Here is a 72,089-nt window from a genome sequence, read left to right as displayed (position 1 = left end):
TCTATATACATGGATTGGGTTGTACGTTCCACAGTGCTAATGATATATATGTTCTTATGATGACAAAATGATGTAGTTATTACACAAGTGCGCGAACGGGCTGTATACAGTACGCGATGATAGCATGTATGCCTTTTTTTTTTATAAAATACAGGTATGGTAGATGGCTAAATGTTATACTTGCCCCCTGCACCCCTATTGCAATTATTATCTCAGTTATGATGTTTTATGCTTTATATACTCAGTATATATATAGTACTGACCCCCCTTTCCTCGGGGGGCTGCATTTCATACCTGCAGGTATAGATGTTCATTTTGGAGATCCGCCATCTTAGGGTTTCCACTCAGCGATGTTGGAAGTGCTCCACTGTTCCAGGGCCTAACCTTTGATACTAGTCATTTGATATATATATGTTTGTTTATTCAAGGGTATGGTGGGGGACCTGTCCCGCCATATGTTGCGGTTACTATTCTTAGAGGTCTGTAGTCACGTGTATGTGGGTTAAGTGTAAGTTGTCTCAATTATGCCTATACGACGTGTGGTAAATGTTTTTATGTTATGGCAGCCTTGTCGGCTCATATTTCCTTTCATGATATAGTACGAATGGAAGAGGCTATATATACAAAAAATATAGTTTTGACCCATTGGTTTTTTTGGGTGTAGTGTCACATTGCACATAGTTCAAGTTAGCTATATTTGATAGTTACGTATACGGGGGTCTAGGTCAGACCCCAGTCGCGGCCTATGGGGTTGGTTCGTGACATGTACAAAGATAGACTAGATTGTGTTTTGATACAGAATAGTAAACTTATTGACTATGCCTCTAAATAAGTTAAAATCCATGAGAGAAATTACCCGACTCATGATCTTGAGTTGGCGACAGTGGTATTTTATTTGAAGATGCGATGTCATTATCTATGGTGTGCATACGGATCTGTTCACTAACCATAAGAATCTTCAATATTTCTTCAGTTAGAAATAGCTAAACATGAGGAAAAGGAGATGGCTTGAGTTGCTCAAGGACTATGCTCTGAGAGTTCTCAACCACCCAGGTAAAGCTAATGTTGTTGCCAATTCTCTTAGCAAGTTATCCATCTTGAGTACTTCTTATTTTGAGGAAGGAAATAAGTAGTTGGGTAAGGAAGTGTATAGACGTACATATTTGGGAGTTCCCATTGTGGACTCAGATGAAGGAAGTGTTATTGTTTAGAATGTGGATGAATCATCACTAGTGTTAGAAGTGAAGCATAAAAAAGACCAATACTGCAAAGTACTCCAGTTAAATGAAGATGTTCATAAGTTGAAGGTGATGACTTTTTCATAAGAGGGAGATGGTGTGTTGACATATCAAATCAGATTTTGTGTACCGAATATTGATGCTCTTCAAGATAGGATCATGGTACAGACCCATAACTTTATATATTCTATTCATCTAGACTCTATCAAAATGTATCATGACCTGAGAAAAGTCTAGTCTGCAAGTAGAATGGTTTGAAGAGAGATATCGTAGACTTTGTTTTGGAGTACCTGAATTGTCAACCAGAAAAAGTAGAGCACCAAAGGCTATGTGGTGTGGCATAGAATATAGAGCTTCCAGAGTTGAAATGGGAGATGATCAATATTGATTTTATTACAAGCTTATTGTAGTCGCACTAACATCATGATTTGATTTGTGTGATTGTTGATCAGATTACTAACTCATCACACTTCTTATTAGTTAAGACTACAGTTCAGCATAGGACTACGACCAATTATAAATGTTTGAGATATTCAAACTTCATGGTTTCCAAATATCCATCATTTTAGACATGGGCCTTAGTTCACCACCTAGTTTCAAAAGTTCTTTCGAAAGATCTAGGTTCAAGGGTGAAACTTAGTACCGCATTCCATCATAGATAGAAGTCAGGTAGAGCATATGATTCACACTCTTAAGGACATATAAAGATCTTGTTTTATTTTCTTTCAACATATTTGGAATGACCACCTGCTTTTTAGAGAGTTTTTATTCAAAGGCATAACCAGATGGCTCCTTATAAGGCAATTTATGGGCCGAGATTTAGATCACCAATTAGATAGTTTGAAGTTGATGAATCAGAGTGATAGTGCCTTACTTTTTTCATCAATATATGGAGAAGGTGAATATCATCCAAGAGAGGTTGAAAACTGCATAAAGTCGTCAAAAGTTTTACATAGAGTTAGCCAAAGAGCTTTGTAGTTTGAGGTGAATGATTTAGTATATTTGAAAGTTTTGCCCATGAAGGGTGTTATAATATTTGGGAAGAAGGGGAAGATCAGTCCCCATTACATTGGTACCTAATAGATTACCAGGAGAGTTGGCAATGTAGCTTATGAATTAGAGCTACCATCAGAGTTAATAGTTGTCCATCCAATGTTTCACATTTCTATGCTTAAGAAGTGCTTAGAAGACTCTTCTCCTATTGTTCCTAAATGATGAATTGGTGTGAAAAATAACTTGTCTTATGAGTATATTCTGATTGAGATTGTTGATCATCAAGTTCGCAAGTTAAGAACCAAAGAGGTTATGTCAATCAAAGTTTGGTAGACAAATAAGTTTGTTGAAGAGGCTACTAGGGAGGCAGAAGAGGATATGAAATTTAGATACCATCATCTATTCGTTCCTCCTAGCTTTGATGTTAAAGGTAAGAATCGTTTCCCCATCTTAGATTTAGTTTCTTTTCAGTTCTTGAATCCTATTCATACCTTATCTTAATTCTTATCTTGTTCATCATTCGAGGATGAATAAACCTAAAGGGCATATATTTTAACACCCCAATATATTCTTACTTAGATCAGTCCAGAAGCCCCCAAAATAGACTTCAAATTTAGTTGAATCCTGACTTTCATAGATTCCATCTACATGTCCTACAAGGTTCCATGGTCCGTAGTTGGTCTAGTGGAGTAAGACATCAAAACCAATCCTTAGGGGATGAGATCTACGGATTGTATAAACTTCTCTAGGTTGTATACTTGAACAGTAGACCATGTTCAAAGACTTAGAAATTCTAAGTGTGTAGATAAGCACTTATACGATCCGTAGAGTCTATGGATGGTAGAAGGTCTCATGGACACAACTTCAGAGACCCTATCTCAGTTTATCTTCTATTCCCCCTTTATGACTCGTAAAAGGGTCTGCTGACTATAAAACTTTCCATAGACCCAACCTCAAAGGACTCTTTCAATGCATTTTTCACTAGTAGGGTTTATGACCAATAGAAGGGTCTACAGATAGTAGGAGGTCCTATAGAACCAAGCGCCAGAGGACAATTTTCTAGTAGGATTTCTATGGTTGAATTCTACAACATTAGAAGCTTCTACTGACTGTAGATGGTAGCCCATAAATGGCTCCTATAGAAGAAGTGTCTTCTTCGAGTTCTTCAAGTAACTAGTTCTTCCATGTATTTAATGCTAGTTAGAGTGTTGGACTAAGTTCTTCAACACGCCATTCATCTACATTAAATCTCAAAAATTTTATTTAGGGTTCTTACCCAAGTTTATTTAGATTCTTGAATTGAATTTGCATTTTTTCTATTGAATTTTTAGTACTATTAGTGAATATATATTTTTCCTATCTGAATTTTGATTTTCTTAATGTATAGTCATGATTATTCCTCCATCAACCCTACCTAGTTGATAAGTTAAAGTTATTGTATTGTTATGCATTATGCATAATTTTCAGAACATGATTAAGTAAACAATTGTAAAACCCTGAGATAATCTAATATAGATCAGTCCCAAAGAACACAAAGAAAAACTGAGTTTCTACATTAAAAAAGTCTTTAATGGTGCCAGCTATGGCTCATATGAAGCTCTATGGACCTTAAAAGGGACTGATAGAACACTCCCAACCTTAGTAAAATTTTAAAGGTACTAAAACACTTCTAAAATGGTATTTACGACCATTATAATTTTTTACGAACTATAAGAAGAGTCTGTACAAGTGACCATGGAGCCCAGTTGATAGACCCATTCCATGAGGTTTCCCACAATCTGTAGAAGATTTTACAACCTATAGATAGTACTTATTGACCCTACTTTGCAATTTCATTAGATATTGGAATATGCACCCATTTCTACAACAAGGGTATATGATTCATCTGAGGGTCTATGAGAAGGGTCAGTAGACACAAGAGTCAAGGAAACTCAGTGCTCTTCTATGAGCTATGCACAACCATAAGTGGATCTATGACCCATTAGAGGGACCTATAGACTAAAGCATACAAATTCTAATAGGTTTAATTTATGGCCCCTAGTCTCGACGAGGGGTCTTCTATGACTCGTAGGAGTTGACGACTCTAAGACAATTTTAATAAAGGGTAGTTTTATCTTTTCTCACTCTTTTAAAACAAAAATCCTGATGTTGTAGGAATAATCTTTGTCCTTTATCAGTAACCTACCTACCTTTTCTCTCACTAACACTTAGAAGTTTAAAGGTAGGATTAGGGAGGAGAAAATACTAGGGTTCAAGCATTTTAATCATGTTTTTCAATTTTCTTCAAGAACATCATTCTCCCAGGTATGTAAGTCTCATTGTAGCATTGGGATGAGTTCATCCTTGTTCCCTACATCCACATTCCATTGATATGAGTTCAAACTTGTGGTTTAGTCCCATTACATTTAGGTTTCGAGTTAGTTATGATGTCTTTCATTGAGCTCTCTGTATAAATTATTCTGTTGTTATTATTCCCATAAATTCAAAATCTTGAATTTTTTTTCCATGTTTATATTAACATAAATCCTAGTTAAGTATTTAATATTGCTTTTACTATGCATTTTTTTGAGTTTAAGAATGATATATTTTAATATCTTGATTGAAGAAAGAGGTTTGAGCACATTATATCCCTTGAGTTCTAATGCTTTAAATTACTGATTTTATGCATGGTTTCACTAAGTTTAAAGAGTTAAGGGTATTAATCATTACTATGAGAATGAGGTTTGAGATGACACGAGTAGTCCCAAGATGCATACTTATTTCAGAAAGAGTATTTAAAATGTTTTGAGAAATGTGTTTGAGCTTATCAAAGTAAAGTCCAATGAGACTAAGTGACAAATATTTTGAGTATTTTCACTTAGCAGACTATATGAGAGTTATTGCATAATTTTTTAGAGGTACTATTAAGTATCAATTTGATTAAGAGTTTAGATAACTCAAACACCATAAACTACGTAGCCAGAGTAGGATAGGATCGTGTCATTTGTTCAGGCGAATCTTTACTTTATTCCTTGATATAGACTTTAAATGGATCAATGAGTTGAGTTTATGTCCCTTATCCTAAAAAAATGTAATGGACGACTATGGTAATGTGAGCAGTATGTTGTATCATCAAAAGACTCATAGTGAATCTTTTCATTTAGAGAAACTCCACAAAAGAGAAAACATTACGTTTATATCAAGTTGCATATACTTACATATATTTCATAAAGGATTGACTTCTATTTTACACTTGCATGCTTTATTAGTGTTGAGTTACTTCACTATTTGTTTAGAAGTATTCCGTTCAGTAATTTCCATTTTAGCTAATTTACATATCATATATTTCATGTACTTACATCTTTTGATGCTATATCATTTTATGATTGGGATATAGGTCTTGAGATCCTCAAGAGGAACATTGTTGATGATCACATTCATCCAACTTTGATGAGACCTCCTTGCATTTAAAGGAACTATTTCAATTTTATTAATTAGTATTATAGTATTAGTTTTTTGAGGTAGCTATGGGACTTCTTGATACCCATCTACAATATCTAAAGGATTCGTGGACAGAATTTAAAGTCAGTCTAATAATTCATTTATGATGTTTTAAACATTGATTTTATTATATTCAGAGACTGATTTTCATATATGATAAGTTTAATTTTAATATACTTTTAATGATCACCCCTTTTTAGATAACCTTTCTATCGAATTTGAGACCCCCACTAAGTAGTTAGCCATGCCAATGGTTCACTTAATACCAACAACAGTTTTTGTTTCCCGGCTATGCCTAGGGTGTAGACTAAAAGTGTGACTCCCTTGGTATAAAAGCCTAGATTTCAAGAGTCTTAGGATGACTGCAAATCCGAGTATAGTAGAGTCCTCCTTATCTGTGTGAAGTACGCCACCTCTAAATATGGAGGCTACATGACATTAGGAATTGTGTCACTTTTTTTAGATTCCAAATTTGTGTGATATCATTTTAGTTTATAAAATTTTCGTCTAACTCATACATTTACACACTTTCAGAACATGCTTCCAAAACACACTATCAGTCAGAGTAGTATCACTGACACTGAGATCCTATCAACTACTATGCTTCCACTATTACGAATGTAGTAGGAATAGAGTAGGAGTAGATGAGTGAGAAAATGACAATGGAGCTCAAGAGGTTCTGAAGAGGTTAAGATATAAATAAGTTATGTACACTAAAGTATTATAGAGGAATCAACAACTAGAGAGTTCTATGTGGGAAGCGGAATCGGAAATGATAAAGCGTTATTTGTATCTCTTTCCTTCCACTCAAGCCTAAAGCTACTAAGTTATTAATGATTAAATTGATTAAAATCCTATGTTTGAATTCCATATGTCATTCATATGCATGAAACATTCATCAAAATGATTTTTCTCAAGGACTATGTCTTATGTTAAGTATGAAGTTTACATGTTCTATGCATTTTTGAAAGTATCCTCATGTCCATATTGGGTTTCTAAGTCCATTTTTATTTTATGTCCTTATTGTATTACGAGGATCGCATTCGAGGACCAATGTTATCAAAGGGGGAGGTATTGTGATAATCTTCAAAATGCTCACAAGTGCCTTAAGAGTGCCTTAGGAATAGGCCGCTAATTTAATGCATTATCCTTAACCCTTTTGGAAAAATCGACTTCAGAATATCGATCAGGGGTTGAAACATCTCAGTGGATTTTTAGGACTCGTATATAGAAGGATAGATTTTTTAAAGAAATTGTGCAAAAGAGTTAAGTGCGCAGCAAGTACGCATCGTGGACTTGCTTGACTCTGCATCACAGACCTGGCAATGCTTTTCTGGCCAAATTTAGTTTTTAGTAAGGAAACTTTAGAATTTTCCCTAATTTTTAGCTAATGAACCTAGATGTTTTTAGGACCTAACTCGACTCTATATATTAACCTTAACCTCTAATTCTATTCATTCTTCTACAATTCACCTACTCAAATATTTCTCTCTTTACAAAAGACTCTCAAGGACTTCATTGAAGACTTTAAATAAATTCACTCAAGCTCTCCATCAAAATTTTCAAGTTCTTCTTAATTACTTGGTTTCATTACTTAAGGTATGTGGGTATTGATTCATGGATTCTTTCAGCCATGAAGCCCAATCATTTTCTCAAAGTTTTTTATCAAATTAAAGTATGGTATTTTATGAGTTTTATGATATCTATTCCAATTGCATTGATTATGATTATGAATCTATTTTGATATAAGTTGATGGTTAGTGCTTTGAATTGAACAATTTTCCATGAAATCTCCCTATTTTGATCTCTAGTGTTCATGATAAAAAATATGAGTATTTTCAATTATACTTCAATGATTTTATCTTTATGAATTATGTATGGCGAAGCTATTGGATCCATATATTGAGTATGTATGACCCGCCTAGCGAGGTGAAGTCTACCTTGGCAAGTAGATTCCCCTTTTCTTCGTTGTATAGGGAGACAACGGGATTCCATGTTATAACTCGCATGGTCTTATTGTCGGTTATGGTTCCTATCCCATATATGTATGATCTATTAGAACATTCTTCCTCGAATGTTTAAACAAAACTTCCCTCAACACATACTTTCATCCAAGTACTTATTATACGAGTTTCAGGATTTGGGGTTACCTGTACACATCGGGAATAAGTATGAATAGTTGTTTTTCCTGCCCTCTTTAATCTCCCAGGTCATCCCTTTTCTAGTTTTTGTTTTGTCACAATACCTTGATGGAAATCATGTTCTAGTTTGCAACATTCTAATTTGTCGATCCAAGATGGCTATATGTTTTCCTCGCAGGATTCTATTTCCTGAACATCATCTATGGGACATACCTTGGATGGCTCACCAGTACCCTTGCGAAGCATCTCTATCTGATGGACTAGGCATATAGTTTCCCAATTAGGTGATAAGCTCAACTTACCAGCAACTTTGTACACCATACAAGCAACGTGATAAGGTATAATGTATTTTGGTCTAAGTTTCCTTTTTTTGGGTGAATCTGTTATGAACACCCAATCATTAATTTAAATTCTGAATGTCGATGTTGATTAACTGTATATTACTTCTGCCGACTCTAGGCTGCTGGTTAACAGCTTGCTCAATCATGTCGGGTCTTTTAGTCTTTGCCCGAATAAGGGGACTTACATACTCTACCATACAATATCTTATAGGGGGTCATCTAGATACTGGAATGGTAGCCATTCTTATAGGCAGACTCAAAAAGTGGTAGATTATCATCCTAGTTACTCTCGAAGCCAAACACATGGGCTCGCAATATATCTTCTAGCGTTTAAGTGGTACTCTTAGCCCATTTATCAGTTTTGAGGGTGAAGTGCGATACCAAAACCCGCCTGTGTTCCCACTCTCTTCTTAGACTGATATTCAAGCACTAGCCGTATTTAAGCCCCTCTACTCAAGACAATAGTTGTGGGGACCTCATGTATTACTCCTCAACTTCCGTAAATAACATTAACTGGTACCATGTTGAAGAACTGTGGCATTCAAGTGCGCCATCAGTTTGTAATTAGCTAATCCTGCTTTTTTTGCTTAAGTCTCCCTTTTTTTTTACAATTCCCTCAATGTAACTTATAGTACTTTAGGTACATAATCTCATATCGTTTCTCTACTACTAGTCAGATTCTTCAATCTCGTGCAATCATACTAGCACTAACGCACAAAATTCCATCTAATTTTCAAAGTTAAGCGTGCTTGGGCGAGAGTAACACTAGGATGGGTGACCTTCTTGGAAAGTCTTCATGTCGCGTTTCGTTGTAATCCTTGCAATAATGTGCGGGCCATTCAACTTAGCCCAAGTTTTACCTTAGCATCGTCTCGCTAGTCTTCATGTTTTTCGTTGCCCTTTCCTCCCTTATCCTATAATCGATATCTTGGTAGATCCTTGGTCCAACCATAGATATGTCTTAGTTTGCCCGTAGTGCTAATTCTGTCTTCATAGTTTGGCTTAACCTATCTTCATATTTCTCGGTATGATATTCAAAATATTATAACTCTATTGCCATTAGTATTTCTTTTATCATGTACTTACTCACTTAGCCTAATGCTTATATATATATATATATACCCATAGATCACACAACCATTCTAATGTAACTTATATGAGGTAGACGTAGTCTTTCCATCTCTTGGTTTATTCTACTGTACATATCTTACTCACAGTGGAACTCGCTGGTCCTATCTCGTTATACTTCTTTTCTTTCTCCTCATTCTCTTTTTTCTCTTCTCATCTTCTACCATAGAAAGTTGTCTATTCCTTTTTCTTGGTTATTTATCCATCGCAACACCACTTGCGACCAACTCTATAGCCAACCTTTTCGCTTTTGGTCTAACATAATGTTATTATCCTCCCTAGTGTCTCTTAAGTTATTTGATATCCTTTCATTTCTATACGCTTTTCTTTTTTATCTGCAACCACCTTCTAGCATCATGTCATTCAAGGTCTTGATAAAAACTTCTTGACACTACCTTACATAGCAGTCTGGCTTCCATCCAACTATTGATTATTTCCAGACCTTCCTAACTTGGTTCAGCAAGGGATCTTATTGAAGTTTAAGCTTCCATTTTAAATATGCTGTCACATCAATTGCTTTTACCTTACCTTTGTCATTCTCTTATTGGCTTTCCCCCTTTAGAGGGTACCTACACCTTTATCTGCTTATACCTTTCTCTATGTCTCTATGTCCAGCCTCAATTTCATCCAATCTCTTTCCCTAATCTACTTGATATCATATCCTATCTCCGTCTCTCTGCATATTTTATAACCTGACTATCCATGTACAGAAGCTTGGGTAACTCACGAAGCATCGAGAACCTTTTCATACATAGTGTGACACCTCGTTTATTAATATGTACTTGAGTAATGGGACCCATGGAGAAACTTGTCCAAGGCCACCTTCTACTTATCTTCATCCAAGAATTGATTAGCACATATAGTCTTTCCAGTTCCAATTAGGCAGTGTTAGTATTCCGATGATAAATGTTCAAGGTTTTCTTGAAGTCGTAGCTTTATCCCAACCTACATGCTTTTTTTCTTGGAGTGAATATAGGTTACACCAATTATTTCTTATGTTTGTCGTCTTCATCTCTTAAGGGTTACACTATTTTCGGGGCGACGTTCTGTACATGTGACATTCTTTTGTACCTTATGGCCCTTGACCTTACTGTGTGCCCAACATAGGCTTTTAACTTAGTCAACGTATACCAAGTATGCCTTACTAGAGGTCTTACATAGGTAAATCGAGTTATACGACTCATCTCTTGGCCTCCAATTCTTCTCGAATTCTCACGACTCTATTTCCAACCTTCCCTCTCACAGGGTGTCTCATTCTGCTTTTCTTAGGGTTTTTTGATGTGTATGGACAGTAGGGGTCTCATGGCCACTTTCAAGAAGACTAGGAACACGTTTCATGGTTCAGAGGTGCGAGGTGTAACATCCTTCTCCCTATTAGAACATTCTTCCTCGAATGTTTAAACAAAACTTCCCTCAAAACTTTATGCAAATTGTAGGGAGATTCTTTGTTATTACCATAACACATACTTTCATCCAAGTACTTATTATACGAGTTTCAGGATTTGGGGTTACCTATACACATTGGGAATAGGTACGAATAGTTGTGTTTCCTGCCCTCTTTAATCTCCCAGGTCATCCCTTTTCTGGTTTTTGTTTTGTCACAATACCTTGATGGAAATCATGTTCTAGTTTGCAACGTTCTAATTTGCCGATCCAAGACGGCTATAGGTTTTCTTCGCAGGATTCAATTTCCTGAACATCATCTATGGGACATACCCTGGATGGCTCACCAGTACCCTTGCGAAGCATCTCTAACTGATAGACTGGGTGTATAGTTTCCCAATTAGGTGATAAGCTCAACTTACCAGCCACTTTGTACACCATACGAGCCACTTGATAAGGTATACTGTATTTTTGTCTAAGTTTCCTTCTTTGGGTGACTTTGTTATAAACACCCAATAATTAATTTGAACTATGAATATCGATGTCGATTAACTGTATATTACTTCTGCCGACTCTAGGCTGCTAGTTAACAGCTTGCTCAATCATGTCGGGGCCTTTTAGTCTTTGCCCGAATAAGGGGACTTACACACTCTACCATACAACATCTTGTAGGGGGTCATCTGGATACTGGAATGGTAGCCATTCTTATAGGCAGACTCAAGAAGTGGTAGATGATCATCCCAGTTACTCTCGAAGCCAACCACATGGGCTCGCAATATATCTTCTAGCGTTTAAGTGGTACTCTTAGCCCATTTATCAGTTTTGAGGGTGAAGTGCGGTACCAAAACCCGCATGTGTTTCCATTTTTTTCTTAGACTGATATTCAAGCACTAGCGTATTTAAGCCCCTTTACTCAAGACAATAGCTGTGGGGACCTCATGTATTACTCCTCAACTTCCGTAAATAACATTAACTGGTACCATGTTGAAGAACTGTGGCATTCAAGTGCGCTATCAGTTAGTAATTAGCTAATCCTGCTTTTTTTACTTAAGTCTCCCTTTTTTTTTACAATTCCCTCAATGTAACTTATAGTACTTTAGGTACATAATCTCATATCGTTTCTCTACTGCTAGTCAGATTCTTCAATCTCGTACAATCATACTAGCACTAACGCACAAAATACCATCTAATTTTCAAAGTTAAGCATGCTTGGGCGAGAGTAACACTAGGATGGGTGACCTTCTTGGAAAGTCTTCATGTCGCATTTCGTTGTAATCCTTGCAATAATGTGCGGTCCATTCAACTTAGCCTAAGTTTTACCTTAGCATCGTCTCGCTAGTCTTCATGTTTTTCCTTGCCCTTTCCTCCCTTATCCTATAATCGATATCTTGGTAGATCCTTGGTCCAACCATAGATATGTCTTAGTTTGCCCGTAGTGCTAATTTTATCTTCATAGTTTGGCTTAACCTATCTTCATATTTCTCGGTAGGATATTCAAAATATTATAACTCTATTGCCATTAGTATTTCTTTTATCATGTACTTACTCACTTAGCCTAATGCTTATATATATATATATATATACCCATAGATCACACAACCATTCTAATGTAACTTATATGAGGTAGACATAGTCTTTCCATCTCTTGGTTTATTCTACTGTACATATCTCACTCACAGTGGAACTCGCTGGTCCTATCTCGTTATACTTCTTTTCTTTCCCCTCATTAACTTTTTTCTCTTCTCATCTTCTACCATAGGAAGTTGTCTATTCCTTTTTCTTGGTTATTTATCCATCGCAACACCACTTGCGACCAACTCTATAGCCAACCTTTTCGCTTTTGGTCTAACATAATGTCATTATCCTCCCTAGTGTCTCTTAAGTTATTTGATATCCTTTCATTTCTATACGCTTTTCTTTTTTATCTGCAACCACCTTCTAGCATCATGTCATTCAAGGTCTTGTTAAAAACTTCTTGACACTACCTTACATAGCAGTCTAGCTTCCATCCAACTATTGATGATTTCCAGACCTTCCTAACTTGGTTCAGCAAGGGATCTTATTGAAGTTTAAGCTTCCATTTTAAATATGCTATCACATCAATTGCTTTTACCTTACCTTTGTCATTTTCTTATTGGCTTTCCCCCTTTAGAGGGTACCTACACCCTGATCTGCTCATACCTTGCTCTATGTCTCTATGTCCAGGTTTAATTTCATCCAATCTCTTTCCCTAATCTACTTGATATCATATCCTATCTCCGTCTCTCTGCATATTTTATAACCTGACTATCCATGTACAGAACCTTGGGTAACTCACGAAGCATCAAGAACCTTTTCATACATAGTGTGACACCTCGTCTATTAGTCTGTACTTGAGTAATGGGACTCATGGAGAAACTTTTCCAAGGCCACCTTCTACTTGTGTTCATCCAAGAATTGATTAGCACATGTAGTCTTTCCAGTTCCAATTAGGCAGTGCTAGTATTCCGACGATAAATGTTCAAGGTTTTCTTGAAGTAGTATCTTTATCCCAACCTACATGCTTTCTTTCTTGGGGTGAATATAGGTTACACCAATTATTTCTTATGTTTGTCATCTTCATCTCTTAAGGGTTACACTATTTTCGAGGCGACGTTTTGTACATATGTCATTCTTTTGTACCTTATGTCCCTTGACCTTACTGTGTACCCAACATAGGCTTTTAACTTAGTCAACGTATACCAAGTATGCCTTACTAGAGGTTTTACGTAGGTAAATCGAGTCATACGACTCATCTCTTGGCCTCCAATTCTTCTCGAATTCTCACGACTCTATTTCCAACCTTCCCTCTCACAGGGTGTCTCATTCTGCTTTCCTTAGGGTTTTTTGATGTGTATGGACAGTAGGGGTCTCATGGCCACTTTTAAGAAGACTAGGAACACGTTTCATGGTTCAGAGGTGCGAGGTGTAACATCCTTCTCCCTATTAGAACATTCTTCCTCGAATGTTTAAACAAAACTTCCCTCAAAACTTTATACAAATTGTAGGGAGATTCTTTGTTATTACCATAACACATACTTTCATCCAAGTACTTATTATACGAGTTTCAGGATTTGGGGTTACCTATACACATTGGGAATAGGTACGAATAGTTGTGTTTCCTGCCCTCTTTAATCTCCCAGGTCATCCCTTTTCTGGTTTTTGTTTTGTCACAATACCTTAATGGAAATCATGTTCTAGTTCGCAACCTTCTAATTTGCCGATCCAAGACGGCTATAGGTTTACCTCGCAGGATTCTATTTCCTGAACATCATCTATGGGACATACCCTAGATAGCTCACAAGTACCCTTGCGAAGCATCTCTATATAAACTGGGCGTATAGTTTCCCAATTAGGTGATAAGCTCAACTTACCAGCAACTTTGTACACCATACGAGCAACTTGATAAGGTATAATGTATTTTTGTCTAAGTTTCCTTTTTTGGGTGACTCTGTTATGAACACCCAATCATCAATTTGAACTCTGAATGTCGATGTCGATCAACTGTATATTACTTTTGCCGACTCTAGGCTGCTAGTTAACAGCTTGCTCAATTATTTCGGGGCCTTTTAGTCTTTGCCCGAATAAGGGGACTTACACACTCTACCATACAACATCTTGTATAGGGTCATCTGGATACTGGAATGGTAGCCATTCTTATAGGCAAACTCAAAAAGTGGTAGATGATCATCCCAGTTACTCTCGAAGCCAATTACATGGGCTCGCAATATATCTTCTAGCATTTAAGTGGTACTTTTAGCCCATTTATTAGTTTTGAGGGTGAAGTGCGGTACCAAAACCCGCCTGTGTTCCCACTCTTTTCTTAGATTGATATTTAAGCACTAGCCGTATTTAAGCCCCTCGACTCAAGACAATAGCTGTGGGGACCTCATGTATTACTCCTCAACTTCCGTAAATGACATTAACTAGTACCATGTTGAACAACTGTGACATTCAAGTGCGCCATCAGTTTGTAATTAGCTAATCCTGATTGTTTTGCTTAAGTGTCCCTTTTTTTTACAATTCCCTCAACGTAACTTATAGTACTTTAGGTACATAATCTCATATCGTTTCTCTACTGCTAGTCAGATTCTTCAATCTCGTGCGATCATACTAGAACTAACGCACTAAATTCCATCCGATTTTCAAAGTTAAGCGTGCTTGGGCGAGAGTAACACTAGGATGGGTGACCTTCTTGGAAAGTCTTCATGTCGCGTGTCGTTGTAATCCTAGCAATAATGTGCGGGCCATTAAACTTAGCCCAAGTTTTACCTTAGCATCGTCTCGCTAGTGTTCATGTTTTGCCTTGCCCTTTCCTCCCTTATCCTATAATCGATATCGGGGTAGATCCTTGGTCCAACCATAGACATGTCTTAGTTTGCCCGTAGTGCTAATTCTGTCTTTATAGTTTGGCTTAACCAATCTTCGTATTTCTCAGTAGGGTATTCAAAATATTATAACTCTATTGCCATTACTATTTCTTTTATCATGTACTTACTCACTTAGCTTGATACTTATATATATATATACACCCATAGATCACACAACCATTCTAATGTATCTTATATGAGGTAGACGTAGTCTTTCAATCTCTTGGTTTATTCTACTTCACATATCTCACTCACAGTGGAACTCGCTGGTCCGATCTCCTTATAATTCTTTTCTTTCCCCTCATTCACTTTTTTCTCTTCTCATCTCCTACCCTAGGAGGTTGTCTATTCCTTTTTCTTTGTTATTTATCCATCGCAACACCACTTGCGACCAACTCTATTGCCAACCTTTTCGCTTTTGGTCTAACATAATGTCATGATCCTCCCTAGTGTCTCTTAAGTTATTTGATTTCCTTTCATTGCTATACCCTTTTCTTTTTTATCTGCAACAACCTTCTAGCGTCATGTCATTCAAGGTCTTGTGAAAAACTTCTTGACACTACCTTACATAACAGTCTGGCTTCCATCTAACTGTTGATGATTTCCAGACCTTCCAAACTTGGTTCAGCAAGGGATCTTATTAAAGTTTAAGCATCCATTTTAAATATGCTGTCACATCAATTGCTTTTACCTTACCTTTGTCATTCTCTTATTGGCTTTCCCCCTTTAGAGGGTACCTACACCTTTATCTGCTTATACCTTGCTCTATGTCTATGTCCAGGTTTAATTTCATCCAATCTCTTTCCCTAATCTACTTGATATCATATCCTATCTCCGTCTCTCTGCATATTTTATAACCTGACTATCCATGTATAGAACCTTGGGTAACTCACGAAGCATCGAGAACCTTTTCATACATAGTGTGACACCTCGTCTATTAGTCTGTACTTGAGTAATGGGACTCATGGAGAAACTTTTCCAAGGCCACCTTCTACTTGTCTTCATCCAAGAATTAATTAGCACATGTAGTATTTCTAGTTCCAATTAGGCAGTGCTAGTATTCCGATGATAAATATTCAAGGTTTTCTTGAAGTGGTAGCTTTATCCCAACCTACATCCTTTCTTTCTTGGGGTGAATATAGGTTACACCAATTATTTCTTGGGGTTAAACTATTTTCGGGGCGACGTTCTGTACACGTGTCATTCTTTTGTACCTTATGTCCCTTGACCTTACTATGTGCCCAACCTAGGCTTTTAACTTAGTCAACGTATACCAAGTATGCCTTACTAGAGGTCTTACTTTACCCCAGTATTATTGTACCACACCGTTATGTTCATACTTACATATCCCCCCTTTTTGTTCATACTCATATTCAATTCATAACATCTCTATGGGGTGCTTCTATTAGCATTTCTTCCTCTAATCAATCGGTGAAGAACTAATAAACTATTATCATAAAACACTTTCCAACAACCGTTAGAGAAAACTAGAATCCCTTAAACATCATAGTGCTTCTTAACACTTGACCTACATGGTCTCCTTCTAAATTTATCCTCGAGTTATGAAATAATTATCTAATTCTTAACTAAGAGTTGGGGGCTTGGTACTTCTCAAGAAAAGTGAAACTCAATTGCTGGACATCTTACCCTTTTATCTGAGCTTTTTTTTCTTATTTTTGGTCATACAACACAAATACGACTAGAGGTACCATAGTCTGAACTTTACTACTCAGATAGGCTTTTGTTTCTCCGAAATAAAATTCTACAAGTAAAAAGGGTGCCCCTTATCAACGACCTAAAGGGTACCTCTTACAGCTTTAGTTAAACATCGTAGGGGTACTTGGTATAAAATTTCAAGGCATACTAAAAGTCTATGTTTCATTCCCTTTTCTTATTCTGGGAAAATTTCGTAGAGTTTTCTCTCTATTTTTTACTTATCCCAAACCTTCACGCAAAAAATACCAATAATGCCTCACAGGGCCAAGACATATATATATTCATAATATATCACAGCCACACTGGGCTTCTAATATTATCTCAAATCGCAGCCACATAGGGCCTTCAATATCAACAATAATATGAAAATAATGGACTTACCTCTTGAAATGAGACAAGCCAGAGTTGATAAATTTCTATAATTGAAGAAGAATGATCAGAGTATTCGGGATTATAACTTTTTATTTAACTCACTTGCGAGACATGCACCTACCATTATAACTGACATGGTGGATAGGGTGTATCGCTATGTGATAGGGCTAGATCGTTACTTAATTAATAGTTGTATGCGATGGCTTCTCATCCAGGCATGGATATTGCCAAAGTAAAGGCATATGTGCAAGGGGTAGAGGATCGGCAGAGAGGGTGTCAGTCCGATCAAGGTTATGACAGAGGCTAGTGGAAGAGAACTAAATCAACTTGTTATTATTGTGAGTGTCGAGGCGGGAAACCTCTACAGTATAGAAGATATCCTCCTAGCCAGCCTAGAGTGCACCCTTATAGTGTGCAGACAAGACACTTGATAGCCCAGGGTATGTGGAAGCCAGACAAAGCTCTAGAGTCTCGGGCTCACTGATGAATAGAGGTAGTTGTTTCACTTGAGACCGTCAATGCCATTTTATGAGAAATTGCCCACTTAAGGGTAAACCAAATAGTGCAGCTCGGTCTATGGGGTAGATTACTATTTCTTCTTCTTCTTTTGTAGCTATGCGCCCTGTGGAGTAGGGTATACAGGCACTAGCAGGTCGTGGTAGAGGCCATGGGGGAGCTTCTAGTTCTAGTAGCCTTTTAAATCACAAGTATGCCTTGGCTAGTAGGTAGGATCATGAGGCGCAACCAATGTAGTTACAGGTATATCATTAATCGTCTTCCAGGGTTTATGCGTATCAATAGATTTAGACTTCACCCCTTATCATATATATCTCCTTTTGTTATTGGTATTGGGCACCTTATGTAGCCATGATATGTAAGTATATGTTGGCCCTGCGAGGCATTGTTAGTATCTCCTGAATGTAGGTTTTTAGATAGGATGGAATATAGAGGAAACTCTGCCAAAATTTTCCTAGAAGTAAAAAGAGGATGAAAAATAAGGTTGTAATATATCTTGAAAGATCGTATGCATAATAACGGTAATTAGAGGATCGATACTGGGATGGTAAGAAGAATGGTGATGGATATGAATATCTTAAGACAGCTGGTAGGATATGTGAAATGGAAGGAACCAGAAAATGAAAAGGATTACGCCTACCATATACAAGTTGTATAAAGGTAGTGGTATGACCTCTGAATATTTATATATGCAACATAAGACCAAGCAGATGAGTACATAAAGAAAAGAGGGTTATGATATTTTGGATATGTTATAGACAATTACAAAAAGAAGTTCCACCAAATTACAAAAAAGACATGGCCAAGGCTGAACTAAAGAGTTACCCTGATACCGATTGTAAGATAAAATAGGAGAGGGCAAAGCAAAACATGAAGACTATCAAGATGATGCTAAGGTAAATCTTGGGCTAGGTTGAGTGCTGTTGCATATTATTGTAAGCATTGTAATGTAATGGGTGATAGAAGGGGTAGCATGGAAGAATCCAAATTAACGATGAAGCAATGACATGAGAGTATGTACTGAGAGTGTTATAAGTTGGGTTAAGGGAGTTGTAAAAAAGGATCAAACAAAATGAGCTGGATTAGCTGAGTACCAACGGATGACTCACTTATGTGCCATAGTTCTTCAATATAATACCATCTAGTGACAAGCAAAATACAGAATGACTATAGGGGTCATGGTGTGGGGGAACTTCGACATCGCTTAGTAGTAGAACAAACCCCAAAAAGGTAAGGGTAACGGTTGATGTCATCTAATGGAGGCAAGAAGTAATACATGAGGTCGAAGATTCCAAAATACAACCCTGGCTACAAGACTAACTTTGCACTCTATAGACAGATGATTCTATATGAAATGTTATCCGCAGATTAACAATATTAACCCATGTTCCTTCAATCAAGAAATACCTATTTAGAGGAGATTATGTGAATTTATAGGTCGAGAGGGTGGTGAGACCTTACAGAGTTCTCATAGTTAGTGTCTTGGACGAAGGAGCCTAATTTACAGCCAACTACTAAAGATCAAACTATGAATAGATTGGAAAGACAGATAGGTCTTCGTACACCATTGTACCCTTAAATCAAGGGACAAATTACGCTTACTAGCTAAATGCTAGAGGATATGTTGTGGGCCTATACTGTTGAATTCAAAGGTATCTCAGATAATTGCCTACTATATATCAAGATTACTTATGATACTAACTGTTATTCTAGTATCCAGATGACCCCATATAAGACTTTGTAGGGCAGATAGTGTAGGTCACCAATTGGTTAGTTGATATTGGTAAAATATAACTAATAGGCTCCGACATAGTCCAATAAGTTGTTTAGAAGGTGAATCTCATGCAGGAGAGGTTATTAGCCGCCTAAAATCAACAGAAGTCATACGTAGGTAATCGACGTTGACTTCTAGAGTTTGAAGTTAATGATTGGGCATTTCCGAAGGTACCACCCACAGAGAAAGTAATGAGATCCAACAAGAAAAAAGACCTTAGTCCCAGATACATTGGTCGTATCAGATCCTCCGCCGAATAGGCAAGGTTGCCTATGAGCTGGACTTACCAGCGAATCTGAAAGTAGTACATCCAGTCCTCCATGTATCAATGCTTTGCAAGTGTGTTGGTAATCCAACCCGAGTATATCCCGTAAAGGATATCCAAGTCATAGAGGAGTTATCCTAAGAGAAGAGACCTATCGCCATCCTGGATCGGCGGAGTAGGAGATTGTGAACTAAGGATGTAGTTTCCATCAAGGTGATGTAGCGAAAAACAAATCGCGAAGAAATGACCTGGAGGCTGAAGAGGAAATAAAATACAGGTATCCGTACCTACCCCTTATGCTATAGGTAATCCCAACATTTGGGACTCTAATAGTGATGGCTTGATGAAAGTACATGTTATTACAATGGAACAGAGAAACTCTCCATATTGTCTGTATAAGATCTTGTAGAAGGTTTTGGTTAACATTGGAGGATGAATTTTCTAAAGGGGGGAAGGATGTTACACCCCGTACTTTTTTACATTGGAACGCATTGTTAAGTCTCTTGAAAGGCTCTTAAGTTTCATGGAAGGATCATAAGCCTCTTAAGTTTCTTAAGGTTTCCTAAAGTTTCTTAAATCTTCTAAAAGCTTATTAAGACTTCTTAAGAAATATTAAGCTTCATAAGAGTTTCCATGTGAGCCGGATAATCTATAACGCTATCAAATAACTCTAAGGAAAGGAGAATGTGATACCCCATAGTAGAGAAGATTTGAAATAGATTTCTAAGAATTCAGAAGAAGTTGGAAACCGAATGATGAGTCATAGGACACGACTTATTTACGTAAGATACCAACTTAGAAATCTTATATGCTTAAGCTACTAAAGTATATACCAAGCTTACGTAGCAAGGATTACATAGGTTCATAAAGTAAGATGAGATTATGAACCCACAAGGGGGAGAAGAGAGTATCGTATGGCAGCATAAGAGACTGCCACATGGCAGCATGAGAAAGTTCCATGTGGAAGCATCTAGAGAAAGGGTGGTGGACCCCACACATTCTAGGTGGCAGCCTGTGATTGGAGGAAAGGATTTTGTTGGACCAATGAGGGCTTGACACGTGTTACCACTTAGGGTTGACACGTGTTACCACTTATGGTTGACATGTGTAACCACTTAGAGGTTGACACATGTCACCCCCTTAGGTGGGCTATATATATATATATATATATATATATATATATATATATATGTTTTATGACTTATTAAAGTTCCATACTTATCTAGACATTTCAAGAACAAGAAACAAGAGAAGAGAAGAAACTAGAAAGAGAGAGAGCCACGATTTTAGAAGGAAGAAAAAGGTGAGTTCTTCGATTTCTCTCCATGAATAAATTATCTAGGGTGTACCAAGATGTTATGAATGTGTTATTAATGAAAATTTATGGTTTTTATCAGCCCAAAACATTAGCAAACAGGCACAAAGTTTTAGGCACGCTAAAGGAACTTTCGAGGCAAGTTTCGATTAGTTTGACGCATTACGGGCAAGGTAAGGGCTTCTCTTTCAATTTGGAGTTTATGAAGTTTTAATGAGTTATATTAAATACCTTAAATAAGGTTTTAAGTGTAAAAATTGCATAAGGATGCTTGACGTTAGAAACAAACTAAACTGGAGTGGTTGTAGCTAAATCGAAGTTGACTAGTGGGTTGTTGTTGTGGTGTTGCGGGTGCATCTGGTTGGTTTCGTGTTGCATGGATTTAATTTTTTTTAAAAAGGGTGTGGGTTCTTCTGTTTGCATCCATGGGACCCTCCGTTTGGTATGGTTAAATATTTTGTGAAATAAAGATGAAAAACTCTAATTTTTAATCGTAGTTTTGAGCTAGTTGTTTGGAGTTATATTATTTAGTGTTGAGTGGTTTAATTGTATATATGATGATGGTTGTTTTTGTTGGTATGGTTGTTGACACTGTGTCCGACTTGAAATCTCAGGGATATTGAAGTTATAGGGGAAATGCTGCCCAATTTTTGGTAGCGTCGAAACTAGTAACAAACTAGTAGAGGTTAATGGATAGGAAATGACTCCTATTAGTACTTGGTGGTAGAGTGGTATATTGGAAAGTGAAAGGCTATTAATCTTAGTATTAGTGTAATGTCAAATAGGTTAAGGAGGTATCAAGGCAAGCTAGATTTCAATTAATCCTGAAAAAGGTATGTGAAGCTATCCTTCTTTTCTTTTGGCATGTCTTAGCTTTAAGTGATTGATATACGAAATATGGGGATAATTCCATTCATAGAGCCCCAAGTATGACTCATAAGTCTTATTCACTTCTTTATGGTAGAATTCCTATACTAGTTGAGTTATTGCCTCTCCAGGCTTCTATATGATGTAGAGTAGTAAGTATGTGAAGTTATCTCCTTTCTCTTGGCAGGTTTTGGCATAAGTATGTAGAGCTACCCTTATTTCCTCTTGATATGTCTTTGACAAAAGTGTGGTTCTATGATGGTATGGTAATGCAATAATAAGGTTATGATACCGATCCCATGATGGGCCGGGTACGATATATGTAAATGTTGACTACTTGAGGAAAAGTAGAGGCTAGGCAAAGATTATTCTTTCTCTTCCTTTTGCATGTCCTAATTGTATGTAAAATGTGATACGAGCTCTGGGTAACTCTATGTCACGACCCAACCCTATGGGCTGCGACTGGGGTCCGACCTGGACCCTCGCTTACGTAACTGTCAGCTACAGTCAAATTGGACTATGTATAACGTGATACTTCTCACAAAAACCTCAATGGGTTAAAACTTTTTCATGTTCATATAGCCTCCTAGATATAGGAACCAAACACATGAACCCAGTGGGTGATAAAATATTCATACACGTGTGGCCTCTTTCATTTGCATCATGTCATGAAAGGGAAAAGCCAGCCGAGAAGGCTGCCACAACATAATAGATTTTACAACATATCGCATAGGCAAAACCAAAATAAACTCAAAAAAACCCACACATATATGTCTATAGACCTCTAAGAATAGGAACGACAACATATGGCGGGACAGGGACCCCGCCGTACCCCTACATAAACGAATATATACATCGCAGGAGTAGTACTCAAAAGCTAGGCTATGAAATAGTGAAGCACTTCCAACATAGATGAGCGGAAATCCTAATCTGGCGGATCTCCGAAATAAACATATGTACTTGCGGGCATGAAACGCAGCCCCCCGAAGAAAGGGGGGTTAGTACGATATTTGTACTGAGTATATAAGCACAACATAATTGAGATAAAAACTGAACTAGGGATGCAGGAAACCAAGTATAACATTTAATAGGGTATTGTGCCTGTACCTCACAAAATAAAGTCATGTATACCATTATCACATACCGTATCTAGCCCGCGCGGGGACTCGGTGTTACAAACACATCATCTATCATGCTAGGTATATATATGCCATTAACGCTGTGGGATGTATAGCCCGATCCCTGTATAAAGAAAGTACATGCCGAGGAAAGACGGCCCGATCCATGTATCATATGATAATGCCGAGGAACGACGGCCCGATCCATATATCATATAACAATATCGAGGTACGACAGCCTGATCCATATAATGCATAATAATGCCAAGGTACGATGGCCCGATCCGTATAGTGCATAATATTATAGAGGTACGATGGCCAGATCCATATAATGCATAATCTATCGTGGCACTTATGACCCAATCCTTACATAGCAAAATGTGCCGAGGTACGTTCGGCCCGATCCATATATATCATAATGCATATACATGTACGTAAAACTCTGTAAAATATCAAACATCCCACATATATCATCCTAAAGCATGTTTAAGAGCCCCTAGATATACGAGCTTACACATCCCAACACTATTCAACCTATAGGAGGCTTAAGGGTCGTAGTTCAACTACTTTAAGGTCCTTATCATTCAAAAGTGGGTACAAGTCATGAGTTACATCCAGAATCTATAAATGGGGCTATATCCAAATCGATGTCCTATAGAACCTTTAGTCTAGTCTTTCTCGAAGAAGGAAAAGACAAGCTTTACATGTACCACTTCCTATCACATGGAAGACTTGAAAAGTAATGACTCAACTTGTTACAGGAGTTCTAATCAGTAGGAAGTGAACAAGAGTCTTAACTCACCCTCAGAGTTTTAAGAGTGGAATAATTTAAAACTTCATATACATAATACTTACATCTAAGTCATGCCAAACGAGAGGAGGATTAACTTTACATATACTACTTCTCAGTATATAGAATACTTGAGGAATGGAAGCTTAACTACTTTAAGAGTCTTAACATTCAATTGTGAACACGAATTATGAATCATGAATCATGTTCAGAGCGCATTAATAGAGTTACCCCAAGCTTCATACAAATATCACTTGTCACTTAGATCTAACACATGCCCAAAAGAATGAACAGATAGGCTCTACATATTTATACCAAAACATGCCAAAAGAAGGAATAGCTTTACATACCTTGTCTGAATTATTCCTTATCCTCCTTGCCTCGCCATCCTTTGAACCTATTCAACATGAAAGTAGTATGAATATCAACCCCTTTTACTTTCCAGTACCCTAGGTTACATCTTAGTATTAATGGAATCTATTTCCTTAGTCGTTTCCCCAACTAGTTCTGTTATTCGCTAAGGCGTCGACGAAAATTGGGCAGCACCTCCCCTATAATGTGCCCTATCCAAATTTCCTATTATATCCCTAAGACCTACATCAAACCAACCACAACAACCTGTAGCAATTCACACCAACAATATACAACATAAACTCCAAATGAGTTATTCAAAAATACGGTAGGACAATAGGGCGTCTAGCCTTTATTTTGTAACGCCTTTGATTATACGCAACGAGGGGTCATGTGTCTGAAACAAGAAGCATCCACACCCCTTTTAGAACTCATTTAGGCCCTGAAACAATACATTACACCCCTGCAGCAACAACTTACAAGAACAACACTTTATTTCGACGACAATTCACTTCTAGCGACTCCAATTTAGTTTATTTCGGGCGTCAAACATATTTATCATATTTTCACATTTCCATCCACTTACACAACCTATAATACCTTATATAACAACACCATAAACTCCAATTTAAAAGTAAAGGCCTTATCTTACGTTAAACTTGTCAAACTTGCCAAAACTATCCAAAACGTGAAATCTGGACAGCCCACTGTTTTATATTGTCGCTTAGTTTCGGAGGGATAATTGAGGGAAACAGGATTTGTGGCCTCAATCAAAGTTATAGACATGTGTATCAAGGTCGCAAAAAAATTTGAATTACCCCTACAACAATTTTTTACGAAAATATATGACCAAAATACTCACAGGTGTCCGTATAGGAATTCCAAAACACAATCTGAGCAGCAGCTCCCCCATGCTTCACCACCATTTTTAGTGCAGAGAAAAGCAAAACTGTGTTATAGAGTCTAAATGAAAGTTATATCCCTATAAAATATCTTTCCAAAACATCTTGAATCACTTAAAACGAAGTCTTACACAAGGAGTTATACTCGTTTTACTAATAGCAGTTTAATTCAAAAACGGGTCTGTTCCCTAGTGTTTTCTCTTTAAGCTTCTCTTAGTTTTACAAGTGTAGAACTGAAAATATGGTTCCGTAGGCATCATAATATACACATATACACCTCCACGTAGTTGAGGAACACCGTAGATAACTAATTGACGGAGGAGAAGTGAAGAACTCACCTTTAATTCTTCTAAACCATGGCTGCCTCCTTCCCTTCCTCTTCTCCACGTTTTTCTCTCTATGTTTTAGGCTGATTTTGGATAAATAATGACTTAAGATTCATTATTATACATATATATAGTTCCTTAGGAAGTGCCACGTGTCATCCCCTAAGGGTGACACTTGTCAAGCCTTTATTGGGCCACGAATCCATACCTAGCCTCCAAGGCTGCCATATGGCGGTGTGGGACCCACCTCAAGTAGGTGTGTCACCTACTTGGTCCAATTAGGTGCATCACTTGCTTGCTTTTGAGTAGGTTCTACACCTCCTTCCGCCTCTCCTATGGGTTCGTAATCTCGTCTTACTTTAGGAGCCCATGTAATCCTTGCTACGTAAGCTCAACATGTACTCTAGTGTCTTAGTTATTGTCCAAGTTGGTAGCTTATGTAAGTAACTCGAGTCCTACGACTTATTTCTCGGCCTCCAATTCATTTCAAATCCTTATAGACCTATTTCCAACCTTCACTCTCAAGGGGCGTCACGTTCTCCCTTCCTTAGAGTTATTTAATCATGTTATAGATAATCTGGGTCACGGGACATCTTTTAAGAAGCTTAAGAAGACGTTCTGAAGCATAAAGGTACGGGGTATAACATCCTTCCCCCCTTTAGAACATTCGTCCTCGAATGTAAACCAAAACCTTCCTCCGGACCTTATACCGATTATATGGAGAGGTCCTCTATCCCATTGCCATAACAAATACTTTCATCGAGAAATCAATATCAGAGTTCCAAAGGTTAGGATTACTTGTAGGCATAAGGAACAGGTGATATTTCTTTTCTATTACTTCTTTCCAGTTTCTTTACCACACATCATATTGCACCCTTTACACGAACATGTGTAGGAGTTTAAAATAGCCCGAAAGATGCTTTAGCATCACCATACTAGTTTGTATGTAAACCTGTATCGTTTCTTACTTCCTTCCTCTACTTACCCTTGAGTTCCTCATATTCCAGTATAGGAGATATCTCTCATCCTTTCCTTATTTTGCTGCTTGTACACCACAATATTAGTAGTCAGTAACTTTGTTACCAACATCTTACCTTCAGTCGAGTATAGCTTGGCTATTCCTTACAATATGTTTAAGTTCTCATCGTAATTCTCTTGTTGTATTCATCCCCTTTGTATGCACCTATTCTTTGATGTCATTCTATTCAAGTCCTTACTATTAATTCTCCGCACTGTCTCTGGTATCATAGCTTCTATCCGTTTATTGCTGGCCTTTAGATCTTATTAATTCGTGCTAGTGTGGGATCTCACTTGAAGCCACTTCCCCCCCTTAGGGTGTACCCATGTCACTATCTGTTGTGTTCTCCCTGACGCCCTTATTTCCAATTTTCCAATACGTATGATTCTTTTCCAACATATTCGATATATTGTACCATATCTATGCCTTCCTTTATATCTTCCATACCTTTGGTTTCCTAGGTACGACAACTTAACACAATCATGAGGTGCTAATCCATTTTAATTATGTGTACTCGAGTCATGTAGCAATTTATTCGAAGACACTTTCCATTTATTTTGATCAACAACTAGCTAGGGCTTATAGTCATTTCCAATTCTCAACTAGGTAGTACTTACCTTCCGATGCTCGGTGTCCCAAGCTTTGTCATAGTCCTAGCCTTATCCCAGTGGGTATCACTTGTCCCTTTAATGAATTCACAATGCGCTAGTTGTTTTGCAAAGCTACATCCCCTATCTCAAGGGTCTTATCATCTTTCATGGTGGAGTTATGTATCCACAATACTTCTTTATATCAACAATGCCATGCACGGCCAACGTGTATATATATATGCATATCATCTCATATCACAGCCACACAAGGCTTCCTAGGGGGGTCACCCATCCCAATATTATTCTTGCCCAAGCATGCTTAACTTTAGAGTTCTGATGGGATCTAGTACATTAGTGCTAGTATAATCGCACCCTCCCCCGTGGGGAGCATATCTATCGAAGAAGACGATGACCCAGCAGCCGATCCAATAGGCCAAGCTGCACCGCCCAAGTTACCCTTATATTCTTATTACACAGACCACATCCTATCTTTAGCCACTTCCTCACAAGGCTTTACTCATTTTCATAACTATCCTCATTATATTCACATCATATCCTATTCGCATTCTACCCCATAGTATAACATTTCTTAACCTTTTTCACGATTCTTACTGCGGATTACTTACCATTCTTAGTTAGTCTTATCCTTAATATATCGTTCTATCCAGAACTACCAGTCTTTCCTAAATTATTTTAATTTCATTTCAAGGAAAATTTAGGCAGAGTTTCCTCTGTATTTCTTACTATCTCAACACCTGCACACAGAAAATGCCAACAATGCCTCATAGGGGCAATACGCATAAAGATACATATATACATATTATATCACGTCATATCACAGCCTCACAGGGTGCCTAATATCAATAATAGTATAAACTGATGGACTTACCTCGTATGTCCAACTCAAACTGCATCTATTTAGACTTTCCGTCTACTTTTCCTTTCAATTTTCAACTTTACATGTCAACCGTAATTCAATACCTTACCTGGCACCTATCATTCGTGACTTTGCTTACCTGCGTGCTTTGTGACTTCTAATATCGTCAGTCACTTTCTACTTTCGATGTTGTCCTTCTGCTGAAATCACAAGTTAGTATGAGGAATTTCATTCCCTATGACTCGTTTCTATCGCACGATCTTAGATATGAAAGAAAGGTAATATCCTAAATGTCCTGTAGCCTCCTATTTATAGATGTGGTGCACAGCACATCGGTAAACAAGACTCTACTAGACACGGTCTTTAGAAACTCCAAGGACGAACTGCTCTAATACCACTTCTATTACAACCCAACCCCGTGGGCCGCGACTGGGGTCCGACCTGGACCCCCATTTACGTAACTGTCAGCTACAGTCAAATTAGACTATGTATAACGTGATACTGCTCACAAAAACCTCAATGGGTTAAAAGTTTTTCATGTTCATATAGCCTCCTAGATATAGTAACCAAACACATGAACCCAGTGGGTGATAAAATATTCATACATGTGTGGCCTCTTTTCTTTGCATCATGTCATGAAAGGGGAAACCCAGCCGAGAAGGCTGCCACAACATAATAACTTTTACAACATATCGCATAGACATAACCAAAATAAACTCTAAAAAACCCATATACATATGTCTACAGACCTCTAAGAATAGGAACAACAACATATGGCAGGACAGGGCCCCCACCGTACCCCTACATAAACGAATATATACATCGCAGGAGTAGTACTCAAAAGCTAGGCTCTGAAACAGTGAAGCACTTCCAACATAGCTGAGGGGAAATCCTAAGCTGGCGGATCTCCGAAATGAACATATGTACCTGCGGGCATGAAATGCAGCCCCCAGAAGAAAGGGGGGTTAGTATGATATAGATACTGACTATATAAGCACAACATAACTGAGATAACAACTGGGATACAGGAAACCAAGTATAACATTTAATAGGGTACTATGCCTGCACCTCACAAAATAAAGTCATGTATACCATTATCATATACCGTATCTGGCCCGTGCGAGGACTCGGTGTTACAAACACATCATCTATCATGCTAGGTATATATATGCCATTAACGTTGTGGGATGTACAGCCCGATCCCTGTATATAAAAAGTACATGCCGAGGAAAGACAACCTGATCCATGTATCATATAATAATGCCGAGGAACGACGGCCCGATCCATATATCATATAACAATGTCGAGGTACGACGACCCAATCCATATAATACATAATAATGCCAAGGTATAATGGCCCGATCCGTATAATGCATAATATTACAGAGGTACGACGGCCAGATCCATATAATGCATAATCCATCATGGAACTTATGACTCGATCCTTACATAGCAAAATGTGCCGAGGTACGTTCGGCCTGATCCATATATATCATAATGCATATACGTGTATGTAAAACTCTGTAAAATATCAAGCATCCCACATATATCATCCTAAAGCATGTTTAAGAGCCCCTAGATATACGAGCTTACACATCCCAACACTATTCAACCTATAAGAGGCTTAAGGGTCGTAGTTCAACTACATCAAGGTCCTTATCATTCAAAAGTAAGTACAAGTCATGAGTTACATCCAGAATCTATAAATGGGGCTATATCAAAATCCATGTCCTATAGAACCTTTAGTCTAGTCTTTCTCGAAGCAGGAAAAGGCAAACTTTACATGCACCACTTCCTATCACATGGAAGACTTGAAATGTAATGACTCAACTTGTTACAGGAGTTCTAATCAGTAGGAAGTGAACAAGAGTCTTAACTCACCCTCAGAGTTTTAAGAGTGGAATAATTTCAAACTTCATATACATAATACTTACATCTAAGTCATGCCAAACGAGAGGAGGAATAACTTTACATACACTACTTCTCAGTATATAGAATACTTGAGCAATGGAAGCTTAACTACTTTAAGAGTCTTTACATTCAATTGTGAACACGAATTATGAATCATGAATCATGTTCAGAGCTCATAAATAGAGTTACCCCAAGATTCATACAAATATCACTTGTCACTTAGATCTAACACATGCCCAAAAGAATGAACAGATAGGCTCTACATATTTATACCAAAACATGCCAAAAGAAGGAATAGCTTTACATACCTTGTCTGAATTATTCCTTATCCTCCTTGCCTCGCCGTCCTTTGAACCTATTCAACATGAAAGTAGTATGAATATCAACCCCTTTTACTTTCCATCACCCTAGGTTACATCTTAGTATTAATGGAATCTATTTCCTTAGTCGTTTCCCCGACTAGTTCTGTTATTCCCTAAGGCGTCGATGAAAATTGGGCAGCACCTCCCCTATAATGTGCCCTATCTAAATTTTTAATTAGGTCCCTAAGACCTACAGCCAAACAACCACAACAACCTGCAGCATTTCACACCAACAATATACAACATAAACTCCAAACGAATTATTCAAAAATACGGTAGGACAATAGGGCGTCTAGCCTTTATTTTGTAACGCCTTTGATTATACGCAATGAGGGGTCGTGTGGCTGCAACCAGAAGTATACACACCCATTTTAGAACGCATTTAGTCCCTGCAACAATACATTACACCCTTGTAGCAACAACTTACAAGAACGACATTTTATTTCGATGACAATTCACTTCTAGCGACTCCAATTTAGTTTATTTCGGTCGTCAAACATATTTATCATATTTTCACATTTCCAGCCACTTACACAACCTATAATACCCTATATAACAATACCATAAAATCTAATTTAAAATCAAAGGCCTTACCTTACGTTAAACTTTTCAAACTCGCCAAAACTATCCAAAACGTGAAATCTGGACAGCCCACTATCTTATATTGTCGCTTAGTTTCAGAGGGGTAATTGAGGGAAACAGGATTTTTGGCCTCAATTAAAGTTATAGACATGTGTATCAAGGTAGCAAAAAATTTTGCATTACCCCTACAACAATTTTTTACGAAAATATATGTCCAAAATACTCACAGGTGTCCGTGTAGGATTTCCAAAATACAATTTGGGCAGCAGCTCCCCCATGCTTCACCAGCATGTTTCGAGCTGAGAAAAGCTAAAATAGGTTGTATAGTCTAAATGAAAGTTATATCCCTATGAAATATATTTCCAAAATATCTTGAATCACTTCAAACGAAGCCTTACACAAGGAGTTATACTCGTTTTACTAACAGCAGTTTAATTCAAAAACGGGTCTGTTCCCTAGCGTTTTCTCTTTAAGCTTCTCTTAGTTTTCCAAGTGTAGAACTGAAAATATGGTTAAGTAGGCATCGTAATATACACATATAAACCTCCACGTAGTTGAGAAACACCATAGATAACTAATTGATGGAGGAGAAGTGAAGAACTCACCTTTAATTTTTCTAAACCATGGCTGCCTCCTTCCCTTCCTCTTCTCCACGTTTTTCTCTCTATGTTTTGGGCTGATTTTGGATAAATAATGACTTAAGAGTCATTAGCATACATATATATGGTTCCTTAGGAAGTTCCACATGTCAGCCCCTAAGGGTGACATGTGTCAAGCCCTTATTGGGCCACGAATCCATACCTAGCCTCCAAGGCTGCCATGTGGCGGTGTGGGACCCACCTCAAGTAGGTGTGTCACCTACTTGGTCCAAGTAGGGGAATCACCTACTTGGTAAAAGTAGGTGCATCACCTGCTTACTTCTGAGTAGGTGTTACGCCTCCGTCCGCCTCTCCCATGGGTTTGTAATCTCCTCTTGCTTTAGGAGACCATGTAATCCTTGCTACGTAAGCTCAACATGTACTCTAGTGGCTTAGTTATGTAAGTTTTCCAAGTTGGTTGCTTACATAAGTAAGTCGAGTCCTACGACTCATTTCTCGGCCTCCAATTCATTTCAAATCCTTATAGACCTATTTCCAACCTTCACTCTCAAGGGGTATCACGTCCTCTCTTCCTTAGAGTTATTTAATCATGTTATAGATAATCTGGGTCACAGGACATCTTCAAGAAGCTTAAGAAGACGTTCCGAAGCATAAAGGTACGGGGTATAACAACGTCTTAACCTATATTAAAATGTCAATAACTATGGTTAAGCTACAGAGAGATTCAAATGTGATCCAACATTAGCAATTCCTTTCTAGATAATTAGACGATATTTTCCTTATATTCAACTAACTGTATATTAACTAAGCAAACATCAATAACCGCATATTCAAGTGCTATATCAAAGTTAGACAAGGCAAGATTCAAGAATGTTCCGAGATAGCCTGCACAATATTTCAAATCAGCCCACACATTACGACGTTCCATTATCTTTAACATAAAAACTATGACGTAATCAAGTTACTCTTAATAATCTCTAGACACAACACTTCATCGAATGACCTTATAATAGTCCAATAATTACAACAACGCTATAGCCTTAACGACTCATAGTTCTTCAATTCAACAAGAATTTAGTCCTCCAATTCAACAAGAACAAGAACACAATCAAACCAAATCATTCTCAATACAATACAATTATAACTTTAAACATCAAATTTCTTCACTTTCATCATATAACGAATGGCAACAACAACCACAATATTAATCGAATTTAAACCACTATTTTTATATTAGAACAGCCCCAACATAGCCCAAACAGAGATTTAATATTAACATATACAATCCCTTCACTTTTAACACATAACCGATAACAATAATACAAACAACAACAATCAACCCAATCTAATTTAAGCAACTCCAATTCTTTCCATCTCAACACCAACACTAATCATGGAGTTTTCTTACTTCCAATTTTATAACAAAAGAAGAAACCTTATCTCAAATTCTATTAGGGCAGATTCCATAATGACTTGCACCAATTGCACCATTTCATCTTCTTCAACTTAAATCCCTAACCTTGCTGCTCCTTTTAGTACTTAGAACACGTTGGAGATTAATAATTTCTTTCAAGAACTTGAATATACTCAAGGGTAGCCATGGCCGTGAGCTTGGCAGCCAGGGTTGTTCATACTTCCTTTTCTAATTTAAGGTGAATTTTAGCAATCAAATGGTGATGAAAAGAGGTTGCCATGAGCTTCAAAGGTTGCTGCCATGGTCGTGACTCTCTCTCTACTTGGTGAAGATGAGGACCTCTTTCTCTATCTCTATGTTTTCTAAGGTTGAAGATGAAAGAAATGACATTCTTAGTCATCAACCTGGGTATAAATATGCTGCCTAGGGGTTGGGCACAAGTCCACCTTTATGACATGTGTCTATTTGTCTGACATGTGTCCACACACCAATCAGATTCTGCCACATGTCTTCGTGGGTCCTACTTAGTGGTCTACTTAAGCTAATTAATTATAATAAATTACAAATCCCCACTTAATTCCCGCCACAAGTTTGTAAGTAGTTGCATCACCTACTTGCCTTTTTCATTCAAAATGCAGTCCACATATTCTTAGTAGGTGCATCACCTACTTGTTCTTTTTAGTAGGTTAGCAATTAGTCTTACCTTAAGAACCTTTGTGATAAATGCGTAATCAAGTAGCTTAATTATGTAATACATTTAAACCAATAGCTTAAGCAAGTAGGTCGATTACTATGACAAATTATTTGGCCTCGAACCCTTTTCAAAGCCTTCCAAACCTATTTTAAACCATCACCACTCATATAGAAATAGTCTATGCAGAATATGAGGCTTACATCCTCCCTTTCTTAGGATCATTTGATAATGTCATGGATAACATGGCATCTTCAGAAAAGCTTAAAAACATCCCAATGTAAAATGTACGGGATATAACAACCTTGTTCACAAAGCCGTTTTGGGAATGTTATACTCCCTCACCCTTAGTTGGTGATAGCCGGACCGATGGGCTATTTGGAGAAGTGATTTTCCCCTTGCAATTGATCAAAAAATTCATCTATTCTAGGGATTGGTACTTGTTCTTAATGGTCACTTTTTTCAATTGATGCTAGTCTATGTTCATTCAATGCGACCCATCCTTCTTTCTTACAAATAGCACGGGAGCGCCCCATGGTGAAATACTTGACCTTATGAATACTTTTTCTAAGAAATCCTTTAATTTCTCCTTAACCTCCTTCAATTTTTTCAGGGCCATCCGGTAAGGAGGAGATCGATACCAAAATGAACTTTTCTTTTGGGAATGACACCGGGAAGTTTATGAGGAAATACATCAAGAAACTCATTAACTACGGGAACTGACTCAAGGGGAGGACTTTCAGAGTTGACATGCCTAACCCTCAAGATATGATAAATGAACTTACCCTTCACCACCGAATCACAACCCTCACATTCAATAACGGACTCATTTGGAAATTGAAATTTGACTTGATGAGTCCTACAATCTATGGAAGCATAAGACACATGTAACCAACCATTCCAAGTATATCATCAAAATCTACCATGTTAAGCTATATAATATCACAAGGAAAAACTTTATGCAATATGGACATGGGGCAACCCTTATAGACTTTCCTAGCCACAACCAACTCAACCATGGGAGTAGACACCAAATAAGCCTCTACTAATATTTCGGGAGTAACAAAGAACAAGCTTGCACCCAGATACAACAATGCATATACATCAAAAGTAAATATCTTTAACATATTAATAACCACATTTGGTTCTTCCTCAACCTCCTGCCTCCCACGAGAGGCATAAAAGTGGTTGGTGCGTTGACCACCTCCTTGAGCTTGTTCTCCATGAGCAACTTAGCATTGAGGCCTACCACCACCAAAACCTCTACAATCGCGAGCATGATGAACCTATTTACCATATTTGAAGCACGCATTTCAGCATGCCAAGCACTCCCCTTTATGGGTCTTTCCACATTTCTTACACGAGGGAAAAGCTTGGGCACTAACATTCTCTCTCGGGACCATTATATTAGTAAGCTTGTCCTTGTTGATCTTGGGAAGGGAGTATTGGTGGAACCTTGTCCCACATATCATTGCCCACCTTGGCCTTTGACATTGCTACCATAACCAGACATTTGAGGGTTGAACCCTCCACCATCCACTGTAGCCTTTTTGAATCCTCTAAACCTCATCCTCAACTTCTCTTCTTCGATTTGTTCAGCATAATTCATTAATAGGGAGATGTCCACTCCTTGACTAATATGGCCATTTTGCACTTCTTGGACACCAATCTTGTTATACTAGAGAAAAAATTACTCATCCTTGCCCTATGGTCAGAGACTATAAAGGGAGCATACTTGGACAATTTTTTGAATTTTAGGGCATACTACCTCACACTCATACTCCTTTGACAGAGGTTGATGAACTCTTTTATTTTGTCCTCCCTTAGCTCCAATGGGAAAAAACAATCTATGAAGGCACCTTTGAACTCTTCCCATTCTATCAACCCTATTCCTTCATTCCTCTCAACAACCCATTGCTCATACCACACTCGAGCCACTCCTTTTAGTGTTAGGCCACTAGCTCAGCCTTCTATTTTGTGGCACACACATGATAGCCATAATTCGGTACACCTCATCTATGAACTTCATAGGGTCCTCATCTAGTTTTTAACCATCAAACTTGGACAAATTTATCATTTGGAAATCCCAAATCCTAGAGGCTAGACTTTATACTTGAGGAGGAGGGATACCTTGATTCCTTTGGTTTGCTACGTCTTGAGCCAATAATGTGATGATATTGTGAAACTTTGCATGGGTTACCCTTTTTACATGATGTGGGACATCAAGGACCGGAAGAGCTTGGTCCTCATCATCAACCATTGCTCTTGCAGGTGCTCTTCATTGAGGTATTATATAGAGGATACAAAATGGGTCATTCGTTAGAGGAAGGCTTAGGACACTCTAAGGCATGACATGTATTTGAAAGAAGTGAAAACTTTCCTAATCATCCCATAGGCTCCTATTCATAGTCGTGGTTTGCTTCATAACCATGAACAAAACCCTATTTGACACTATATGTTGGACACTGAGGACCATTTCAAAACCTCATTCTCTGATACCATATTTGTCACGAACCAAGCCTAGGTACTAGGTAGAACTCCATCAACTCTATTTATTCAAAACCTCATTCTCTGTTACCTATACGTTGGCGCATAGTTAATGCAAAATGAGACTTGACTAAAGGACCCCTTAAGTCGAGCCCCTATCTACATGCTACATTCAATTCTATTTCAATCTCATGGAATAAATTTAAAACAACATAATAGAATAATCATTTATTTAGATTTAGCATTAAATCATCATTCGGTAGTACAGCTCATTAAAACCATGCAGTTTATTTAATGCAAAAATTGTCCTTTTTCATTAAAACCTTACTTTGGCTAAAACGAACTTTTATCATTCAATCAATCATTTCATAAGACTCCCTTTATATAGATATTTACTTTGTAACTTTCATTTGGAGTCAAAGATTTTATTTCAACTTCACTTTTGTCACGACCAAACCCCGTAAGCCACGACGGGTTCTCGAATTGGACATGCACGTGTACCCCTACCAACTATAAGTAAATCTGTGTCCTACTCGACTCGTAGTATAGTTGACAAGGCTATCATAACATATAGAGTCGTTCCGTAATACATACAGACGCTAGCCAACACAGCTGTTACTACTTTGGGAATGCCCAAATCATAAGTCATATGAGCATAACTATACATACATACACATACTATCCATACAACCCACATATATATCCACAGACCTCTATGAGTAAGAATAGTAACATAAGGCGGGATAGGCCCCCCGCCATACCCATGAACAGAAGGAATATATACATCAAGGTTTAGTACCCAAAATTAGGCTCCAGCATAATGGAGCATCTATGGACCGCTGAGTGGGACTCTTTTGCTAGAGGATCTCAAAACTGTGTACCTGTACCTGCGATCATGATGCAGCCCCCCGAGGAAAGGGGATCAGTACGACATATGTACTAAGTATGTAAAACATAACATAACATGTCCAAAAGCATATTTGAAACAATAGTAGGGGATAAAACATCATAAGGAAATTAGAGTTACCATGGGGTGCAGGGGACAAGTATAAAATTTAACAGAGTACCGTACTTACACCTGACAAAGTAAGGTCATGTATATTATTATCACGTACCGTATCTGGCCCGCTTGGGGACCCAATGTTATAAATGCATCATTTTATCATCATAGGCATATGCATACTATTAGCGCTATAGGACGTATAGCCCAATCCATATAGATATGATAGGTTAGTACCGAGGAACGTCCGGCCCGATCCCTACATATATAATATGTTAGTGCTGAGGAGCATTTAGCCCGATCCATATATATAATACGTTAGTGCCAAGGAACATACTATCACGACCCAACCCCGTGGGCCATGATTGGGGTCCGACCTGGACCCGCATATATGTATCTATCAGATATAAGAACCAAACACATGAACCTAGTGGGTGATAAAATATTCATACATGTGTAGCCTCTTTCATTTGCATCATGTCATGAAAGGAAAAGCCAGCCGACAAGATTGCCATAGCATAGTAATATTTACAATACATCATATAACTATAATCGCACAAAACTCACACATTACCCATATACATATGTCTACAGACCTCTAAGAATAGTAATGGTAATATATGGCGGGACAGGGCCCCTGTCGTACCCCTGAATAAAGAAACATATATATATCAAATGACCAGTATCAAAGGTTATGTTATAACCCGCACTTTGCACCTAAGAACATGTTGGGGATACTTGTAACAAGTCAAGTGTAAGACTATGCTTGGGCTTGTTATATACAAGTTTCTATTGATTAAGTTGGGAGGTGGAATTATTGGAAAAGTTAAAGGGCAAAATTGGAATTACTCATGTGAAAATACCATAAAAGGTTAGGGGTAAAATTGGAATTTTACATGTGGAAATACCATAAAAGGTTAGGGGTAAAATTGGAATTTTACATATGGAAATACTATAAAAGGTTAAGGGCAAAGGTGGAATTTCAACTTGGAAATATTAGAAAAGGTGAGGGGCAAAATGGTAATTTCACATGGGAGCCTCTTAGTCATAAAATCCTAGAGATTTCTATACAATTTGAGAGAGTTAGAAGCAAGAAAAACTTGAGGAAAAAATTGAGAGAAAATCGGCCAAGAGGGAGTAAATTAACCCGTCAAATTTCATCCCCAAAAATTATAATTTTCTAGTATTCCTACTAAGTCAAGGGTGCTCTACAACATGGTGTAGTTGTTTTGGAAGTTGGAGACTTGTTTCACTGATTTGGAAGTGAAGAAGTTAGAAGAAAAAGGTAAGAATTAATTCATTTTATTATGTTATGAAGGTTTGTGTATGTTGTAGTATGTAGAGGTGTGTAGAGTTTATGGAAATATGGAAGTTTGCATGGTAATATGGTGCCATGTATACATGTTCTTATATGAGTAAGAATTATTTAATTTTTTGTGTAGTATTTTTGTGTAGTATTTGAATGGTAGTTATGTTAATTATTTGATGTTGAAAATAAAAGTTGGATGAGATTAATTGAAGTTGGAAATAAGAGTTAGGTGATGAGAGGGAAAAAAATTAAGGTTGCATAGCTTGTTAGTTGTTGTTGCAATTTTTGGAATATAAGGAAACTTAAATGGTGTATGTTGGTATTAAACTAGTTTGTAGGAATTATGTAATTTGAGTATGATATTATAAGAATATGGAGGTAAATTATTAAAAGTATGGAGTGTTGTTGTTGGTTGTGAAGTTGAAGAAAGAAAATGAATTTTTAATATTTTTGTGGTATTTATGGAATTTTTGAGTGAAGTATGGAGTTGATAAAAATTGGATAGCTTACTTGGAATATTTTTCACTTATGTTGGAATGAGTTGAAATTAATTATGGATATGAGATATTCATATTTATTTGGAAATGCAAATTTTGGTTGAAAGTTGTTGCACTAATAGGAAAATTACACCAATTTATGTTATGGTGTGTTTAAATTGATTATTGATGGAATTGGTGTTGTTGTTGGCTTGGTTGTTGATATTGTGGCCGAGTTGTAATCTCGGGGTTGTCATATATATAGGGGAGATGCTGCCGAAATTTTTGTAGACAAGTATTGGAAAATTGAATTCTTAAAGTCTTATGAATAGTAATTGGTAAATGTGACCAATTGTAGATTTTGGAGGAAACGGGAATTGAACTTGGACAACCGTAAAACGCCAAAAAGGTATGTAAAGCTTTACATTTTCTTCTCTTGGCATGTCCTAGATGTAATAGGTGTGAATACGAACCTCGGTTATCACTCTACTCTTCGAAATCGACGCTCGAAAATTTCCCTTTTCTATTCAATAGAATTGAATTAGGTAATTTTGAATAGTTTTGGAAAAATTGTCTAAACTTCTAGATTTTGCACAAATGAATTCCGAATACCTTGAAACTCTTCTAAATAATGTTATGAAGTCTAATGCACGTGATTTGTATACGCCACCTCATTTAACTGAGGTGGGCCCCACTATTCCGAATTTTTCTTCGTTATTCCATTTGAATTACGGTAGGTAGAATTTGAAAGAAACTCTTTGCTATGCTTTCTAATATTATATGAATAATTATTCCGTTAATTCCCATAATATATTTGGAAGTACGGAGATGATTCGGAAAATACTATTTTTACGTAGACTATTGTGATATTGGAAGTACTTGTACTATTATTATTACTCAAGTTTTCTTTTATGATTTGTTATCGAAATTATGCCATCGAGTCTGTATAAATGTTTTGTAATTTAAATTGCATTTAGTTTCTCACTACTCCACTCGTGAATGCCTCAATGCTTCTTTCACTGAGCCTGGGCCAGGATATGTTTTCGTGCGTATTTCTCTGCATTGTTCGCCATGTCCCGACGTGAGGGGGCAGGTATGACATGTACATGGGGTGGTAAATATTATGCCACGGAGTTATGCTGTGCCATGTACATATATGTTTGTGATATGATATGATTTGATATGGCCATCTGATATGATATGATTTGTTACGGAGATATCCCCTACTTTGGTGTTATGCTGTGCCGTGGTGCCAATGATGGGAGGGCAACCACACTTTGTTCACCGAGTCCATAATGGGGCCGGATATGGCATATGTCTGTGCATATATGGTTTGAGATTTTGATAAGCATTTTGAAATTCTAAACGTTGATTTTATGTTTTGCACATACTATTCAGATTATGATTTTATATATTACAGTGCATGCTTTACATATTCGGTACATTTTTCGTACTGACCCCCTTTCTTCAGGAGCTGCGTTACATGCCCGCAGGTACCGAAGTTTGATTTGCGGATCCGCCAGTTTAGGACATCTGCTGTGTTATTGACAGTGCTCTCTTGTTCAGAGCTTGTATTTTGGTACTGACTCTATCTCTGTATATTTGGATATGTTGGTCAGGGGTACGACGGGGCCCTGTCCCGTCTTATGACTATGCTATCATCTGTAGAGGTCTGTAGACAGATTTATGTTGTGGGTTTTGTATATATGGTTTGGGTTTTGTGTGTTTTGTGACGGCCTAGAAGCCCTCGTGCCTACATCTATTTTTTTTATCCATTTAGCAAAATTTTTTTAATCACTATCTTTGTTTATTCGGTTACTATATGATATGTGGATCAGGCCATCATTTCTCGGCATGTTCGATCCGATCCATGTATCATATAGTAATGTCGAGGAACATTCGGTTCGATCCACATATCATATAGTAATGCCGAGGAACATTCGGCATGATTCATATACCATATAATAATAATTATTTTATTCCCAGCCCGGGACTCAGTGAAAGATATATTACAGTACACACGAATAAAGTAGTGAGTAACCATATACAATTTAATTTATTATTAGAGACTCGACAATGTAAGAAGATTAAGCTATTGTTCGAGGACCAGAATAGTAGTGTAGCCATCTCGAGTGTCTTCTAAATTCCATTGAGGCCTATATCACTTAGGAACTCGGAGACCCTAGACATGTACTAAACTAATACTAACAGTTCATAGAATCAGGGATACCCATCATCACATAGTCTTTAGGACTAGGAGCTTGTGCATCTAGTACTTCTCAACCTATGGAGTTCAAGGAAAGTAGCTCAACTCACTACAAAAGTTTGACATTCAGAAGTGAATAAGAGATACAGATTACATTTAGGACTGAAAAGTAGAGTTAATCTAGATCTCATATCACATTTTACTTACAATTAGGACATGCCAAAGGAATAGAAAGAATAAGCTTTACCTAGCCTCTACTTTTCCTCAAGGAGTCATCATTTACATATATTGTACCCGGCCCGTCATGGGCTCGGTATCATAACCTTATTATTGCATTACCTTACCATCATAGCACCACACTTATGTCAAAAACATATCAAGAGGAAAGAAGGGTAGTTCTATGTACTTATGCCAGTACATGCCAAAAGAAATGAGATAACTTCAGAGACTTACTACTCTCCGTCATATAGAAGCCTTGAGAGGCAATAACTAAACTAGTATATGAATTCTACCATCGAGAAGTGAATAAGACTTATGAGTCATACTTGGGTTTATATGAATGGAATTATCCCCACATTTCGTATATCAATCACTTAAGGCTAAGACATGCCAAAAGAAAAGAAGGATATCTTCACATACTTATGCCGAAGACATGCCAAGAGAAAGCTTCATACCTTTTTCAGGATTAATCAAAATTCGGCTAGCCTTGATACCTCCTTAACCTATTTGACATGAAAGTAATACTAAGATTAATATCCTTTCACTTTCCAATATACCACTCTACAACAAAGTACTAATAGGAGTCATTTCCTTATCCATTACCCTCGACTACTTTGTTATTAGTTCTGATGCTACTGAAAATCGGGCAGCATTTCCCCTGTAACTTCAACATCCCCAAGGTTTCAACTTGGCCACAGTTTCAACAACCATACAACCAAAAACAACCAGCAGAATATATACAATTAAACCACCTCAACATTACACAATACAACTCCAAACAACTATCTCAAAACTACGATACAAAAATAGAGTTTTTAATCTTTATTTCACAAAATCTTTAACCATACCAAACGGAGGGTCATATGGATGAAACCATAAGCACCCGCACCCTTTTTAAAATACTTTAAATCACTAGAACACGCAACCCAACCATCTTCACCCGCAGCAACACAATGACAACCCACTACTCGACTTCAATTTAACTATAACCACTTCAATTTAGTTGGTTTCTAACGTCAAGCATTGTTATGCAATTTTTCCACTTCCAACTATATTTAAGAAATTTAATATACCTCATAACAACATCATAAACTCTAATTTTAAATGAAATCCCTTACCTTTCCCGAAACTCGTCAAACTCATCGAAACTTGCCTCGGAAGTTCCATTAGCATGCCTAAAACTTCGTGGTTGTTTGCTAACGTTTTGGGATGAACCAAACCATAAAATTTCAATAATTACACCTTCATAACATTATGGTACACCCTATATAATTAATTCATAGAGCAAAATCGAAGAACTCACCTTTTTTTTTCCTTCCAAAATTGTGGCTCTCTCCCTCTCTAGTTTCTTCTCTTCTCTTCTTTCTTGTTCTTAAATTTTGTAGATAAGTATGGAACTTTAATAAGTCATAAGACATATATATGTAGGACACCTAAGGGGGTGACACATGTCAACCCCTAGGTGGTGACACATGTCAACCCCTAGGTGGTGACACATGTCAAACCTAAGTAGTGACACGTGTCAAACCTAAGTAGTGACACGTGTCAAGCCCTCATTTGGCCAACACACCCCTTTCCTTAAATCACAGGCTGCCACATGGCATGTTGGGGTCCACCAACCTTTCTCCAGCTGCTTCCACATGGCACTCCCTCATACTTCCATGTGGTACACTCTCATGCTGCCACGTGGCACTCTGTTCTTCCCCTCGTGGATTCATAATCTCGACTTACTTTACAAACCTATGTAATCCTTGCTACGTAAGCTTGGTATGTACTCCTGTAGCTTATGTATGTAAGATTTCCAAGTTGGTAGCTTATGTAAATAAGTCGTGTCCTATGACTCATTATTCGGTCTCCAACTTCTTCCATATTCTTATAACTCTATTTCCAATCTTCTCTACTATGGGGTATCTCATTCTCCCTTCCTTAGAGTTGTTTGATAGAGTTATGGTCTATCCGGCTCCCATGGTAACTTCTAAGAAGCTTGATAAGCTTTAAGAAACTTAAGAATCCTTTCAAAAACTTAAGAACCTTTCAAGATACTTAAGAAGCTTAAGAACCTTCCAAGGTACAAAAGTATGGGGTATAACATTCTTCTATCATTTAGAACATTCATCCTCGAATGTTAACTCATCTTATAAGGTTTTACGAGGATTTTTGGGAGTTCTCTATAACTGTTGTCTTCCAATCCCTTTAGGAGTTTAGACTGCCTTTGGATACAGGGAACAAGTATGGATATCTCTACTCTACCTCTCTATAAAGTATCCAAAATATTATAATTGTATTGTCCTTATTGTACCCTTATTCCTTTTACCACGTACTTACTCACTTGGCCCTATACGTAACACATAAATATTCATAGGTTGTATAACCCTGCCAAAACAACTTGTATGAGGTAAACGTACTCTTTTCGTCTCCGGGTTTATTTTTCTTCACCTATCTCATTCACATTGAACCTCACTTTTCCCATCTTATCATACTTCTTTCTTTTTTTTATTTACTTCTTGCTCTTCTCACTTCCAATCATAGGAGGTCTGTTTTCCCTTTTCCTTGGTTATTCATCTGTCGCAGCATTATTTTTGACCAATGCTATAGCCAACATCTTGGCTTTTGACCCCGCATGGTATCGTTATCCTTCACACGATCTCTTGAGTTAATTAATACCCTTCCCTAGTTGTACCCTTTATATTTTATACACACCCATTTTCTAACGTTATGTCATGTAGGGTTTTGCTAAAAACTTCTTGCCACCGCCTTAAATACCATTCTGACTTCTATCCCATTATTGTTGGCTTTCAGCCCTTCTAACTTACTTCAACATGTGATCTTCTTGATGTTTAAACATCCATATACGCTATATTGTAGTATTCATTGTTTCTATCTTGCCCTTGTATTTTTCTCATCCGCTTCCCCCCTTAAGGGGGAGGGGGGTACTTATACCTTTGTCCAATCTCAAAATCATCCAATCTCTTCTCCCAATTCGGTTGGTACCATATCAATTCCATATCTTTCTTCACCCTTTATAACTTGATTCTATACGTATGAAACATTGACTAAGTCACGAAGCGACGAGAACCTTTCCATACATAGTGCGACATCTCATCTATTAATTTGTACTTGTGTAATGTGACCCATGGAACAACTCATCCAAGGCCACACTTCACTTATGTTTATCAAAAGTTAATTAGCACTTTTATTGGTTCCAATTTCAATTAGGCAATATTGTATTCCCACGATAATTGTCTAAGGTTCTCTTGCAGGAGTAGCTTTATTCCAACCTATATCCATTTTTTCTCTGGATGAATATATATTGCATTATTTATTCCTTAAGTTTACCATCTTTGTCTCTTAAGGATTCCACTATTGTCGGGGCAACATTTTGTGCATGCACCACCCCTTTATACCTTATACCACTTGCCCTTACTGTGTACCCAACATCGGCTTTTAATTTTCTCAACAACATACCAAGTTTGGCTCAATCAGGGCCTTACCTTATAACCATGTAGTCGTATTGCACTTTTAATTTCATATTGTATGTTCCCCTTTCATTCCGTAGCTGCATTTATTTAATCATATCTATCTTGGGTGCTTACGTAGATTTCTCTTATAATTTATCCTGTCTATGTCTATCTTTAATTCCGCACAAGAAGGATCTTATACTACCTCTATATTATTCGGAATGCATTACTTCCATAATATCCTTTTTCTCATCCTTCTATAGCTTGTTTTTTCATCGTTTCATCACTTTTTGAATTCGTATCTTCGGCTACACATGTCATGACCTATTGTTGCACTGTCATCTCACTTTCCTCTTGCTTACTCCTTTCAGTTACTCTTTCTTTCCTTGTGCTCGCTATCATTTTCGTTATCGCATAATCTTTATTCGCAACTTTCCCTACGGAACTTGATAAGTCTTTCTTATTTTTTCCCTAGCCCGCTTTTCCATTTCACACTCACCCTTATATTCTTGTTACAATGATCACGTCCTATAACTAGCCACTTTTTCACTAGGCTTTACTTACTTTCATAATGATCCTCGTTATATTCACATCATATTCTGTTCTTATTCCACCCCATAGTATAACACTTCTTAACCTTTTTCACGATCCTTACTATGAGTTACTTACCCTTCTTACTTTTTCTTATCCTTAATATCTCCCAAGCTATCCTATTAATACTTCATATCCGTCACAATTCTGTTTCCCTTGCACTCTGGTCTTAATTATGCTGTTACTCCTTTTAATTATAGTTCATCATAGTTTATCCCTGTGTATCAATTCCATCGGGGCCTTAATATATCATTCTATCCAGAACTACCAGTCTTCTCTAAATCATCTCGCTAGGGTCACAAGTCTTTTCCAACTTCGGTTTACCATATCAATATCGACCTCCTAGTTTCTATTGCTATCAATTCAATAATTAACTTATTTCTCGAGGTCAGCCATACTCATGAATTAGCCAAATCTCATCATTATTGTGGGCATGACCTTTCAAGACATACTACAGCCGTGTATCTCATTCTCTTTTTATTTCTAGGAAAATTTGGGCATAGTTTCCTTTATATTTCTTATGATCTCAAACCTACACGCAGAAAATACCAACAATGCCTCACAAGGTCAACATGTATCAAGATACATATATATGTATCATGTCACATCATATCGCAGCCACATAGGGCGCCCACAATCAACAGTATGAAAATGGACTTACCTCATACGTCTACTAGAACTTCCCCTGTTACACTTTCCTGTCTACTCTTCCTTTCAATTTACAACTTTACATTTCAATTCTACTTTAATACCTTACCCAACAGATATCTTTCTTTCCATTTCTTACCTGCGTGCCTTTTGAAAATAGTTGTTTTGTCTCTTAGAGTTTGCAACACAATCCTTACGTGACTTGCATGCTCCTCCTCATTCAGAGAGTAAACCAAAATGTCGTCAATGAATACAATCTCAAACATATCTAGGTATTTCTTGAACACCCAATTCATTAAGTCCATGAAAGATGCAGGAGCATTGGTCAAACCAAATGACATGATTGGAAATTTATAATGGCCATACCTTGCCCGAAATGCTACTTTTTGAATGTCACACTCCCTCACCCTTAATTGGTGATAACCGGAATAAAGACCTATCTTGGAGAAGTAAGTTTCCCCTTGAAATTGATCAACCAAATCATCTATTCCCGGAATTGGAAACTTATTCTTGATGTTTACCTTATTTAATTGCCTATAATCAATGCACAAACATAATGAACCATCCTTTTTTCTAACATACAATATAAGATCACCCCATGAAGAAATACTTGGCCTAATGAACCCTTTTCTAACAAGTTCTTCAATTTATCCTACAACTCCTTTAACTCCACCAGAGTCATCCGATAAGAAGAGATAGAAAAATAGGTTGAGTATCCAGATGAAGGTCTATACTAAAATAATCTCCCTTTCGGGAGGAACACTGGGTAAATCATCAGGAAACACATCTAGAAACTCATTTACAATGGGGACCAATTCTATGATAGGGGCTTCAAAATTATAATCCCTAACCCTCACAAGATAATAAATACATCCATTTGAAATCATCTTTCGAGCTTTAAGACACAAAATGAATTGACATTTAAACACGAAGTTACTACCCTTCTATTTTAGGACCGGCTCATTCAGGAATTAAAACTTAACTACTCTAGTTCTACAATCAATAGATGCATAATATGTATATAGCCAATCCATTCCAAGGATAACATCAAAATCAGTCATCTCTGTCATGATCCAACCCCGTGGGCCATGACTAGTGCTCGAACTGGAAACTCCTATATACACATGTTATCTATAATCAATCAGCAACTAAACATGATTGGGGAATTATACGGGCAGAACATCACCTCAAAATTGTCATATATATATCAAAACTACCTGTCTCCTGGGGAGTCACAATCATTAAAAGATAACACGACAAGGCTGCCACTACACATCACATTCCAAAATATACATGTATATATGCAAGCCGATAAGGCTGCCACTCTAAAATATATGTCATACTAGTACAACTGGATAACATCTATATATCACCCATATATATATCTACAAACCTCTAAGAACATCAATAGTAACATGTGATGGGACAGGGCTCCGCCATACCCATGGATAAATAAATATATACATCAAAATATCTATACTGAAATTCTAGGCTCTGGGACAATAGAGCACTTCCAAAATAGCTGAGTGGAAATTCTAAGCTGGCAGATCTCTGAAATAAATTTTTGTACCTGCAGGCATGAAATGCAGCCCCCTGAAAAAAGGGTTCAGTACGATATATGTACTGAGTATATAAAGCATAACATATCATAAATGAGATCACATCTAAAGTAGAGATTTAGGAGATAAGTATGATACTCAAGAAATTACTATAACTGTGCCTTATGAAATAAAATCATGCATGATTATCTCATATATCATATCCGGCCCATTATAGACTCGGTAAATTTATCATGTACATCTATCATATTTAGCACATCAGGAGGCCCAGCGCCATCATCACATCATTATGTCATCATATATATATATATATACTGTACCTGGCCCTCTAGTGAGGGACTTGATGAATAATGCAGTGAAACTATGCACGAATACATACCCGGCCCGGGACTCGATGAAAGATATATTGAGGCATGAACGAGAAGAGTAGCAAGAAACCATATGCAAGTTAAATCATTTTTGAGACTCGATGGAATAATCAAAATGAGTTATCATTCAAAAATAAAGAGAATAGACATATCAAGTACCTTTTGAATATCACTATGGATTGAATCAAAATAGAACTTCTAGAAATCTAGATCATTGGCTATCCAAGTGGCTCTAAGAATAGGAACTTCCTTGGAATCATATCAAAATTATATATTTGTTTCATATATCATGCCAAGGAGAAGAAAGGGATAGCTTTACATGCTTACTACTTCCCAACGTGTAGAAAAAAACTTTGAGAAGCAATAGCTCAATTATTGTTAGAGTTTTAACATTAAAGAGTTAATAAGAATTATGATGTATACAAAAATATGAATTATACCAAATTAGGATGACTAGAGTCATACACATGTATCAAGTCATAATGATATAAGTTCTAGGAAATTAAGAACATTAGCCATCCTAGTGTATCTAAGAATATGAGGTTCTTGGGAATTTATGCATTCCCCGTCCATTGATTTCATATGGATCATGCCAAAAGAAAGAAGGGATAGGCTTTACATACCTTTAGCGTTTATATGTACATGTTGCCCAATATTGTCTCAACCTATATTAAAACATTAAGCACTATGGTTAAGCTATGGATAGGAATAAAATGTACTCTATCGTTAGTGGTTATTTCTAAAAAAATTAGATAGCACCTCCACTATACTGCTCACTTTCTCCACTTCAAAACCAGCCATATAATCATCAAGTAATATAAAAATCCAATATATTGACATAAAATAAGATTTATTATTGAAAATAAGCCTAGAATGTTTTCACCTGAATTATGTTACCAAAAATGTAAGTTCGGAAAGCCGAGTACCTCAAGTTGTATCTAAATTTTGAAATTAAAATTGGAAACATTGGACTTGATGACCTTCTTAAAACTTTTAGATCTATGTCTTAAGTTTTCAATCCAAAAGAAATCAATTCAAAATTTACTTTTTACAAAAATATATCAATAAAACACTAACAGATATACATGAGGGATTTTTCAATCAAGAGTCTGGACAGAACTTCTGTTATGATTCATCCTTTTTTTGTCGACATAATAACAACAGATATAGGCTCCAACATAAACATAAGAGTTGTAGGTACGTGTATTTTGTTTAATCAAAGGTCTACACAATGATATATTCAAGAATTACTACAAGCTATGCAATTCCAAAAATGGATTTGAACACTTATAGTCTCCATACAACTTATTCCTCAAAATTCAAGAACGACAACTCATCAACAACATCAAAACAACTTAAAAAATTATTATACATCATCACTAAGCTAATTCCATCCATTTAATCTACCTAAAACAACTCCTTAACCCATAAATCTCAACAAATCACCAAATGAGTTTATAACGCTATTTTCTCTGTTATAATCTGTTAGAACTCTAAATAAACTTGTTAACAATGAAAAAGGTACTTTAATATTACCTCAAGTATGCAGAAACCATATTAAAACTCTCCTTCTTGGCTATTTTTAGCTCAAATTAAAGGCAACGCGATGTACAATACTTTTTACTTCATAAGCTTCAGATTTTGGGACTCGGAATTTGGTCGAATTCGGTGTTTCTCTCTAAGTTCTTCCTCTCTCTCTTTCTCTAAAAATTTCTAGATATTTATTTATTTGATAATGAAGAAGGAAGATGAAAATATCCCTTAAATGATCTGGGTATTGGGCCTGACCCAATTGGAATCTGGTTGGGCCTTATCCACTATTTAGCTTGACCCTTTTGCCTTAAAACATCCATATCTCCTTATCTCGATGTCTCCTCCAGACCCACTACCTATAGTTGGAAAGATATTTCAATTTTATACAACTTTCATTTTGAGAGTTTTCCCAAATTACCAAATCCTAAATGGGTTATGGCCTCCCAAAGCCAGCTTACCCAAAAATATGACTTTAAGAAAAAATATTTGATGGCTTCCTCTTTGATTTGTCTCAAGGGTCCTTCTTGAGATGTCTTTTACTTCACATATATTATCCATATAACTTGTCATTTACAACAAATCATGCCATTTTAAAATTTAAAATTAAAATTCCTTGAGTTTATATCTGTTAGCTCACGAATAGTCCAAGATGCAAAAATATGGAATATAACATTTTTCCCCCATTAGAACATTTGTCCTCGAATGTTAAACCCGCCTCATAATGTCTTATATGGAAATTGGGGGAATATTTTTTTTGCAACAACTTATAGTTTCATCTATCAATCAATATAATTCATCTAGAGGTTTAGATTACCTATAGGTGTAGAGAACAAGTGAGGACACTTATCCTTCATCTCGTCCTCGGCTTCTCAGGTCATCTCTTCTATATTTTGATTTTTCCACAATACTTTGATGGAAGCCACATCCTTTGTACGTAACCTTCTAACGTGGCGATCAAGTATAGTTATAGGGTTTTCCTCATAAGACAGCTCCTCCTTCACCTGGTTATCATCCACGAGGAATACTTTAGAAGGATCACCAATACATTTGCGAAGCATCGACATATGAAAAATAGGGTGCACTGTTTCCAAATCAGATGGTAGGTCCAACTCATAGGCAACCTTGCCTATTTTATGAATAATCTGATAAGAGTCAATGTATCATGGGCTAAGCTTCCCTTTCTTACCGAATCTCATTACCCCATTCATGGGTGACACCTTTAAAAACACTCATTCACTAACCTAAAACTCTAAGGGTCGAGGTCGATTATCTGAATATGATTTCTATCGACTCTGGGCTGCTAATAACCTTTCCCGAATAAGATTCACCTTATCAATAACTTGTTGAATCATATTAGGTCCGATTAACTTAGCCTCACCAATATCAAACCAGCCAATAGGTGACCTACACTTCCTACCATATAAAGCCTCATACGTTGCCATTTGGATACTAGAATGGTAGCTTTTATTATAGGCAAACTCAATAAATGGCAAATGATCATCCAACTATCTCCAAAGTCAATAATACAGTCCCGTAACATATCTTCTAGCATCTAAATAGTACGTTCATCCTGACCATCAGTCTGAGGGTGAAATGTTGTACTAAGATTTATTTGTGTTCCTAATCCCTTTTGAAATGATCTCCAAAAGCTAGCTGTAAATTGAGCCCCTTTGTCTGAGATAATAGATGTGGCAATCCCATGAAGTCTTATTATCTCTTTGATATATAACCTTGCATAGTCCTCCGCTGAATATGTAGTTCTAATTGGAAGAAAGTGGGCTGATTTTGTCAGCCTATCTACAATCACCCATATAGAATCATACTTCTGTAGAGTGCGAGGTAAGCTGTAATAAAATCCACCTTAATTGCTTCCCACTTCCAAGTTGGGATTTCCATATCTTGTAACAGTCCGCTAGGCTTCTGATGCTTAATTTTAACTTGTTGGCAACTTGGACACTAGGGTACAAATGCTGTTATGTCCTTCTTCTTTCCATTCCACTAGTATAAACATCTTATTTATACCCAGCATGATAGTGTCTGAATATCCTTCCCTATAGGGCACATAGCCACAAAAGAAGATAAACCAGCAACAGACCTAGTAGGCTAAGCTGCACCACCTAGACTACCCCTGAATAGACACTCCCTCATAATATGACTTGGACATCTGCAACTAAACCATGCACCTATAAAAAAATGGTATTCCCTAAAATGGTGCCTACTACAAATAGAACATTGAGGAAAAGGTGTCCTCGACTGTCCCGAACCCCTATTCATCTATGAACCCAAAATCTTAGAGCTATAACAGGGTCCTAAATACCCTATGGTATAAAATCTCCTACCTTTGAAATATGGGGGTGCACTCCAAGCTGGATGAGAAAGATATCTACTATACCACTGAGGCTGCCCGCCTCAAAACTCACCCAAATAACCTGCCGACCTATCTCTCTTATACTGAACTTTGTGCTGATTCTCTACCCCTGTGCATATGCCTGTACACAAGAAATAACACCTGGCTGGGAAGCCATTACCATACAACTATCAGTCAAATAGTGATACAGCCCCATCATATAATGATGCACTCTATCAACCATATCAGCTACAATAGTGGGCGTATGTCTCGCCAATGAATCAAACTCAAGACTATATGTCACGGTCCAACCTAGGTCCTAGTTGTAACACGACGATTGAAATCCCGAAGGGTTCCAACCAAGCCTCTTGTACATATCATAATCATTCATAAGGTAAAGTAAAAGCAGAAACATTATAACAGAGTATAAATCATAAATATAAATTTAAGAACAACACATGACAACATAAGCTCAAAATATTTGTCCAACTAGATGCCTCTAGTCATGAATATTGGCAGGGGATAATACATGTTCCTAGCTCACCCTCAATATTAAACATAGAAAAAGTCTTTGAAAATAATAACTAACTCGATAACTAGTCCTCGATAAATGAGGACTCACCACAACTACTGGATAAGAAAGCTTAACTAGCCACGTAGATGAGTGTGATCTTCTACCTCGACCCCTACATTATGAGACAATATATGCAAAAAGTATGCATTAGTATGTTGGAATGTACTAAGTATGTGGGCGTGACATGCAGCATAAATCATGGAATGCCATGGTCAAGAAAATCATATTATAAGATGAGATAAGTAAAGACATGAGAAAATCATATTAACCAAAGCATTTAAAAGGTTTAATTTAAAATCATATCATACCTAAGAGATCATACATATGTGGGATTAGAACCATAACCGACAATAAGACCATGTGAGCTATAACATAGAATCCCGTTGTCTCCCCATACAATGAAGAAGAAGGAGAATCTACTTGCCATGGTAGACTCTACCATGCTAAGCGAGTCATGCATATGCTATATGTGGATCCACAAGCTAGGCCATGAAGGCAATCCTACGGTGACACTTAGTTATGAGACAAGAGACTTTATATAAGGACCCCATATTTTGAGCCCCACCTCAAGTCCACATTCGGTGCTAAGTCAAATCCCATGGAATACATAAATAGCATAGAAATCATAATTTCATATATCATAGTCATTATCATAGGTTTGAAATCATGGAGTAGCTCATTTTCGTAACATACTTGTAATGTGAGAATGCTCCTTTCATCATTACAATCATATTTGCATAATTCATATCGTTTGGCGTTAGGTCACCAAATAGGGCCCTAAGTCACCTTACTTCATAACTTGCATGAAAATCATTCTTCAAAACATATTTATAGTCCATGATCATAATTAAAATACATAATCATAATTCATACTTTGAAATTAATGATCATAGCTTATACTTGAAATTTAGGTAAGACGTGAATGCATGATTAATTGATTTGAAAATCGTGTAATTGACTTGAAAACATGCATAGTCATAAACTTTATATCATCCCATACATAATTCATATAGATAATATCATTAGGAGTATAATTGAAAATACTCATAATTTTCATTATGAACCCTAGAGATCTAAATAGGAGAATTCATGGAAAAACTCTTCAATTTAATGCAATAACTATCAATTTATATCAAAATAAACTCATGATCATACTTTGAATCATAATTCATGCAATAGGATTAGAGATGATAAGACCCATAAAATATCATACTTTAATTTGATCAAAAATCTTGAGAAATTTATTTGGCTTCATAGATGAAAGAATTCATGAATTAATACCCATATACCTTAAGTAAGAACACCAAATAATTTGGAAGAACTTGAGAGTTTTGATGGAGATCTTGAGTAAATTTTACTTGAATTCTCCAATGGAGTCCTTAAGAGTCTTTTGTAGAGAGAGAAATATTTGATTAAGTGAATTGTAGAAAAATGAATAGAATTAGAGGTTTAGATTAATTTATGGAGTTGAATTAGATCCTAAAACATCTAGGTTCATTTGCTAACAATTTAGAGAAAAGTATAAAGTGCCCTTACTAAAAACTAAATTCGACCAAAAACACACAGCCAGGTCCGCAATGCGGACTTGTCGTAGACCTAACTGTTTGCGCAGTTCCTTGAGAAATTTATTTTTCGATCTATGAGTTCTAAAAATCAACAGACTATTTCCCTATAGGTTTTGACCCCATGATAAATATTCCAAACTCGAATTTTCTAAAAATGATTAATATAATACATTACTTGAGCGGCCTATTCCCAAGGCATTTTAAGGCACTTGTGAGAATTTTGAAGGATGTTACACTATAATCTCGAATACTCGTGCCATTCTTCCTGAAATATAAGAATCTGTCAACTCTGGCTCATCTTATCTCTGGAGGTAGAAAGTGGCCAAGGAAGGCCTCCACAAACTCATCCTATATAACTGAAGGAGCACTCTTGCCCCTAGATAACTCCCAGGAATCATACAAATTAACAGCTACATCACTCAACTGATATAAAGCTAACTCAACAGACTCAGTCTTAGTTGCTCTAATTATCCTTAGCGTACGCTGTATCTTCCAAATAAACTTTTGTGGATCCCCCATGGGCTTTGACATGTAGAACTCTGGGGGATTACAAATCAAGAAGTCACGAGCCCTTAAACTATAATGTCTATCCACATAGTCATCTCCTAGCCCATGCCTACAAGCTTGCCCTACCATTAATCTGGTTAGTAACTGAACTACGTCTCTCATGGCCCTATCCTCTCCCCTGGTTGGGGAGCGGGAGTCTCAGGTATAGGTACCTTAGGAGTTGGCGATGGATTTACCCCCCTGATCTATAGTTGTTGCTACTCTAAGCACCTCTAGAGGTAGTGGTTTACTAGAGCATGCAGATTGAAATATAATCTCGAATACAGACTAGGCACGGGCCCTAGTAACTCTCTGAGTCAAACTAGTCTTTCCTACTACTAATTTGCCCTTCAGGGAAGCTATCACTTTCTTTTGAGGCATAGTTGTAAACATAATAATCTGTTAGGGAGAATTATCCTGAAAAATATAACTCTATCACACAATCTAGAGTAAGAAGGAAGGATAACATCCTAAATGTCCTGTAGCTTCCTATTTATAGATGTGGTTCACAACACACTGATAAATAACACTCTACTAGACATGGTCTATAGACACTCCGAGGATGAACTACTCTAATACCACTTTTGTAATGACTAAACCCCATAGGCTGTGACTAGTGCCCGAATTGGACACTCTGTACACACTTGTTATATATAGTCAATATGCAACTAGATATGATATGGAACTTATACGGATGGAACACTCTCTCAAAACTGTCACATATATCTATCAAAACCACCTGTCTCCTGAGGAGTCACAACCATCAAAAGGTAACATAATACATAAGCCAACAAGGCTACCACTACATACAACATCCCAAAATATGTATATACACAAACTGATAAGGCTTCCACTACGAATGGGAAAGTTCCAAAATATAAGTCATATAGATACAATTGAACACATATACACACAACCCACACATATGTCTACAAATATCTAAGAGTATCAACAGTATCATATGGAGGGACAGTGCCCCGCCGTACCCCTGAATAAACATATATGTACATCAAAATGATATGTACCAAAAGTCTAGGCTCTGGGACAATGGAGCACTCCAAGACAGCTGAATAGAAGACCTAAGCCAGTAGATCACAAAAGTGAGTATCTGTACCTACGGGCATGAAACGCAGTCTCCCCTCTCAAAGAGAGAGGGCTAGTACAAAATACATTCTGAGCATTTAAAGCATAAAATACCAGAAGAAAGATCAAAACTGAAGTACAGAGTCTAGGATACACATATGATAATCAAGAACTCACTATACATGTGCCTTACGAAACAAATCATGCATATTATTATCATATACCGTACCCGACCCATAATGGGACTCGGTTCCATAATCGTATTATTATATCATCATATATATATATCATACCCGGCCCTCTAGTAAGGGACTCGATGATCAAAGTCATGCGTACATATACCATACTCAGCCCATCGTGGGACTCTTTGTCATAACCATATCATTATATTATTATATCAGCATATAGCGTACCCAGCCCCCTAGTGAGGGACTCAGTGGATAATATAGTAAAATGTGTGTGATAATATACCCATCCTGGGACTCAGTGAGAGATGTAATAACAGTATGCACGAGTAGAGTAGTGAGTAAGCATATGCATTTATATCATCATTTGAGACTCAATAGATTAGTACACTAATCAATACTTAAGTATCAAGGCGATAGTCATGTTCAGTATTCTTTGAATGTCATTATGAACCATATTAGATAAAGCCTCAGGGATCATAGACATGTATCAAGATAATGTGAGACAACTTATAAAAGTTAAGGACATTAATCATTTAGGGTCTTTAAGAATAAGGAATTTCATATACCAACTACTTTCCAACATATAGAAGACTCAAGGCTAGTAGCTCAACTACCTTCAGAGTTTTAATGTAAAGAAGTGAATAAGAATCATGAATCATAAATCATACTCGGAACCGATGAATGGAATTACCCCAAAGATGATATCATATATCACTTATATATAAGACATAACAAAAGAAAGAAGGGATAGCTTTACATACCATCAATGCTTATCCATAACACAATATGTATACGCTGCTCAGTATGTCTCAACCTATATAGATACATCAAGAATTATGGTTAAGCTACGGGAAGGCTTCGAAACGTACTCCAACGTTAGCAGCTAATTTTTAGAAAATTAGGCAATATTTCCCTTATATTTAAAACAACTACGTAACAACCAAGTCAAAATCAACTCAAACGTTCAAGTGCTATATCAAAGTTAGCCAAGGCAAGATTTAAGAAGGTTCCAAAACAGTCCGCACAATACAACGTTCCATAATTTTTAACATATCCTTCACTTTATTCTTTTTCTTTCTAAAGTTTCGATGTAAAGAGTCCTCTACCAACGCATTTAACTCCATTTTTAGAATAGCTTCCATTGAGTCTCTGCACCTATCCTTTTTTTCTGAACCTTTGTCCATAATTTTTAACATAACGACTATGACGTAAGCAATTTACTCTTAATAATATATAGCATTAACACTTCGTCGAATGACCTTATAATAGTCCAACAATTACAACAACACTATAGCCTTAGCTACTCTTAGTCAGTCAATTCAACAAGAATTTAGTCCTCCAACTCAACAATAACAACAACACAACAAAACCAGATCATTCTAAATACAATACAATTATAACTTTAAATATCAAATTTCTTCATTTTAAATACATAATCCATAAAAATAATAGCAACAACCACAACCAACCCAATTTAATTCAAGCAACTTTAATTTTGTCTATTTCAACACCAATACTAATTTTAGAGTTTTTTTACTTCCAATTCCATTTAATACAAGTTAATCTTTTCATTACAACATTATTAGCTCCAAATTTTATGACAAAAGAAGAAACCTTACCTCAAATTTAATTTAAGTAGATTCCATAATGACTTGCACCATTTGCACCATTTCATCTTCTTCAACTTGAATCCCTAACCTTGCTGCTCCTTTTAGTACTTAGAACACCTTAGAGAATAATATTTTTTATCAAGAACATGAATTCACTCAAGGGAAGCCATGGTTGTTCATACTTCCTTCTCCAATTTAAGGAGCTGTTTAGCAATCTAATGGTAATAAAAAAAGCTGGCCATAAGCTTTAAAGGCAGCTACCATGGTCGTGAATCTCTCTGTACTTGGTGAAGAGGAGAACTTCTCTCTCTAATTCATAATTGTTGAAGATAAATTCTATAGTGTATGACTAATCTTAGTCATTAATTAAAGTTATATAGGCTGCCTATGTTAATGACACATGTCCAAACATCATGTTAGGCCCCATACTTTTGTACTTCAGAAAGCCTTCTTAAACTTCTTAAAAGTTGCCACATTATCCAAATTAGCTACTATGCTACCAAATGACTCTAAGAAAAGGAGAATGAGATATCCCATAATAAGGAAGATTGGAAGTAGGGTTAGAAGAATCCAAAAGGAGTTGGAGGCCAAGAAATGAGTTGTAGGAATTGACTTACTTGCATAATCTACCAACTTGGATATCCTACATAATTAAGATACTTGAGTACATGTCGATCTTAAGTAGAAAGAAATACATAGGCTCTTAAAGTAAGACGAGATTACAAACCCACGAAAGAGGAGGAAGGAGGCATAGAACCTACTTTAAAGCAAGTAGGTGATGGACCTACTTGGACCAAGTAGGTGACTCACCTTCTTGGGGTGGATCCCACACTCCCACATAGCAGCATATGAGTGGCTGCATGAATGAGGTGGCGCCTTGGGGGCTTCCATATGTCACCTCTAAGGGGGGATGGCACGTGTAACCTCTTAAAGAGGTGTGTATATATATTACATGTTGTACTTACTTATTTCAGCACTTAGAACAAAAGAAACAAAAAGAGAAACCCTAAGAGAGTGTACCTACGGCCCTAGCCTCTACAAGGTAAGTTCTTCGATTTTTCTCGGTTAATTAATTATATAAGGTATTACTCAACTAAGTGGGGGTATTTAACAATGAAAATTTATAGTTGTGGAAGAAAGATAGGGCTGCAAACAACCACCAAATCTCAGCCGCGTCAAGGAGTTTCCGCAAGTGTGAATTTTTGTTGAGGTCAGTTACTTTTATTGGCAATATTGTCTCCGCTTAAGGTATTATGGTTGATCCTAAGAAGACCAAAGCGGTTAAGAATTAGCCTAGACCATTGTCTCATTTCGATATTCAGAGTTTCTTGGGCTTAGCCGGTTATTGTAGACAATTTGTGGAAGGTTTCTCTTCGATTACATTGCCCTTGACTACTTTTACTAAAAAGAAGGTAAAATTCTAATGGTCTAAGGCATGTGAGAAAAGTTTCCAAGAGTTAAAAGATAGGTTTACTTCTGCTTCGGTGTTGACATTATCGGAAGATTTTAAAGGGTTCATTGTGTCATGACCTAACCCCGTAGGCCACGAATGGGGTCCAACCTGGACCCCTATATACATAATTGTCAAATATAAGAACTATACACAAGAACCCAGTGGGTAATAACATTTTTATGTACATGTAGCCTCTTTCATTCATATCATATCATGAAAGGGCATGCAGGCCGATAAGGCTGCCATATCATAAAAACATTTACAACTGACCAAACTCACAACATCCCACATACACATATCTACAGACCTGTAGGAGTATTAACTGTATCATATGGTGGGACAGGACCCCTGCTATACCCCTGAATAAACGAATACATACATCGAATGACCAGGATCAAAAAGTTAGGCTCCGGAATAGTGGAGCACTTCCAACATAGTTGAGAAGAAATCCTAAGCTGGAAGATCTCCAAAATGAACATTTGTACTAGCAGGCATGAAATGCAGCCCCCCTCGAAGAAAGAAGGGTCAGTACGATATATGTACTGAGTATATAAAGCACGGACTGTAACAAGTAAAGCCATTACCAGAACAGAAGGTCCAAAAATAAGTAAAATATCTAGAATATCAAATGCTTTTCATAACCATAGATAATATATGCAAAAAAACATATGCCATATCCGGCACCATTATAGGACTCGGTGAACAAATACAAAACTTGGTCGCTGCCCCTTCACTAGCGCCATAACACATCATAACTCCAGAGTAGGGAATATCTCTATAACAGATCATATCATATTAGATGGTCATATCATATCATATGTGTACATGATACATCATAACTCCACAAAACCCATGTACAGGTCGTACCTGCCCTCTCATGTTGGGGCACAACGAACAATGCAGAGAAGTACGCACGAGTGGAGTAGTGAGAAACTATATGCAAAATAAATACAAAAAATTTCTAGAGAAACGATAGCGTAACTCTGATACTAAGTCATATAAGAGAAATCGAGCGATAATCACAGTGCATGTCTTTCAGATGTCACGATGGGGCTCAATGGAATAATTAAAATAAGCTATCTTTCAAAATTAAGACAAGAATCATATTAAGTACTTTTTCAAAGTCATTATGGATTACATCAAAATGAAACTTCTAGAATTATATACTCGTATCAAAGTGCAATAAAATATCCTTTGGAAAACAAGAAATTGGCCATCCTAGTGGCTCTAGGAATAGCAACTTCCTTGGAACCAAAAAAAAAGTCATATATTTATTTCATAAAACCATGCCAAAATAAATATTATCTTTTCATACTTATGTCGAGACATGGCAACATAAAGAATAAGCTTTACACACTTATGCCAAAAACATGCCTAAAGGAGGAAACGTTAGCTTTACATACCTCTTACGGATTACTCTTAACACGTTCGACTCGTCATCTATTGAAACTATTTAACATGAAAGCAATATGAGCATCAACAACACTCGACTTTACAGCGTCTTAAGTTACATACGATTATTCATAGAACTCATCTCCTCACTCACCTTCTCGACAAGTTCCTTAGTTAGTTAAGGAGTTAATGGAAATCAGGCAGCACCTCTTCTATAACATGCCCTATTTGAATTTTCAATTAGATCCCTAACCACTACATAAAACTAACAAAAACAAGCTCATATACAAATAAACACATGGCAACATTACACAACATAAGCTCCAAACAACTTGCTGAAAATTACGATACCAAAATAGGGTTTCCATTCTTTATTTCAAAAAACCTTTAATTATACGGAATGAGGGGTCGTTGGCTGCAACCAGCAGATCTCACACCTATTTTAGAACACTTTTAGGCCCTGCAACACACCACACACCTGCAGTAGCACACCACAAGCACAAAACCTTGCTTCAACTATAATTTCACTATAGCGACTCCAATTTAGTTTGTTTCGAACGTCAAGCATATTTATGGGATTTTCATATTTCAAGCCACTTACGCAATATTTTGATACACTTCATAAAAACACCATAAACTCCAAATTGAAGGGAAAGATCTTACCTTACCCGAAATTGGCCAAAGCTTGCCAAAACATGACTCGGAAGTTCTTCTAGCGCGGCTGAAACATCGTGGCTATTTTTTGTCCACTTGGTGTTGCTCCAAACCTTAAATTTACATTATTAACACCCTGATAAGATGTCCAAACCCTTACCAAAACGTGGAAGGAGAGAACCAAGCCATACGTTGCTAAAACTTGTCTCAAAAGTTCTCTTATAAGACATGCTGAAAATTGGTTGGGGCTGCTCGCTGCACTTCCTTCTGCCCCAAATAATTACTTTACGCTATTAAACACCATTAGGTAATCGTAGGATACCTTAAATAATTAATTTACGGATTGAAAATTTAGGGCCTACCTTGTTCTTGTGGCTGTCGTGACTCTCTCTTCTCTCCCTCAAGTTTTATCCAATTTTCCTTAAGTGTAGATGCTGAAAAATGATTTCCTTAGTCATAATTTCAACATATATATCCCAATTTTGGAGGTGACATGTGGAAGTCCCTAGGCGTGACACGTGCCTGCCCCTAGGGCGTCACCTCATGTAATGCCACCACCTATATGCTGCCACTTAGCAGTGGGGTCCACCCCCAAGTAGGTGTATCACCTACTTGGTATAAATAGGTGCATCACCTACTTAGTACAAGTAGGTGCATCACTTGCATGCTTCCGAGTAGGTGTATGACCTGCTTGCTTCTGAGTAGGTGCTACGCCTTCTTCTGTCTCTTTTGTGTGTTCCTACTATAGTCTCAATTTAAGAACCTATGTAATCTTTGCTATATCAACTCATCATGCAATCCAACAGCTTAATATGTAAAATGTCCCAAGTAAGAGATTTCACAAGTAAGTCAAGTCCTATGACTCACTATTTGACCTTCAACTTCTTCTAAATTCTTATAACCCTATTTCCAATCTTCTCTATTATGGAGTATCTTATTCTTCTTTCCTTAGAATTAGTTGATAGAATTATAGATTATCAGACTCACATGATGACTTCTAAGAAACTTAAAAGCCTTTACAGCAATTTAAGAAGCTTAAAAAGCGTTCCAAGGTACCAAAGTACGGGGTGTAATACATTGTATATTGTGATGCCTCGAGGGTTGGTCTCAGTTGTGTATTGATGAAAAATGGTAATGTGATAGCCTATGCTTCTAGGCAACTCAAGGTGCATAAAAAGAACTACTTGACCCATGATAGTGGCAGTGGTATTTTCTTTAAAGCTATGGAGACACTATCTCTATAGTGTCCATGTTGATGTATTCACCGATCACAAGAGCTTGCAATATGTGTTCACTCAAAAGGATTTGAATTGTTAACGGACTATGATATGAGTGTGTTATACCATTCAGGAAAGCCAAATATTTTTGCCAAAGCCCTTAGTAGATTGTGTATGAATAGTATTACCTATGTTAAAGATGAGAAGAAAGAGTTAGTTAGAGATGTTCATAGATTAGCCGTTTGGGTGTTTGATTAGTTGATTCTGAGTGTATTGGTGCTATTTTTCAAAATAGTTTATATATATATATATATATATATATAATCATATCTTGTGGCAGATGTTGAGGCCAAGAAAAATATGGATCCTACTTTGGTTATGTTGAAGAAAGTTATTGCAGGGGAGATGATGTTTTGAGATATCAAGGCCGATTGTGTATTCCGAATATGGATGGCTTGAGGGAAATGATATTATCTAAAGCTCATTTTTTGTGGTATTTGATTAACCCTTGTTCCACAAAGATGTATCATAATTTGAGGGAAGTGTGTTGGTGGAATGACATGAAAATGGATATTGCAGAGTTTGCGTCTAAGTGTCCTAATTGTCTACAAGTGAAAGTTGAGAATAAAAAATAGAGAGTTTTGGCTCAAGATATTTAGATTCTTACTTGGAAGTGGCAAGCCATGAACATGGGCTTTATTATAGGTTTGCCTCATACTCTTAAGCAATATGATTTAATTTGGGTGGTTGTTGACCGAATGACTAAGTACACTATTTTTTCCCATTAAGACCTCATATTCAACTGAGGACTATTCTAGATTGTATATCCAAGAGGTTGTTAAGCTTCATGGAGTCCCATTATCTAAATTTCAGATTGAGGTACTCAATTTACATCTCAGTTTTAGAGATCTTTCCAAAAATGACTTCGTGCCCAAATAAAGCTTAGTATAAGTTTTCACCCTCAAATGGATGCTCAAGTCGAGCATACTATTCAGACCTTAAAGGACATGTTGAGAGCTTATGTCATTGATTTTAAAGGTAATTAGCAGGACCAGTTGCCATTGATAGAGTTCACCTATAATAATAGTTACCATTCAATCATTCAGATGGGTCTATTTGAGACCTTATATGGTAGGAGGTGTCAATCTCCTATTGCTGGTTTGATGTTGGCAAAGTTTCCTTAATAGGACTCGAGTTGTTGAATGAGGCTATGGAGAAGGTTGGACTGATTAGAGTAAGATTAAAGACTGCCCAGAGTCGAGAAAAGTCATATTCGGATGTGAGTAGAAAAGAACTCGAATTTGAGGTAAATGATTGGGTTTCCTAGAAAATTTCACCCATGAAGGGTATAATGTGTTTTGGAAGCTATGTCTTCGATATGTAGTTCCATATCAAATTTCAGGGTGGATTGGCAAGGTGGCATATGTGTTGGACTTGCCTTTTGATATGGCATCGATGCATCAAACATTCCATGTGTCCTTATTGAAGAAGTTTTTTGGTGATCCTAGTTCTATAGTGCCTTTGGACTACATTGGTGTAAGAGAGTATTCAATATAAGGAGGTTCCGATTGAGATCCAAGACCGGTAATTTAGGAAGTTTAGAATTTAAAGTATTATGTAGGAATTGAGAGGTTGAGGGCGCTACATGGGAAGCCGAAGCTAATATGATGTCATGATATCCTCATCTCTTTACTTCCATTCCTAGATGAAGTATTGAGTTCCTTCATGATCCAGTCAGCCAAATCAATGGGTTTTTTTCATTCTCATATTTTTATATGCACTCATGTTCATGAAGTGAGTTTTAAAGTCATGTTTTAGCTTGGAATTGAATATTCCATGTTTTATGTATTTTTGGTGGATTTTACATTCATTTTGGGTAGCTATATCTCTTTTCTATTACATTCTTGCTAGCTTAAGTGCAATTCAAGGATGAATTATTTCAAGAGGGAGAAATTGGAAGACCTCAGAAATTGGAAAGTTGGAGAACGGAGCTCAACAAAAGTTTCCTAGAAAATCTCAGCTTTTTTACACTAGGTGGACTTCACAGAGCCGTTTATAGGCCATGAAAAGTTCCACGGACTGTGGAGAACTCCCGTTGTTCAAATATGGAAGTGGAAACTTAGGGTTGGAGGACAACAATAGGGTTCACGGTCTATGGGAGGCACTATGAGCCATGGTGGGGTCCTGTGGTTCTACCCCTTAATGGTCCTAAGAAGTCCACACCTCGTGGGATATTCACAATTCGTATATGCCACCACGAACCATGGTGGTCTTTGTGGAGGAACCTCCCTACTAACCCAATATACCCAAGATCAATTTCCTCACCCCAACTACGAGCTATGGTGAGCTTCATGGGTCGTGGTAGGCCCTCCATCTAGGGTCCCAACTCAATTTAAATTAGGGGTGTTTTGACCTTTCCCTATATTTTTATTAATGAATGTGGATGGTTTAGGGTGTTTATTCTATTCTAATAACTACCCTAAGCCCTCCTAACCCTCTCATCTCACCCAAACACTCATAACCCAAAATTTTTTTTCTAAAACCTCCTCCTCTCTCTCTCTCTCTCTCTCGCTCAACACAAAGTCTTATTACATAATGGTAATTTTTTTCTCTCTTTAAAATTTTTTCCTTTCTCTCTAAGAAAAAATGCATGTTTATTAACACAATTCTAGAAGAATGGATACTATACCATTGGTAGATCTCGTTCGACCACCGGACTAATCACAAATTAAGCACAGTCGCAATATAAACAAACCCCAACAAGAATAACCCTCTAATTCAACCTTCAACTCTTCGGACCATAGGCATTAAGAATACTCAAGTAGTCTTAGAGTTATTGTCGTGATCGTCAATAAATGATATCAATATGCAACTAGTAACTCAGGAACATAAATTAAGCGTACGATTGAATAATTCAACTGAATTGTCAAATTGTCACGACCCTAGACCTTTGTTCAATCAATTTTACACCAATCAATCTTCAAGCTAGATATAAATCTCTTATTTCTCTTGGTTAAATTTAGTGTAGTAAAACATAATTTCCAAAATTGTTTGTTACTTGATGAAAAATTGAAGTATTAATTTAAACTAGATAATTGATTCGGAAAGCCCTGTGAGATTGACATTTGAACTCAAATTCTATATTACTTGTAGGACCACGTGTTCTTACGTGTATGTTTGATGCAACAAGTTTCTATCACCGTTGTTGAGGACTTGAGAAAAGATTAATAATATACTAGTTTGGATTAGTATTACACAATTCAGGTTTCAATTGTTTTCTTGGTGTTGTCGCATCATAGGTTATATAGGTTAGTGTATACCAAATACTAGGATTCAAAGAATTACCTTGACCCTTTTGATCCAGAAAGCGAAAGAACTTTCCACAAGAGTCAACAAATGGAAGAGGATAACTAGAATCTTAGCCCAGTTGATAGGAAACTATCGTCAATCGGCGGTTCTTGAGAATGCACAACCACTACGAGTCTCTGTGTTGAATTCTGCCAGACCAAGTCTTGAAAATGTATCAAAGCCTATTGTTAAGCCTAAAATCATTGGAAACTTTGAGATCAAAGAAGGGACAATGGACTAGTACAACATATGTTCTTGTATCACGATAAACCACACGAAGATCTACATAAAAGCGCTTAGTAGAGAATGTCTATTATCAGAATGACTCAGACACCAGAATAGAGTGATCGCATCTTCTTTCTCTCTCTACAATATCTCTCTAGCAAAAAGCTCCTAATAAGGGCACTTAAGTCACAAATACGAAAATGGGGGGGGACCCACCTCCCAATGCTGAAACATTTTGTTCGAAAGATAGGATCGTAGATCCTGTCAATACGAATGTAACGCAAGTTACGACGACCCGAGGGTCCAAACACAGCTCCTCCAATTACCAAACACTGATGCGATCACTGTACACATATCTGAAGAGGAGCTGCGAGCAACACACAAAATCATTGCTTTGCATAAAGATGGATTGATTCGAGTCTAAAGAGTGGGTGCAAATGATTCATCATCACTTCGACTACATACAATCGAAAAATAAGAACAAATTACATCACTAGTTGTGAGCACTGAATTTTCAAAATTTGAGCTGAAGAACACAGTCTCACCGGAAAAGAGAATTGAAATTCGAACAAGTTCCGACGATATTCGAGACGTCAGACTCACTGGGGTTTGTTCTCCTGGTCAAGATGTGTCCAATGGTACAAGTTTCACCGGCGTTGGAATCACCGGCGAAAACTTTGATGTCGGCGCCGGAGCTCCGGCAAGTATATCCCATCAAAATCAATGCCAACATGCTAAGCTCGATGAGGAGAACCTTTCAGGCATCAAGAACCAGCTCGAATTTCAACCACAGGCTTCGAATATACATTTCGCTACTGAACGAGAAGAGGTCGCCGGACCTCCGGTTAACCAATTGAGCCAAGACCAATGCCAAAAGGTGCGCGACAGTGTAGAGAAGCTTCCTAGCTATATGGCTAGTCTCAAATCACTACCAAAAGATTCAAATTTGAAAAGTCATCAAGGTGACAATCGTGATGAGACTGCCGGAGCTCCGGTGAACAAAATGCTGAGACACCAATGCTAAAATATTCCCAAGGCTGTTGTGACGCTTCCTACACAAACCACTGACCCCAAATTATCTTCAAAAAGTTCAAATTCAAAAAGTCATCAAGACTTTTCCGAAGGAGATTATCACAGTCACAGTGGTATTCGAATTGAGGAACCTACATTGGCTAATGATCACCATCAGTACCTTGATGATTGTAGTCAATCCCACAATAATCAAATAACTTGCAATGATCCAATGCCCAAAAACTTGAACCATATCTGCAGTACTAGTTCGATCACAGAAGCACAAGGTAAGTTTTCTCTTTCTCTTGATTTCAATATGCAGGGTCAGTATGTGTGTTCTCCTAATGACATTCAACTATTTCCTAATCATATTGATCTTCCTAATAATCGTGGGCAAGGTTTGGAAAATAATTTGGTGCCTAGTGCTGATGTGCATCATTATCATACTAATAAGAATAGTGCAGCTGGGCATAATTCTACTTCTATGAATGTTGATGTTAATTTGTTGAAATCCAATGGAGTAAATACACTCCTTGGAACTGCTTCTAACAATATTATGCAGGGTAATGAGCATAACACTACCAAGCCTAATTCTACTGCTGAGATCCTGACCACCAACATACTTCAAACTCACAAAACTACAAGTACTCCAAGTACCTTCCCAAAAATATCCTCCAACTTTGATAAGCCTAGCCCCAAAAATCAAGTCCCTAAACCTGTTAGTACCCAACCTCAACAACCTGAAAACAACAATAGAAATCCTCAGAGAAATCAATTCCCCAATAGAAAGGAACAGGTCCCTCACCCTGCCCCCTACACTGTGATCCAAACCTTTGCGTCTAAGCTTAGATTAAACCAAGATAAGAATGACACCCCTCTTGAACTATCTACTCCTATCTATACTACTAGACAAGGATTACCAGCTGTGATATATGACAATGATGAATTCATGATTAAATTGGCTCAAAGATGCAAATATACTCTTGTTGGGAAATTTAGTAACACCATGCCAAAGGTGGAACTCATAAGGAGAAGCTTCATCCTCCAAACACAGCTTGTGGAAGGTGTTAAAATTGCCTATTTTAATTCAAGGCATGTATACATTGACCTTGACAATGAAATGGATTACACAACTATGTGGACCAGGCAAAGGATGACCATTGAAGGGCAAGTTATGAGTATACAAACTTGGACACCAACCTTTAGGCCTGAGGAGGAAACTCCTATAGTTCTTGTGTGGGTAGCACTGCCAGAACTCCTATGGCATTGCTATTAAAAGGAGCTTGTTACTACACTATTGGCCCCTGTTGGAAAAGTCCTCTTTATGGATGCTGCCTCTATCCAAAAGACAAGAGGAAGTACTGCCAAGGTGAGAGTTCAAATCAACCTTACCCAGGAGAGGCCTCATCATGTCTGGCTTGGCTATGACAAAAGAGATCTAACTATTGGAAGATGGCAAGAACTACTATATGAGAATGTCCCTGAATATTGCATGTATTGCAAGCATCAGGGGCATATGGTGCATGTCTGCAACATAAGAAAAAGAGATAAAGAACAAAAGAACAGGAAAGAAGCAGAAAATGAAAAGAAAACCAAGAGCCATGATGAGAAAGACAAAAGAGAACAAGTTCATCCACCACCTGCCAACCTACAGGTGCACAACAATCCTTCAACAACCAAAGTACCACAACAACCACAAAACACTATGACTAGCAAGGAGGACAATGGCTGGCAAACTCAAAAAAGAAAACAAAACAAAGGACCTACCAATGTGCAGCAGCACCAGGATATCAGAATCACAAGAGCACTACTCAAAGGTAAGTATGTACCAGTGCAACAAGTCAATGCTGATCCAGGTAAGAATGCTACTCCTACTACTACTTCCAATGTTCATGTTGATCTTTTTATGCAAGATCAACCCACTAACTAAGGTGCAGGAGATACAAACAACCAAAGGAACTCAATAGTGAAGAGTTCATCAGTAAGGCAAGCAAGTACTACAACTCAGAGACAAGGTATTGACTTATCTCTCCCACAAACCCCTTCCCTCCATATTGGATGTACAAGTAATATCTTAACAGGTACTACTCAAAGGACCAATGTTGCAAGGGACTCAGGTATTGACTCTACTAGCCCAATCCCCAGGATGCCTCCAATTTTTAATGCTGTTGATATTATTGATGCTGAAGTTGTTGGGGGGCAGGATGGAAGTGAAAATGAGGCACACTCTAACATGCAGGAAGGGGTAACCAGAAGGGGAAGGGATTTGTCTCATGTTTTGCATGAGAACCAAAACACTGACCTTAGGAGTGACTCTAGCGCCACTGCAACCACTGAGCACAACAATATCAATGATCCAGCCCAGCCTGAAAATGCTAAAGGAAATAGTACTGCACAAGATTCTACTTTGCCAACTCCTAAAGTCTCTATGGCTAAAGACTTGGGGTCACTTGCTAGCACCAGTGCCAAGTACTCTACTGCAAAGAGGAACAAGTTAAGTAAGAAAAGGAGGGATGCTATCAAGAAGAAAATTGATGAAAAAAATCATGCTGAGGGAGTTCCTAAGTTTTGTCACAGCATGACTATGCAACAAACTCATCAGCCTTGCCAACAATTTGTAATTGATGATGATCAAGTGGGAATGGATATCACTACCCTCCAAGCCTATTGCATTCTCACAACTCCCATTCAGTTAGTAGGTGTCAATACTGAAACACATACTAATATAGCCAAGGCCAACTATACTCTCAACACTGAGGTTGATGAATATGCAGTGTGTGTATCTAAGAATGAAGAAGATAGTAATTATCAACCAATGACTGACTATGATGATGAGGATGCTGTGAGTGAACAATTGATTAAGGCTTTTAGCCCATCCAGGGACAAGGTGTATGAGGATGAGGTCCAACAGGTTGCTAAGTCCCAGGGATTCTCTGATGAATATAGGGTCACTCATTCTGAAGATGAGGAAGACCATGACCATTGGAAAGAGGCACAACAAGAAGATCAACTGGAGGAATTCAGATCCACAATGACAGCTTTAGTGCAGAGGGAAAGTCAGCAAGACAAGGAGGAGAATGATCCACCCTCTAAAAGTAAGCAAACAAAGAAGAAGACTAAGAAAAGTATCATCAATAGTTCTGATAAGGTTGTTCTCAACAGCAACATCAACACTAGGTCCAAAGATCACAAACCTTAATGATTAGTACAATTTGCTAGAATGCAAGGAGTATTAATACTCAAGGGTCCCTTGACAGGCTACAAAAGTTGAAAGATCTCCATAAGTTGTCTATTATAGCAGTGCCAGAACCATTCTCCAACAAATCCCAAATTGAATTCCACAGAATTCATCTAGGTATGGATAATGTTATGTCCAACTTCAACAGCAAAATCTGGTTATTATGGAATAAAGACATTGTATGCAACATTGTTGACCAGGATGAACAACAAATGACTTGTGACATTACTCATGTGGCTTGTCCTAATAGCTACCTCATTACCTTTGTATATGCAAAATGCAAGGACTATATGAGAAGAGACTTATGGGATAAGATGCTGCAAATCTCCAGTAAGGAGAAGCCTTGGTGCACCATTGGAGACTTCAATGTTATTACAGATGTTGAAAAAAAGATGAGGGGCCAGCCATACAATGTGACCAAGAGCTTTGAGTTTATTAGTGTGATAGAAACTTGTGGACTCACTGATCTGGGGTTCTGTGGGCAGAAGTTCACCTGGTGCAACAATAGAGACAAAGATGCTAGGATTTGGAAAAGACTTGACAGGGCCATGGTTAATGAATCTTGGTTAGAAGTCATGCCTGTAACAACTGTCAATCACTTGGCCTCCACAGGATCTGACCACTGTCCTCTACTACTTGAAAGCATGGCAAAACAAGGTAGTGTTATCAAGTATTTCAAATTTCTAAACTGCTGGACAGACAAATTCATGGTGGGTTCTTTAAAACCTGATTTTTAATTGATGTATTTCAAAGTATTTATGTATAATTTTATTTACATTCATTTGTGAAAGTTGAAGTGATTTGAACCTACCTAGTTTTACCATATTTTCAAAGAAGTTTGACTTGAAAGCTTTTGACTCTAAACGAATGTTTATGAAAGCAATATCAATGATAAAAAGGGAGTCTTATGAAATGAAAGAATGATGAACTGATATGAATGATGGATTCTTTATAAAAAAGGACAATTCTCGCATATTTGAATTACCAAAGGTTTTAATGATCTATTCTATCAAATATGATGTTTTAAATTCTCAAACTATATGCTATGACTATTTTAAAGTATTAAACTATTCCGTGGGATTGACTTAGCACTGAATGGATCATTGAGGTGGGATTCGGTAAGGGAATCCTAGTACCAACCCTTTGACTCATTAATTATGTGCCAAAATAGGAGCCCTTGTAGGCTTAGGCTAATGAATCCACAAATAGCCCTTAAAGTCAAAGTTAAAGAAATGAATGAAGTTGACGGAGTTCTACTCTACAAGTAATCTCTCTGGACAACGTAGGGGGTTATGTTGGATCCCATGTAATAGCTCGCATGGTTTTAAATATCTGTTATTGTCATTTTTCTACAAAATGAATGCTTAAAAGGATGTCTATATGATTGATTATGCATGCATTTCATTATGTTTTATATTTCATAAATGTTTTAATGTTTCCTCAATGTTCATCCATGTTTACATACTTAGTACATTCAAAGTACTAAGGAATACTCTTTTGCCTATGTGATATCACCATGTAGGGATCAGTGCTCCTCTTCGTTCTCCTCTAGTGGCTAGTTGAGATTTCATTTGAAGACTACTTTTGGTGAGTTCTCATGTTCCGGCAACAATACTCTTTTATCTTTCTAGCTTATGATATGTTGAGATCTTTAGATACTTACTATGGCATTTCTTTATATTATTATTGAGGGTGAGCTAGGGACTTGTCTTAGCCCCGTTAAATCTAAAAGTTAGAGGTATTGTTGGACATATGTAAGTTCAAGATTAACTATTATGATTTTTTCTTGTTTATTCATTGCCATTACCTATGAAAGGCTAAAAGAATGCTAAGAGGCTTGTTTGAGGTACTTTCATGTTCCTTATTCGCCATGTCACGTCTAGGCCCTAGGCTTGAGTCGTGATAAACTTGGTGTCATAGCCTGAGGTTTTGAATTGTCCTTGAAGTCCAAATATCATATCAAATATGATCTTGTTCATGGTTTTGAAGCGTTACATAACTATGAATAAGAGACTATAGGATGTTTAGGAAATTTTTCACTTCTTTCAAATTCATTTTGTTCCTTAGAGTGTCCTAAGCTTTCCTTTAACCAATGATCCATTTTTGTTCTCTAGATAATGACTCATGGAAGAACACCTCCAAGAGCAAGGGTTGACGATGAGGACCAAGCTCCTCCAGTTTCTAATTCCCCACATCATGAGTAAGGGGTAACCTATGCCGAGTTTCACAATATCATTATGTTGTTAACTCAAGTCGTAGCCAACCAAGAGCATCAAGGTGTTCCTCTTCCCCAAATGCAAAATCCAGCCTCTAGGATTCAGGATTTCTAAATGATG

The 72,089-nt window shown here is 37.2% G+C and overlaps 2 pseudogenes; one reads left to right on the top strand and one right to left on the bottom strand.

The window, feature by feature from the left end:
* Window positions 1-14,822: 14,822 nt before the first annotated feature.
* LOC129883823 (5S ribosomal RNA) lies at window positions 14,823-14,942 on the top strand (annotated as a pseudogene).
* A 12,325-nt stretch (window positions 14,943-27,267) lies between these two features.
* LOC129883818 (5S ribosomal RNA) lies at window positions 27,268-27,386 on the bottom strand (annotated as a pseudogene).
* Between the last annotated feature and the right edge of the window lie 44,703 nt (window positions 27,387-72,089).

Source organism: Solanum dulcamara, chromosome 3 (genome assembly GCF_947179165.1).
Source record: "Solanum dulcamara chromosome 3, daSolDulc1.2, whole genome shotgun sequence".
NCBI classification, from domain to species: domain Eukaryota; kingdom Viridiplantae; phylum Streptophyta; class Magnoliopsida; order Solanales; family Solanaceae; genus Solanum; species Solanum dulcamara.
Note: the sequence above shows the minus strand (reverse complement) of the source record. Positions and strands in the feature narration are given on the sequence as shown.